Source organism: Hoplias malabaricus, chromosome 6 (assembly GCF_029633855.1).
Source record: "Hoplias malabaricus isolate fHopMal1 chromosome 6, fHopMal1.hap1, whole genome shotgun sequence".
Classification (NCBI taxonomy): domain Eukaryota; kingdom Metazoa; phylum Chordata; class Actinopteri; order Characiformes; family Erythrinidae; genus Hoplias; species Hoplias malabaricus.
The window spans coordinates 24,806,902-24,878,803 of NC_089805.1; the positions used below are offsets into that span (position 1 = coordinate 24,806,902).

Genomic DNA, 71,902 nt, shown 5'->3' on the forward strand with positions numbered 1-71,902 from the left:
TTGGTGGTAGTTGGCATTTTGGAGTTAAGCTCTTTGCACTCCATGAATAAGAGAAAAAGTGGATAAAACATTCTGTATTGTTCAGAAGACATATTTCCAGAAGTTAAAGACATGTAATAGCAGTGACCCAGTTAGTTTGGGTAATTGTTTTTGATCAGTGCAAAAACAAATCCTTGAGAGCAATTAATATTAAAGGGACACATGAAATCTGCATACAACTGCATATAATGTATTTAGTTTCGCAAGGTTTTCACAGTCTTAGAGTCACTTTGGTCTGTTCTGGTATTTACCAGGTTACACCAATGGACATTTCTTCTAACGGGATAAACAAATTATTCAAACTGACTGTCGTTTAATAGTCTATTTAATTGCCTGTTGCACCTTAAGCTAGGGAGTAATACCTATGTGAGTGCCACAATGAAAAGGTCATGAATTGTTTCGCTTGTAGTGGGGGGTGGTACTCTTAGGTAAAGGTTTTCTGTTTTAAATATCAGCAAAGACCCCTACCCCCTCTCAGCCCATTCCGAAACTCCCCAAATCTCGTGACCAGCGATCCAAGACGAATGCAAGATCAGTATGTCGGGGCAAATCACCCTATGACCATTTAAACACCCCCTCAGGCTGTAAGACTTTTTGCAGAGATTCCATAAAGACCACAGACTAGCAACAAGCATACTGAGAGATTTAGTCCTGGATTTCATCCTTCACTTTTAGGCTTTGTTTGTTGCTCTGACAGAGTACATGGTGATTTGGTCTTGATGTCAAAAATATAATTTTAGAGCTAGAACATTTTGGATGAAATTAGTTTAAAATTCCAATCAGGAATAGCTAAAACAGCTACAGACATTACTGGATTAGTCAAGTCAACTAACGTTTTTTTTTTTAATGCCATTCATTGCTATAAAATTACTTTCATCTTTATATACATTGGATCTAGATAGGACTCTTCAATCCCATAATAAAATACACAACAGAATAACATAACAAATTTCTACATGAAGTGTATCTACATGACATATTGACAGAGTTGTTGCAGTGTCTAAAGTAAGCCATCATGTGATTGGAGATTTAAAGGAACACATGGTAGCTAACTGCTTCAAAATCACTGTGATGATTCACTGAGCTGTAATAGAGAGAATAGAGCCTTTCTCATGACTACTTGGTTCATCCATCCATCCATCCATTATCTGTAACCACTTATCCAATTTAGGGTCGCGGGGGGTCCAGAGCCTACCTGGAATCATCGGGCGCAAGGCGGGAATACACCCTGGAGGGGACGCCAGTCCTTCACAGGGCAACACAACACACACACACATTCACACCTACGGACACTTTCGAGTCGCCAATCCACCTGCAACGTGTGTTTTTTTTTTGGACTGTGGGAGGAAACCGGAGCACCCGGAGGAAACCCACGCGGACACGGGGAGAACACACCAACTCCTCACAGACAGTCACCCGGAGCTGGAATCGAACCCACAACCTCCAGGCCCCTGGAGCTGTGTGACTGCGACACTACCTGCTGCGCCACCGTGCCGCCCTACTTGGTTCAGCTCTGCAGAAATTGCACTATGTAACTTTTGAAGGATGGTAGGAAACCACTGCAAAAAGGAGTCCTTGATCAAAAATACCAAATCTTACTAAGTGTTGCTTCAAAATAATAACTGAAAATGTTAAACTATTTGATAATGGGAAGTCACCAACTCTTATATTAAATGTGGAAAATTGTAGTAATGTATTTAATCTTATAATGCTATCACAGGTCCTCCAGTTTACTTTGTAGCATTGCTAGCATTTCTGGCCAAACTCTTTAGGCTTTGGAACATAGTGATTCCAAATTCCAATACAGGTAAAGTTTTGCCAATATATAATAAGTGTTCATTCATTCATTCATTTGTCTGTAACCGCTTATCCAATTCAGGGTTGCGGTGGGTCCAGAGCCTACCTGGAATCACTGGGCGCAAGGTAGGAGTACAACCTGGAGGCGACACACACACACATTCACTCACACACACATATATGGAGTTTTTTTTTTTTTTTGAGTCGCCAATCCCTACCAATGCGTGTTTTGGACGGTGGGAGGAAACACTCGGAAGAAACCCACATGGTCACTGACTGTCACCTGGAGCAGGACTCAAACCCACAACCTCCAAGTCCCTGGAGCTATGTGACAGAAACACTACCTGTTGTGTAGTGCCACCTATATTTAGTGTTGTTATTTTTTATTTAATAACCTTGTAGAGACTTGAAATATTTCATAACGCATCATTAAAGTCCCTCTGATAGCTAGATTATAGAACATTGTATTTATTATTGCAGTTATTATTGAGGCCAACTTAGGTCATTTCCATGACAAGTTATTTCAAACTTTTGAACTGTAGTGTTCCCAGCAACTTATTTAAAACCTTTCGGAATCTCCAAATCATGAGGCTGTTAAATAATATTGTTTTCAATTATATAAAAAGTGCAGTCAAGACAAAAATATAGAGCATCTTAAGAGAATGACCAGTAAGTAAAGAGCACAATAAATACACCAGTGTGTGCCACTAAGTACAGAACTGGAACAGAGAGAGAAACAGTGACAAAAATGACAGCAGCTGAATGAGGCAGAATTTTGTCCCATTTGCACAAACCAATACAATTTTTCACAAATCGTCACCGTCCAAAGAAAAACCTATATCTCCAAAAATAGCAACTTTACAGGAAAAGGAAATATATTGGAGCATTTGTATTGGTCCATTCATTATGAAATTTTCACACAATTTGAAGAACAGCTACTGTGTTCAAAAGATGTAGTAAAATAAAAATGAATACATGATTTTCTTTGGACAGCAGCGATGTACGGTAGTTATGTTTCAAATTAGACATTGCTGACATGCAGCTTTTGTAATATTATCTTTTGAAATATGGTATATGGGAAATGGCCTGTCAGCAACTTTATATATGGAAAAGTTTATTATCTTCTTTCTCAACAACGTTATGATGGATCATGTTTTGTTGCTTTATTTGTTCAGTAAATCCAACAGATTAGGTAAACTCTTAGAATGCTAAAACATCCTAGCCTCAAGGACACAAACATACATATTATTATATAGTATTTGCCAATCCAGTTTTGCAGAGTATTTCCCAATTCAGTTTTTAGGAATCCTTAGCCTGCCCCACCTACAAACTAGAGCACAAATGAGGATTGTCTGAGAACTGGATTGGGAAAGACTGATCTACTTGCCCAAGGATTGCAAAACCTGCTCAAAAACACAGAAAATAATTGAACAATAAATTGATTTACACAAACTCTGACAAGTTTTTCTGTGAAAAATGGCTCAGAGACCATTTGTGTGCCAGGCTCTTTCACCAAACAAATATGCCTTTCCTAAAAAGGACTGTCAAAATACCCCATAAGCCAAGTAGAAAATTGCAGCGAGTAAAATAAGGTCGTTTAAGGAACCAAGAGCTAAGCAAGTACACGTCTGTTCCATTGTGTGAGCTGTAAATTTACTTGACATCTTTGTGTAAGATGGGGCCAGCTTTCATTGAAAGTCTGGACTAGTCCACCAAAATCCAGCCGTTGGCTTTCAAATGGCTGTATTTTTCCTTTTGTAACACAAGCATGGAAACTCTTAGAAAATGGAAATACACTGCTGCAGTAAGAGATCAATTAAAAATATTAAAACATGCTCATTGCTACAATTTATTCTTTAAAACTACTTTTCATCACATTTTATATTTAATATTTAATAGTGATTTGACTGGTTAATCTAATAGTACATATATTATGGTAAGAACGATTCTGTGTGTTTATCGTTCTGATTTGAAAATCATTTGTAACATATATATTATTGGTTAAAAGGGTTTTAGTAGTTTTAGGCTTTGATTTAGGACACATCCAAAAGTTCTTCCCTGTCTAACCACCCTTTTATAAGATGGTGTCAGTGGCAACCATGTTTGAAATGTAAGAATGTGTGTTGGCTTGGTTAAGGAAAAGAGGTTGTTTGTGCTGAACTCTTGGACAAATCCATCTCTGTGACGTCTATTGAGCGCATAGCAGTATCTCTGTCCGGTAAGGTCAGGGTTACACATTCAAAAACAGGTTTGCTTACTATGTCATGAGAATTATATGATAAGTATTTTACATGATACATCAAGAAAAATTCCAGTAAGCCAATATGAGATATTTTTTTGTATTAAATAAATTAACAGCTGTAACAAATTTCCTTGCCAGCAGAGGACAGAAGTGAGTATCAAAGATGAAAAAAGACTAGAGTTCACACCTGAAACAAATGAGCCCTTTCACAAATGTACATCACAGTCATTTCAAGATAGTATGTAGAGAAATCAGATTAAGTGAATACGTGCTTGTACAAGATGGAGTTTAATATTCACACTTTAGATGTCTCAGATGCTGGCATAGTAAGCTGTAAAGCTGATACCAAGGGGGACCTGAACTCTCTTAAAAACAGAGGTGCTTTGTTAGTTGGCACCATTCATTCAGACTGAAACTCCTCCTGAACCACATGCTTCTGTGATAACACTTTGAAAACCCTTGTTTCTAATGTATGTTGTGGTCTCAAATAATGCTATTGATAATGGCAGTCACCCTGAAAATGTATAAAAAGCCAATTCAGGATTATCAGTTAGAATAGAGTTGTGGCCTCATTCCAAATACCAAAATATTTTGGACATTTTTAAGTCCATAAAAATGGTAATGGATTGTATACTGTATTGCAAAAACAACAACTGAAATACATAATCGTCTATAGGAGATATGCTCATTCATTCAATTTTATTAGTTGCAAATAATCTCATGGAACTTGCTTGAAACTCACTCACTCACACACTCACACACTCACTCATGGTTGGGAATTGCACCAGAAAGGGCGCTGTTTTTCAAATACAAACTCAATTAAGGACTTCCCCACAAGTGGGTGCTATTGTACTTTGCATTGTATATGAGAGAGCAGCTATTAAAGACAGCATGGGCCAAATGTATGGAGTAGCAAATTTGCAGCACAAAATGTACCTTTATGTGATTGCAGTAAGCAACCAAAATACATGTACCTTTAATATTTACTAAGACTGAGCATAGGACCACTTACTCGCTGCTTGTTGGTACAGGATATAAAAGGTACATTAAAACAAAGGAGCCCTGAGACAAGTTATGAACGCTTAAGAAGTCAGTTTAAGCAGTTTAATTTCTATTCAGTTATATAATATTCTAGAAATTAAACTAAAATAAAAAATAAATTATACATTAATAAAAAAATATTAAAAGATTCAGATATGGAACTTCTAACAACAATGCAAGACCTGGAAGGCCAGTAAAACCTTAACCGTCAGATAATCACAACCAACATGCCATCATGAGAAACTCATAACAATAAAATGACCACCTCAGACCGCAGATCAAATCACAGAATCACTAAATGGGTTTGGGATTACCTGAATCTTTAGAAAAAGAACATGTAACTAACGTCAAAGACTGTAGAAACATTTCCCTTTGTATGTCTCTGATAATCATATAAAAAAAACACATTTTGATTTGATATTAAATAAGTAAAAGGTGGTTTCTAACAAACTACTGAAAAGCTCCTTTAAGTTTAAAGTTTAACTCTATTATTAAACAAGTGAACATATTCATTGTTCAGCCAGAGCTTAGGTGACTTTAAAAAGGCACACATGAGCTATGACAGTTGACCTCATTCAGTAACATACTACTGTGTCTGTCTCAGGCCAAGGCTGTCTCATATCCAAGTGTTTACTTTTTATTGAATCACCAGGCAGCAAAATATGTAAAGATATCTTCACCTCGTAGATGACAATCTTTAATAAATTTAACATTTAATATTTGCTGTTAATATTCAATATCTACATCTGAATTCTGGTACTGACACATCAGTAGTTGCTGATTAACTTAACTGTTCTGCCAGGTTTTAAGCTTACTTTTGTAAAGTGCATAATTAGTGAGGTTCAATTTAGGCAGTGAACTGTGCTAATTAGACATTTTATTTCAGTTATCTAGAAGTAGCTTATTGGTTTGAGTGGCTGTTTGATATTATGTGTATTACTGTTTTGACATATGCACCTATCAGCTGATTTTACAGACTCAAATGCTATGCAAAATTAATTCTGGACTTTTTTTTTACCCACATTTTAGTGTGAACTATGGACACACAGCTTGTCAAAAACTACAGAGGATTCAAATGACTGGTAGGGCTATGTATACGTGTATACAATAAAGATCCATACATTGAACACAATAAATGTATAGAGACTATTGTATGACAGATAACCCTAGCTTTATTGTTCCTGTGTACTTTTGAATTTCAAATACAGTGTGTTGAAATACTGAGCCATAGAAGTGTACAAAACTATATAAGAATCACTTTTCATATTAATACATTTCTATTTCATAGGTTTTATTTAATTATTTATTCATTTATTATTTTTAATGTATATATTTACACTAGTTACACCGATTTTTTTTTTTATATTTTCAAGCTGGGAACTACATGTAACTATATGATGTGATGAAAGTGATGCTCTTGTAATTGATTTTGGGGTTTCAGTAGAAATTACAATATTTTACAATATTTTCTTGATGTTCAGTTATTTTTTATACTTAAAAATGTCATACAGATTTCTCAGTTACTGTATTATCCATGTACATACTGTAAAGATCTGTTCACAATTCTGGATTTAGAATTGCCAGCATACTACTAGAACACCACTTTTGTAAGTCACTCTAGATAAGATCATCTGCTAAATATAAAATGTAAATCTAGGTATTATTTTAAAACTTGGGAAGTTACACAGGACAAGTATATTGGAGTCATTTAATGCATTTATCTTAAATTTGTTTTACATCACCTAAAATATTAATTGCATGGATTCCCAGGTTTAAGACCATATTTTAGCTACATTTTAATTGTGAAATTAAAAAGTATTCTATTCTTGCATTTTAACATTAAAATCACATGCAGTGATGGTTCTTTGGAAAACCATTTTTGTAAATTATATGATTAGTGGGAAGAATATAGAACCATATAATGTGTGTGTTCCAGGAAGAACCCACTAGCTCTAAAAAGACATGGTTCTTTAGGGAATCCAAATGCTTTTTTCTATGGCATTGTTTTTTCTATAGTATCACTCATCTTGTTCAGGGCATGAACATTTGTATGTTCTGATCTAGCTTTAACAGAGCAACACTTGTCATATAGTCTTGTAATGGGGGAAACCCAGGGGACACTACACTGCTGCTCACTGAAGCTTAAAAAGGCAGATCAGATCTGAGAAAGACAAGCAGTGGTGTGGTTTACCTCTGGCTGGTGCATGGAGCCTCGGTGTCACACGCAAGTGGACCGTGTTCATAGAGGGCATACACTTGGGGATTATGAGGAGGTGGCCTTTTGGAACATTTTAAGAATTTGACTTTTTTTTTTAACCCTGTGAAGATGAAGCTGAAGCTGAATGTAAAAAGGAAAGTGAGTGATTTCAGTCACTGGACCACATGCAGATTGAGTATTAGAGTGCGTCACTGGGGAGTGGAAGGAGAGGCCCTGGGACTCCAACCAGGTATCAGCTTCAGTGTAAGAGAAAAGCCTGACCTTTACTAGGCTTTACTAGTGATGGAAGAGAGAAAGAAGAGAGTGTGAAAGAGGGATGTATAGGTTTTTCAATCCCTGAAGTGCAGAAAGATTTTTTTTCCCTTTATAGCCTACATAGACAATGAGGAAAAGAAAAGTAGCATTAAATGATACAATAGAAGGGTATTTATATAAGAGTTATACTGAATCCAAATCTTACATGGTTAAAGAAGAGGATAGAAGATATGGATAAAATTAGACAGGTTTATATATATATATATATATATATATATATATATATATATATATATATATATATATATATACTCACACACACAAAGAAACGGCAACACAAGTGGGACACGTTGACTATGAGTTAAGACTTGTTTGCTTTGAAGTTTATTTGACAATACAATATAAAGAAAGAAATGTTTAAGAATAACACATTTTTGATTTTTATATTTGAAAATGATATTCAATGATGTTAAATACTGCATGTATAAAATGTGATAAATGACAAAATAGAGAGAAACACTTTTGATTCAAACACTGACTTTGTGTTGAGAGCAAGGCTTCTGCAGGTTTTTTTTTTTGTTGTTTGTTTTTTTTTTTTTTTAATTGTTTTAATTATTCTCTAAAAGCTATGGCTAGACTGAGCACACAGTCTTCGGGTAGCCAGCACCAGTGAAAAGTAGTGTCAAGTCTGGGATTCTGAGATTGGTGTAGCATGAAAGGGATGGAGAAAAAGAATCTTTCATTGAGTGTCGTAACCATGAAAATATAAACATGCTAATGTTAATGACTTGTGTCTGCTCAGGAATTAGGTCACATCACTCAAAGAAACTGAGTGTAGTATATGTGTGTTTGTGTTCAGCACGTTTATGGAGCCAGACTGATAAGAGTTGGTCTGTGACACTCAGAGAAATGCCCTTGAGATTGTAGTGTCTGTCCTAATTGTCACGTCCAAACCAAAAAGACCAGACAAATGAACAAATGACAGGCGAACAAACAAAAACAGCCAGTACAGTACATCACAACATGACAGAATCAGATCTAATTTTGGTTATGGAATTAAAAAAACAGAAATGCCACTGAATATATAATATATTCCCCCATCGTATTTCATTGCCTTGGCATTGGTAGTTTGCATACTGTGCATACGTTAAGCTTTTCATGGGCGAAAGGGTCTCGTCCTCTTCTTTGATGCGATGACAGGTTTACTGCGTTTGCGTGGTGCAGCATTGTTTGCTTTAGTTGCACGCTGCACTGGGGCAGGTTTCACAACCTCCTCTGATTCTGGACTCTCATTTTCTGAGTAAGGAAATTTTCAGTCACAGGTAAGTGTATTTTTGAAGCACATATCATATATAAAATAACATGTAGATTTTATATGATACAAACTTAAAAAGAAACTAGTAAGTAGTAGTAAATAATAAGTTGTATTATAATTTTTAAAACTGGCATAAAGTACATATTTTGAATTCAATCTGTGAAACTTTAGATTTCCTAATTCCAATACAATAACATTTACAATGAATTTGATTCTGCACTCAGTCCAAATTGTAATTGTGTACATATTTTATTGTGAAAATTTGTACACATATAAATCAATTATATTCTATGCATTTCTCCTTTTTATGTCAATGGTCAAATGATTTTTGCTTCACAGCAGAGGCCTAAAGATAAGTAATTTCAACAAATAAAGGTGAAATTTGCCTCTCATTCAAATTAGAATGTGTGATGGTCTAATTACCTTCTTGTTCTTCAGTGCTGGATTTGGTGCCATCTACAAAAGTATAAAATGTCTCTTAGCCGTGAATAGAGGCATTCAGTGTAATATGAACAAGTGAACATGGTCTGACTGAAAATCCTTCTCCGATCATCTTTTCTCTAGCAAATTGAATTAATAAACTCAAGCACTAAAACACCAACCTCTTCCAGGCATGTGGCAATGTTTGACATTATATTGGAACTCACCAGCTGTTGTCACACCATTAACTTGAGGACCTTAAAAGAAGGAAAGTGAGAAAGAGGTTTGGCTTTCTGTTTAGTCCATAAAACAATCATCAACCCATTTGGATACAGTTTTTACTGTAACCCAAACAAGACTCCAATCTATTACATACCATTGGCCTGGCCAGCTTCTGCACTTGTGCTACTGGCATCTATATCACAATGTGAGATATTGTTATTAAACTCATAAAGCCTCTTGCTGAAAAAGCATTTAACATTGTTTATTCTTGATGTAGGTTTAAAATGATAACATCAGTCTGATTCATGTATTTTCTCCTCATCCTCACCTGCAGTGGCTCCAATATTATGTTGTGGCTCATCTGTAAATCAAAGGAATATGTTTTCTTAACAACATGTTTTGGATTGTAATTAGTCTATATGAATGTTAACATAAAGACAAAATATACATCAGCTACATTCAGAAACAATTGTGTCAATAATTCTAAATTAATATTTCTAGAACAATTATTTTAGAATATGATTATCTTAAATATAGTAATATTTAAGAACAAATACATTAATCTTTTCTGCAGTATATTATTATTTATTTATTTGCTTGCTAACCACTTACAAAGAGTGCTAAAGGGATTTGAAAACTGAACATGGCCTGTATAATTAAATTCCACCACTAGATGGTGGTCTGTTACTTGACTATTTCTGAACTGAAACATTTGCAAGATTCTAAAATCACATTAATTCTACATGCCAGAACAAGGACACAGTGTATCTTGATCATGTAAATATTGTGGATCATTTCACGGATTTTGTACATGTAAGCCAAGAACTATTCAGGAGCCTTTATTTTCAAACATAAGTGTTGATTACTCTCATATGCTTACTGAACAGCCCTCCACAGAACAGCTTTACAGTGACCCAGCTTTACAGTTTGGTTTAGATTAATCAGATTAAGATCAAATAACACACAGGTCAATTCAGCACACTCACCATTGGGCTGATCAGGTGAGACAGAGTTCATGCTTTCTGTGAAGATAAACATAAAGGACATAACTGAAATTCACCCATATAAACACACAGTAGGCCATGACAGAGGAATCAAATACACGTAGTTTTCTCGTAGACTCACCAGTCGGAGCCTCTTCAGAGGTGGAGTCCTGATCTGTGGGCAGATACAAAACCGAAGAATCACTTTTATGCTATTAAAATATTCAGTATGTATTTTTTTTTAAACATCAAAAGAACAAAATCACATACCTGTGGACATGGCTTGTGGGCCCCCATTACCTAACAAGAAATAAAAACATTTATATACACTGAACAACCCATCATACCTCAGCCAACAAACTAATGTAATATATTTGATTATGCGATTTGTTCCAAAATGCTTACACATTTTAGGACTTAATTATTTTCAGTTCAGTAAATTTGTTAAAATTTAAAAGCAAATGTCTATCTGGACTATATATGTGTTAAGACATTTTGTAATCTAATAATTAAATAACCATACAAAAACATGTTTTCAATTTCTCAGAGAGTATTTTAGTGGTAGCCAGAAGTGACCAATTGTGAACTGAAACTTTTCTATGATATATAATTTGTGACTAAACATGTTACTCTTACTATAGCTATTGTGCAAGTAGGTTTTCTGGTTGCTCTCACCTGCCTCATGGTCTGCCTCTGCCAGTAGCACTGTGAGTGCGCAGAAGATGAGAATATTCCTGAATCATTGAAATGCAAAGTTATGCTTTGGAATCATTCTGAGATTAGCAGTGTTATATAACTGTAAGTGTAAGAATACAATTCAAAGGCATGGACTAAAACTTGTTGACACTACATTTAAAATGAGTTAAACGTGTAATTAATTCTGCAGAACTTAATTTGCATTTAAAACAGCATTCCAATAATTCTTATTATCACAGCTCATTGAGTTCTTTGAATAACTCCCAGTTTGTTGTCAATAAAACTTCTTGATTTTAATTACAACAATACAGCTACATAAATTATGAATGTTTGTTTAGTAAAATCATTGCAAAATCTACATTTATCATATGTAGTATAAGTCTGAGTAATATCTGTACATATTCAGAGTCAGTGGTCTCTATGTGTATTGTTAAAGCTACTTTTAGCATATTCTGACCTACGATTTAACTGTGGTGTCATAAGAGCCAGATATTACCAAAGTAACCAACCACATTCTAAGTATAAACTTTGAAGAAGAATATGAATCCTAAATGTATCTAAAATTTGTATATGAACAGTTTGAGCCAACATGATTGTATAACAAAATGGAATAAAATGGAATAAAATGTGACATCTTCTTACCTGGTCAACATATTTGGAGGTCAGGGTCTGGATCCTGTGATGTACAGTACAAGGCTAAATATTGCACGTTCACTGTTCCTGAGGATTCATAAGATGTCTGGGCTTTTATATGTATCCAAAGGCCACTGGGAACGTGGGAGGGGTGGACCCCTTATTGTGAAAGAAGAGGAGGGGGAGAAACAGCTTCATCTTGAATTACATTAGTTGTGTGGCTTAATGTAAGGATTCCTATATCCCTTTGCTTCTTACGTTCTCCCTAAAAGATACTCTATCACCCCTCCCCCATATCTTTACCTGACAGTAAACCTTTTGTTACTAGCTGCATATTTAACATTAAATGTTGCACCACTATTCACAAACTCTCTCTCTCTCTCTCTCTCTCTCTCTCTCTCTCCTCAGAATGAGCTGGGTTTGGGGAGGGGGTTGTGGGGGATTTCGACTGTGGAAAGTTCAATCTCTACGCTACACTAGCTGAGGTAGTGTTAAGAGCTGGTGCCAGGTACCAAGGTCAAGGCTGCCCACAAAGCTGATTGCTGAGGTTGATGACGGCAAGCTTTGAACAGTGGGCCTGAACCTACTAGGCCACATTGAATGTGTCCAGTCTCCCAAAAGGCCAGCATAGTTTTCTTTGCTTCATGCCGGAGGAAAAACACACTTAATGGGGGATTCCCTGGGTCACCGAGGGCAGGTTTTTTTGGAGAGAAATGTTAACCTAATTAGTCTGTAAAGCAATAGCAGCCTGGCAGAAGATAAGTAGAATTTTTACTCTTTAAGAAGGTGGGTGTTGGGGAAATGGGCCTTGTTTTTGCCTTTTGTTGACAAATGGCCAAAGATAAGGTTCCAGGGCACTGATGGAGGCATTGTGGATCACTACTTTCGAAAGAGTAGGGGATCTATGCTCAGGAAGTTCCACCTCTGTTTCAGAATTTTTTCAACAGAGGTACTGACTCAAGGCCAGGTTAAAGGGGCATTCCTGAGAAAATCCTTCCAACATAATATGTGATTTCTGCCCCTGAAGACAGTTTAGGGGAATTTAGCCAACATTTTAGGAGGCACGTTCTTGCTCCACAGAACAAGCTAAAACTGAATTTGGGACATTTTGAAAAGAAAATTTCTACTAGAAATGGCAAAGCCCCAAAAAATTGAGACTGGGGCTGACATCCATGAAGTGTTATCCATTCAGTGGAATGTATTTCAAAAATATTTTCCATTCATGATATGTCACTTTACTTCTATCGGATCATGACAGAATCAGCAGATATTATTTAAATTAAAAAAATCTTAATCTCAAAAATGTCTAGATTTGAAAGATATTTCATACCTATATTTGAGTTTATATGATGTACTTAATTTATTTCAGATGAGAAGAATTTAATTCTAATATATATTTATATATTTATTTGTTAATATTATTTATTTATTTATTTATTTATAGCATTTATAACCCTATTGAATTAATTCTGCACTGGTTAACCGGGTGGACCTAGTTCCAATTTCTACATTTTGTAAATGAATATATATTGAACACTGATTAAATCTGACTTGAGAAACCTGATATTATGCTATATTTATGGATCGGGGTGAAGGGAATGTTCTTCAAAATATGAAAATAAAAATCTAAATTTTAAATATTCTTAATTTTTAATTTTCTTGAAGAGCAAAGTCTTAGTAACTTTCCTGAAATTACATGAAATTAGAGTACTGGTTATTGAGCAACTAAATTATCTATCACTGTTCCAAACAAAACATGACCTAATGTTTTTAAACAAAACAAGATAACATATATTGCACATGGCACTGAGAAAATACTCAGATACAACCATTAAGCAGAATCCAGTCATGACCTGAACTGGCTTATACAGTCTTTTTTTGGAAAAATGCGGAAATTCCATACAGAGGGAAGAGATATGGCTCTTTCCACAAACTCATGCGTCTAAGACTAAAACCCTTGTACGTCGCTACCAGGATCTCATCCGCATTGGTCATTTGATCTTTTGGGTTTTTTGCCTTTTATCAGACCAAACGAATGCCAATAGAAATGAATGGGCCGTCTCCAGACAAGACAGGAAGTCTACCCATCTGGGTTTTACGTTTCCTGGAGTTGTATAGGGGCCTGTGGCAAAATGGAGCAGGCCCTTCTCGAGCAGAACAGAGGTTAGAGTGGTGATAATGGTAGAAAGTGGTCCTCTGTATTAGAGTTACATCTCACACGTCTTTTGCTCTGGTATTTAGGACTGGGCCGCTCTGCTCTCAAAGGAGCTCTCTGTCTGCACACTAAAAGGATTTCTCTCTTTAAGTGTAAAAGGATAATTGACCTCTCTAGTTCGCATTATGACCACTTAGCTGTCTTTTCATGGAACACATTCGTGAGGGAAGTCTTTGAAAGTTGGTAAGGTCAGATTTACATTTGTAAGTGAGGAAAGCCCCAGGGCATACGGGACCCCCTAAATTTCCATCTAGCACATGTTTCATGAAAGGAAGTGACTGGATACCTGCACTGCAACACACACACATTATGGTGTAATGAAGTATACTCCAAAGTACTTTGTGTATTAGGCACTGCACCTCAGCTGGGACCACAAAGTAGTAAACATTCACTTGAACGTAATAACTTCTTTTTGTTTTGTATAATTACTATGACAGAAGCTTATTCTGTGTCTCTCTGTATGCAGATATGGTCTGAAATAAAACAGTGATGGAAGATTTGTAGTTCGAAGTAAAAGTATGTCCTCAAGGCCTTTTTAACTTTACACTAGGATTCTCCTATTTGTGGACTGCTTTATCCTGTCTGATTTGTATAGACAGAGCCAACCTACTAAACGAAGTATAATAATTTAGAGGCAATGTCCATTGCCTTCCATCATCATGAAAAATTACACTCTACACCCAGCGCATACCAGACAGGATTTATTAAGAGACTGATTATACTGGATGGCTTTTTAATATAGATAGAGTGTCACATGAGGCCTATCTGTTGCTTGAACTGTGGGGAAAATAATCTGTAGACAATTATTCTGTATCCTGTAACATTATTACATGTAGACTTGTTTATAATAAATGAAAATGTGTGTATATATATGTACACACACACACACACAAGAAATTCAAGGGGCAAAAGTAATAACAATGAAACCATTTATGCAGAATAATAAAAGCTTGATCAAGAGAGATTTATACATGCTAGTTAATCTAAAACACTGAGATTTAAAAACATGGTCAGGGTTACAGTTGAATAGTTTGTTGAAGCATTTTTTGAAATTCAATAAAAACAAAGTTGACAGAAATGGCCAATGTTTTGATTTTATTTCGTCCATATTTTAGGAGTTGTGTATTACAGGCAGACTACTCATGCACATATATTCACTGTCTATGAAGCTACACTGTTTTACACCTGCAGGTTGTGACCTGACATTTTAATGCTGAAATAACCATGGACACCTCCATATCAATGATACCTGTACATATAAACAAGTCACACAGCTGTGATCTGGATGATCTAAATATTTTAACAATATTCAGTACAGTAGAATTATGCAGAAATTAGTTTGTATTCTAAAACAAATGTGCACACATGGTGTTTGGAATGTATTTCTATTATGTTATAACTGCATGTGTGTCATTTTGACAGACAACTACAAACAGATCTATGACGTAAAGTCCACTATTTAATAGATTGTATTTTTCATTGTTTTAATAAAGGACAACCACTTGTTGACTCCACATCTATAGGACATTTTCATTTTATTATTCATAACTCTCTAGACTCTCTTGCCACCATGTTGGCAAAGATTCATCCAGTGTTCTTTGTTAAATGGCAGGTACCCTTTCTGCCACACTGATAATGATATGCACAGAAGCTTATTCTTTGAGACGTTATTCTTGCCAACTATTAGCTCCAGAATGTTAATACAGTCTCAGAAAGGGATTGATCAAAAGGGGATAAGATGGAAAAGTTTGAAATTAAGAGGCCTAATATCCTGAGAAAATAAAGTGCCTTTTTATTGCTGGTGTACTTGGTGTAGCTAATCCTGTAACTTGTGTCATGACTCCAGGTTAATTAGTTACTTCAAAACAGTTTTTTTTTAATTCCTGTAGCTTGTGGAACATTAGCTTAATATTTTTAAGCAAACATAGGATACATTATGATACAGGCGAACAAAATGATCTTTGAATTATCAATGATATTGGTGTGGCCTATCACATTCAAGTGCCAAACAGAATGCCATAATCAGAATGGAGATCTGGGAAGCCCTTTTAAGGGTAAGTGAACTGACAGTAATTAAGGCATTAACTCATCAGGAAATAATAAACAATTAAGCAGGAACAAATGAATAAGTCACGTATCAATGACTGTAAGGTTAATTTACTCAGCATGTACCAATGTATGAATATGAACATAAAAACATTTTTTCTTTGATGTATAAATATTAGGAATTAATATATTAATTACAGGGCGGCACGGTGGCGCAGCAGGTAGGATAGGTGTGGGTTCGATTCCCGCTCCGGGTGACTGCCTGTGAGGAGTTGGTGTGTTCTCCCCGTGTTTGCGTGTTCGCATGTTGGTAGGTGGATTGGCAACTCAAAAGTGTGTGTGTGTCTGTGTTGCCCTGTGAAGGACTAGCGCCTCCAGGGTGTATCCCTGCCTTGCGCCCAATGATTCCAGGTAGGCTCTGGACCCACCGCGACCCTGAATTGGATAAGCGGTTACAGATAATGAATGAATATTAATTACACTGATAAGATACCCACTGCTCACATCATTCTGGAATATTCAGCCCCATTATCCCACCCAATTCTGCTTATATCTCCATCCTGTAATTATATTTTTTTAAATGTTATCATTTTTATCCATGAAATTATTTAATCTGATTTAGAATACACAGCGTACACATACCTGTATATGACAGCCTCACAAAAATTGTATTAGATACTGAAGTTATAACTCCCATCACACTGCCCTGCAAACATGTAACAAACTATAGTGCTTGGCAGGAAAATTGAATAGTTTTAATAAATGACAAAAAACTGATTATTGCTTTTAACTTAGCATTTTAGTTAGTAGTTCAGTTAAAATGGACACTAATCTAACACTTGCTGCAATATATTGTATTGCACCTAATCTAAAAATTATTATCTTTCTTTCTTTCTAGCTATAAGCACTAATACTTACTTTTGTAAGTATTTTAACTCCAGGGTACTTTGGACTCTACATAGCACTTTTGAAAGCATTTGACATATAAAAAATAGTTTGGTCAGTGTGTTTTTCAAATATTCTTTACATTCAATATATGTTATGATATATTTATTCATTCATTCATTCATTCATGTCTGTAACCACTTACCCAGTTCAGTGCAAGGCAGGAACACACACTGGAGCGGGTGCCAGTCCTTCACAGGGCAACACACACTCACACCTGTGGAGCAGCTAATCCACCTACCAATGTGTGTTTTTGGACCATGGGAGGAAACTGGAGCCACCTTAGGAAATCCACGCAGACATGTGGAGAACACGCCAAGCTCTTCTCAGGATCCTGGAGCTGTGGGGCTGCTGTACCTAGCCCCACTTGCACCGTTAATGCAAGCTCAGTGCCACCAGTTCCATGTGATCTTTACGTGCTACATCACCAACCACCACAGCAGTACCTCTACAGTGCATTTCCCCACCTAGTCTGTGTTCTCCTTATCCACAACCACTGACTAGACCTTTCAGCTGTTTCTGATAACTCCTTCATAGCTGCCCTTAGTTTCTGGCCCCTGATGCCGCACTACACAAGCAGGGATGTGGCAGACTTGGCTACAACTCCCCTAACACCTATCTCCATGTGCTTGTCACCCGAGTTCCCTCATCCGTCAAGTCCGCATACTTCAGCTTCTTCCTTTTGAATGCTTCGTCTACTGCATCCTCAAACGGAACTGTTAACTATGAAATAAACTATCTGTTTACTTTCAGAGTACAGCACCATATCTGGCCTCAGTGTAGTTAACGCAATACACTCTGAGACCTGCAGCTTTTTATCTGTGTCCACCAGCAATTGCCAATCTCATGCTTCACCCCATCTACCAATATTTATAGCCTGTGCCTGCTCTCACCCTCACACACAAACCTAATCACTTTATTACTACAACAACTCGTCAATGCATTTACCTCTAAGTATTTGCTGTCCAACAAACATGCTACCTGCCCTGTAACAAACTTACCTTACAAGCTGATAGAATAGGGTCTTCACCTACCCGCTGTTGAAGGTTTTGTGGAGTTTGAAGGACATCATAAGTTGCTCCAAACAAAAACTTAATACGACTTGCCTCCATCGCCCACAATTCTTGCCAAGTGATCTTACACTTTTCTAGATTCTCCCAGCAAAGCCACTGCTGCTGCTGTTGCGCACTGTGCCTCCTCTTCCTGATCACAATTAAATCTAGTCATCATTTGACACAAGTCCACAATCATGGAGAAGATTGCTGACTTGACAAATTATCCAAAAGAAGACCATTGACACCTTATACAAGCAGGGCAAGACACAAAAGGTCATTGTAAAGAGGCTCTGTAAAGAGGCTCTGTGTCCAAGCACATTAGTAGAGAGATGAATGGAAGGAAAAGATGTGGTAGAAAAAAGTGTACAAGCAATAGGCATAACTGCACCCTGGCGAGGATTGTGAAACAAAACCCATTCAAAAATGTGGGGGAGATTCACAAAGACTGGACTGCAGCTGGAGTCAGTGCTTCAAGAACCAACACGCACAGATGTATGCAAGATATAGGTTTTAGCTGTCGCATTTCTTGTGTCAAGCCACTCTTGAACAAGAGACAGCATCAGAAGCGTCTCACTTCCAAAAAGGCCTGGACTGCTGCTGAGGGGTCCAAAGTTATGTTCTCTGATGAAAGTAAATTTTGTATTTCCTTTGGAAATCAAGGTCCCAGAGTCTGGAGGAAGAGAAGAGAGGCACAGAATCCACGTTGCTTGAGGTCCAGTGTAAAGTTTCCACAGTCAGTGATGGTTTGGGGTGCCATGTCATCTGCTGGTGTTGGTGCACTGTGTTTTCTGTGGTCCAAGATCAAAGCAGCCATCTACCAGGATGTTTTACAGCACTTCATGCTTCCTGCTGCTGACCAACTTAATGGAGATGCAGATTTCATTTTCCAACAGGACTTGGCACCTGCACACATTGCCAAAGCTACCAGTACCTGGTTTAAGGACCATGGTATCCCTGTTCTAAATTGGCCAGCAAACTCGCCTGACCTTAATCCTATAGAAAATCTGTGAAGAGGAAGATGCAATACGCCAGACCCAACAATGCGGAATTGCTGAAGGCCACTATCAGAGCAACCTGGGCTCTCATAACACCTGAGCAGAGCCACAGACTGATCGACTCCATGCCACGCTGCATTGCTGCAGTAATTCAGGCAAAAGGAGCCCAACTAAGTATTGAGTGCTATACACGCTCATACTTTTCATACTTTTTTTTGACACCTTTCTCATACAGGGCAAAGGACAGGTGCTTGAGCACCACTAGGGGTCTATTTGTGCATGTGCCTGCTTATTAGAAAATACATTGTAACATGTATAAGTGTCTCATGAATATGGGAATCCAAACATTGCACATTGTTAGCTTTTGTCATGGTGCCTTATTCACATGCAGATATATTTATGTTATAGTTCACTGATTGGCTATAAAGTGTGAAGAGTGTCATATTTTGCCGTCTATACATGCATGTATTTCATGTCTGGACACATAAAATTTTATATATGTACAGGGGTTAGAATTAAGACTCCAGCGTGCCATTCAAACAAAAGTATTGTATAGGTGCTGCTCTGTTACACAACCCTACACCCCCTGCCAAATTTTTTTTTTTTTAATCTTGCCCAGAATGGAGATGTTTTTCCTTTGATGCACAGGCGTAGACATACATAGTCTAAGACTAGTTAGTGTGAGCCTGCTGTGATGAGTTTGGCATTAGTTGTCACAATTACTGGGAGGTTACTGTCCTAATCTGTCTGTAAAATATGCAGTCTACATTCTAAAACTCTATAATCATATGCAATAATGTAAGCTAGATTTTGGATTATGTTGGATAACAACCATTTTTATACTCTATACATTTCAGTACACTTCCTAATTTGGTACCCCTGCATTTTTTGGACACCACCCATTATAATTTCCCATGCATTATTTCCCAATTGTTCAAGGCACCAACCATTTTTGTTTTTAGTCCCCTATTGGATCCCCACCCCATTTTCGAACTCCCCACTTGATAGACATGTAAAGCTGCTTTGTGACAATGTTGTGACAAAAAGTTCTATATAAATAAATAAATTTGATAGAATACACCCTTTATTTTCCAACAACCCATTTTGGTACTACACCCATTTTCGTACATTTACACTTTGGGCCCTTAGTAGACAATTGAACTAAATTACAAAGAAAATTGAGATTAGCCCTCTGTAACCTTAATCTGAGTGTTTATAATTTAACATTTAACAGAAGATAAAACGTTGAAGGCAAAAGATATAAAATAACCATACTGTCCCATTTGCATGCTTAAAACTATCCCATGCAATTCAGCAAGTAAAGCTAGGATTTCATCATGTGTAAAACCACATTTTAAATATTCTTCAATGTGTTCATAATCCATTTGACAGGTAATCTCTTCTGGCTTTGTGATTAAAAACCATTAAATATCAAAATACATAATATTAGTAGTAATATTTCTCATTATCAAGATATGATGTTATAATAATTAAATATGAAATCATAAATATGAGCTGCTAAGTCATGAGATATTGAGCATCTCAAAATTATGACTTAGCATCACATAAGTACGACTTTGTATCTCATTATGATGGCATATCTCATAATTTTGACTTTGTGTATGTTTTTTTTAATATACATTTTCACACTCATTGTTTCTTTCCCAAAAACGTTTTGGTACTTCCCCAGCAAACTCACAACTTCCACACAATGTTGTATGTTGTGGTCGTGTTTGTGCCAACATTGAGAGAGAGAGAGAGAGAGAGAGAGAGAGATAGAGAGAGAGAGAGAGAGAGAGAGAGAGAAAGAGAGAGGGGCGCAGCGCCCCCCCCAGGCACGGGGGACCACCTCCTCTCTATTCTCCGGTTAAACTTGTTTGCTGAGTCCCCCTCTGTCTGTGAGAGCCGCCATATTGTCAGAGCCGAAGAGCACAGAGGTAATGTACACTGTCGACTTGAAATGTTAATATATCGTTGAAGCGGGACACGTGTGACGTGTAAAAGACAGCTCCGTCTGTGCGTTAGTGAAGAAAACGTCGCTTTGTGATTCAGTCCCGTTTACTGAACATTTAACACTGCCGTGTGGCTAAGGCTAAGAGGCTAGAGCACGTAGCTCTACGTGCTGAATGTTTTTGAACTTCGGAACAAAAAACAGATACTAACATTCACGGTAATATATGAGCCAAAATATAAGTGTATTCTGTGAGCTTAGTAGTTCTATTAAGTGGCTGTAAGCACAGTCGCCTGTACTTGGTATAACTTGGTCATTGTTTACTGGTTTGGTGGGCAGACTTGAGAGTCTGGTCACTTGTTGGCAGCCGAGCTGAAAGAGTGGCAGAGACACAACTAATGTTATTTTCATTATTAAATGGTTGTATACTCCGCTAATTCTTCTCCTCCAGCAGAGGAGTATTAACGCCCGTGTTTCTGTGTACCGTCCCCACCTTACCTTATAACCTGAATAGTGACTACCAGAGTATAGTTAGCTCGCTAAGCCCTTTTACCTCTGCTAACATTGACTGTAGAAGAAGAGCCCGACTGCCCCCTCAACAGAATCGTGAGAAACTGATTCCCTCTGGACTGTGAAAAACTGCAAAATGCTACAATTATAAGAGCACAAGAATGACTAGAAATCAAGACATTGGTACCTCAATTATATTACATTCTACAGGTGTCTTTTTTAAATGACGCTATATAAATTTACAACATATTTAAAATCTAAGCCAATAAGCGTTCAAATATATTCTGTGAAAAAAAATCATTCAGTATGTCAAGTATTTGTGGAATATTGTCAAAATCCTGAAGGCATCAGCCTACACCCTGCTTCGCAAATGCACTCCATAAACATTTAACATGTTATTACTCTATATGGAGTATTATGGGAGTTGGGGCTGGTACTGATATGATATATTTTTCATGTACATGTGTGTTGATGCCAAAACAATCTTGAGACAAACTTTTCTGTAATTTTGAAATGGAAACCTCAATGTTGCTGTCACATAACTCCAGGGTCCTGGGGTTGTGGGTTCGGGCCCTGCTCCGGGTGACTGTCTGTGAGGAGCTATTTGCTCCCTTTGTCTGCATGGGTTTTCTCTGGGTGCTCCCACAGTCTAAAAACACATCGGTAGGTGGATCAGCTATTCAAACTGTTCATAGCTTTGGGTGTGTGAGCGTGTGTCATCCTGTAAAGGACCAGTGCCCACTCCAGGGTGTGTTCCTGCCTTGTGTCCAGTTCCTGCCTTGGCTCCAGACCTACCGCGACCCTGAACTGGATAAGCAGTGACAGACAATGAATGAACAAAGTGGAAACTAGATCTATGTGGATCCACTGCATTGTAGAGAAATATATGATTTCATCACCGTAGGGTCATATACTGAGTAGTGTTAAGTCTTTCAAATAGTAACTTCAGATAATGGGCCATGACAGTTAGTTGATTTCTAATATTAGTCATGCTCAAATATTTAGGGTTTTTTTTTTGTCTTTTTTTTTCAGCTTTGAGATTTTACTTAGACATGTTTTCTCTAAGCTTGTCTTCTTACTTACATATATTGTTCATCTATTGCTTTTTCCTATTGTTTGCCAAATTGGGTGGCAAACAATAACAGCAAAGCTAAACATACCATGACAAGGATGTATGCACAGTTCTGTAGTTTTATTGAATAATATGTAGTTGACTCATAGTTCCCTATACATAAAGATTCCTTAAAAATAAAACAACTGATATTTGGGTATTCACACAAGGCTATTTTAGAGTAGTGTGTATTAGACTTTTAACGTGTGAGATCATTCTTGTTCCATTAATGCTTCACTCTGTCTGAAATGTAATACTACTGAACATAGTCCAGAGTTCCCTGTATAGCCTGGCAACCAAACAACATTTCAATATAGTGTAATGCTATGTCACTCCATAAGTTACATGCTCCAGACAGTTTATCCTAAATGAATACTGACTCACTAACTGACATGTATCATTATATGGTAGATAAATGTTAGATGGTGATTTTTCCTGTATGAAAAACTACCAATGAATCATTTGGCACAAGGCAGGAACACACACTGGAGGGGGCGCCAGTCCTTCACACGGCAACACGAACACTTTTTGAGTCACCAATCCACCTAGTAACATGTGTTTTTGGACTGCGGGAGGAAACCTGAGCACCCAGAGGAACCCCACGTAGACACAGGGACACACCAAACTTCTCACAGACAGTCACCAGGAGCTGGACTGAACCCACAACCACCAGGTCCCTGGAGCTGTGTGACAGCGACACTACGACACTACCTGCTGTGCCACCCTGTACGTGGTGCAGTACGTAGGAAATAGGGAATGCAATGGGATGAGGCTGGAATTTCCTGGCTACTACTATTGTATTATACTCTTAAAATTTGAAAGAAATCCATTAAAACAAGCAACAAACCATACACAATAATACATCTTACAACTGCTGTGATTTTTGGTAGTGGTACCAGAGTCCACAAGAAAAGAAAAGCAAAAACCTGTGGCTGAGTTCATAGATATGAAAAAGTTATGTGGTACCACTGTGAAACATTTTAAGGATCTAGCAAACTGTCCCAGGTTTTTGGCCTTGGCAAAGCAGCTTGCTTAATTGCATGTGGATATCAAAAATACATTTCACCTACGCTTGTTTTAAGTGTAGATACAGTCTGTCTCTGACAACTTCCAAATGTTGTTCATGTAATCAGATTGTAATACAATCTCTAGGGATTCAGGTATACCACTTTTTACCTTCCAATACAATATTTCATGTTCAAGTATCTGCCGATACCAACTCTTAATCTTAATTACTAAATAGGTGTCTATAAATCCAGATATTGCTATATTTACGGATTTTATTTTGGTAAAGCAGTGTTCTGTATCGCTAATAACATATTAGAAGCTTGAATGAACAACATTTACTTAACTGCACATAAAAATGTTTTACGTTTCAGAGCCACGTTCCACAATGCAGTAACAAATACAAATAGGAAGACATAGTCTAGCCTGACTGAACAGCTATTTTATACTGTCATGAGGATGTTTGACTGCGAAATGCACTTTAAGGACTGCTGCTGACCTGTGTTAGCGTGCTTCTTTGTGGTTGCTTGAATGAAGTCAGTGTTCTTTGGCATGCCTTAAGCTGGGTTTACACTACACAACTTTTAGCCTGATTCTAAACATTTTTGCCTCGAAACGTTTGATCAAACTTAGACTTTATTTTTTATTTATTTATTTTTTTTGTACCCGACTTTGGACATAATCGCGTAGTGTAAACTCTCCACCAACTCAAGGCTGAATGTGTCCCTTCAACAACCAATGAGAAAAGAGAACAGAAAGTAAACACAGGCACGTTCAGTGGTGCTCTACAGCGGGGGATGAGTAAAACTATGAAAAACTACACTATATTACATAGTGCTGGATGTACATGTCCCCAGATAACGAGTATTACCTGTAGGAGAACATAGTGAGTCACAAGACATGCTGTTACAGCCTTTATTCCAACTGTATACTAATTTTCTATTCCACCTTAAATGACATAACATTGGTGCATGCTCCAGCTAGTGCGATTTCTAGACCATTTAAGGTCAAACGTAGTCGCAACTATGTGCTATTCTCCTAATCTCCAGCTCCTGTTGTAGTGTGAAGAGACAGTGCTGTCCGAGATTTCATATCCACGACCCATTTTTTACATGATTTTTTCTTTGTGAATCTGTACAAACAGCAGCGTAAACAATAACCACAGAGATTTGTATGTCCGTGTTTATCTGTGTCTCCTAGGAAACGCGAGTTGTGTGTTTGGATGGGGAGTTTGGGGTTTTGTAGTGTGTTAAAATGGACAAAAACAGTCATGAAGTGGGATATACCCAGTCTATTTACAATCAGCTCTGACTTAAATTCGAGCTGCAACTAGCCGCGTGCATGTGCATCAGTATCTGCTTCATGGGGTGTGTCCCGAAAAGTGCCCTGTGGACTACATGTAGGGAGTGAGTAGTGAGTCATTTCAAACACACCGATGGTATCGGTGCTCTCTGTAGCCAATACTGATACTGTGCAGATACAAATATGGTATCGGAATCGGTGCAACACTAGCAATTACACTGAGGTGTTTACACTGGGCTTTTTATGTTTTCACATGAAATTCAAATGGGAACCAGTCACCAAAAATGCTTGTGGATATAAGGTGTAAACAGGCTCATTCATAAGTCGTTATGTGTTCTCAGTAACCTGTATGTATTTGTTCAGCTTTAATACACCTTTGTAATGCTTTGTTTGGTTAATTGATAAAGAACTTGTAAAAGGTAAATATGCTAAGTTGTTTTATGTAAATTGCCCTTAAACCAGTTAAGATAAATCTATTTTAATGCTAATCTTTCTGTTCAAGCTTCTTCATGTGCCAGATATTTTCTGTTGTGCAGTTTGCACAAAAAATAGTTCTAACTGATGTTATTTGTCCCATGGCCTTAGTTTTCCTTTTATCAGATTCTCTCTAATGACCTAAAGTTTTGTGACAATATTGAGAGCAGGTATTCTAGTTCTTTGATGAAGCTCCAAAATCTTATCACCGTGTAGCTCTGTCATCTATTATTAATGTTCTTGCCTTTACCATTCTTTGTCAAGGCCCAGATCATCACCATATCAGTTTCACACAGCAAAGCAGCCTACAGAAGACACTGGTCTTTTGTGGTTCTTTGATTTTTTTTTAGTGCATGACATATCAAGGTTTTTTGAAAATACAATGTATCCTGTAATTAATTGATATATAATTTGGTGTACGTGTCTTTATATTTTATGCAATTTATATAACTTTTTGTCCAGTCCTCTTGTAGTGTTACCTCACATATGACAGTGGTCCTTTCAGATCCAGGCAGACAAAGCGTTGTTTCTCTTGAGCTGGCACAGGTCTTGTGACTTGCACTTTTTGTGCAGAGCATGTGATATCAAATTTTGCTGTGGTTCTTGAACAACACTGTTCATCCTCCAAGGTAGATGGAAGCTGAGGCCCAAGAATTTCTGGAATGAAACTTCAGACCAGTATAAGTTGGCAAAACAAAACTTTCTATTGTATTTGGCATTACACTCCTGTGAATACTGTTTAACATCATTATAATCTTGTGTTTATCTGGTTAGCATTCTTAATAACAGTTTTGTTATTTGTTTATATTTGCTGTTTGAGACAATTTGAGTTCAGCTATTTTACTTACTACTAGTTTTAATCAAGCACTTTAACATTGAGTATGATGTCATATGAATATAATGTTCATGAACATAATATTGTACTGTTTGTTTGACCATATGGTGTATTTAAAATACTACAATGATTAAACAAGATTAATAATTTGGATACTTCTAAAGACTGTATTATGTGTGGTCACAGTAAATCATAATCTTTATACACCAAAAAGAAAAGAGGACTGTAAAATTAATGAAGACGACTAGGGATGCAATTAACTTTAATTTTTTACAATCAACTGATCAGTTGAGTTTACAATAAAAAAATAGAAATAAATAAACATAAAATCTGTACTTAGGTTAAAAATGCAAATTACCTTTCCTAATGGAATTATCTTATCTCTCTCTCTCTCTCTCTCCTTAAGCTGTGAAATATAGGCATGACATGGTATGAACAGTAAATATCATGATAAACCACTGGGTTGGGGTCTGTGAATATTCATGTACGAAAGTCCATTCAATTCAGTGAGATTCTCCACAACATTTTACATACACCACTTCCAGGCAAATAAATGTCTCCACAATAATTCCAATTTTTTTGCTGCTGTTGCTAGAATACTGCTGAACCAAAATTGAGGACAGTTTACACTGCTGATTTCCAGCCCTCTGAATTTTGCTAGGTGACGCAAAATGTGAAGACCCAATCGGACTGTGGGCTTTATAGTTCTCAGGGTTTTGTGTTTTTGTTTGTTTGTTTTTTGTTATTTTAACATTTAAAAAAAAATTGTCACACACACGAAGACCAAAAAAGAGCTTAAGGTGCCAGTGGTTCTATAAACCAATAATAAGGCATTCAGGCATGAATGTATGTACACACATGATTTTTAGGGCTTCAGAACTTAATATACATAATATACAATTAATATGTAAATATTCTGTGGTGGTAGTGGGATGCAGAGCTGAGTGCGTTTTTTTTTTGGCGAGGCTGAATATGGGTGGAGTGGAGCTTTCCTTTATCAAGAGCCTACATTTTTCCAAAAAGTACAAGAAATTAAAAATTAATGCTTACCAGTGAACAAATGGGCAAATATTAGGGTCCAGCCGTATAACATTTTGCTCTCTGTTGCCCCATAGCATTAATTTAGGAGACAAACAAAACCAACTGCAAACAAATCAAATAAATAGCTGTAAAATCATGTTTACCTCAAGGATATAAAAAAGGCATTCTGGGGTCTAACATCACCCAGATTCAGTTGAATTATCCAGTCTTTTTATGTGTTTGGTCTCAGAAGTGTATATGTCAGCTTGCATAGTTTTATACAGACAAAACCAAATATCATTTTTGTATTTGATTGCCTTTTGTGACTAAAACAGGCACAGGAATTCACAGATTGATATGCTGTCCTATAGACTCATATCCATTTTAAATTTCTAGTGTTAGTCCTCAGATTTTAAAACAACAACTCACTTGAAAGTTGAAAGGTAAACATTTAAGAGCAGATACAGACTGTTGAATCTTAACACTTCTCTGCTATTACCCCTAGCACTACCAGTGTCACCAGCAGTAATGTTAGTACAAGCCACAGCTCTGCTGACTGATCTATCAAAACAGCTGCACAAATGGTCAATTATGATATTCTTTGCCAACTATTTTTTATAATTGATTGGTTATTGAATTTGTCAGTTAGTTGTTGCTTCTTGTTAATTGGCTTTACACATGGTTAACCATAAAACTGTTACACCCTAACAAGAGTCAGCACTGAAATGTTGACATTTCACCTGAAGTGTCAGCTTGAACAAATATTCCTTGCTCCACTTCCACTTAGATTAAAACCTTCTCACATCTGGCCTGAGGTTCAGTGAAATTTCAATCCAATTTAATAGATATTTAGGAGCTGGTCTGGTCTTTAAAATACAGTCAGGCTCTGTGTTGTTGTCCCAGCACATACATTTGTTGTGAAATCTACATGCATACTAGGACATAGGTTTTATACATGCAGATGCTAAACCAGATTCACAGTTTGATGATGTCTGATCTTTGTTTTTAACATGAAACATCTCTCTTTTTCTCAGGCCTGACTAAAGCAGCAGCAAACGCTTATCATGTCTGGCCCAGTCACCAGCAGATCCCGAGTTTATCCAGATGTAAACACACAGAGACCCAGGGAGTATTGGGACTATGAGTCTCATGTGGTGGAGTGGGGGTGAGCTTATATTGATAACTAAAGATTTCAGTGGGTTGAAAGTACTGTTATAGAATTAATCAAAAAGACCACAATATGGACAATATGTAACGGGCTTATGAGCATACAGCAGTGATTCTCATATGTCAGTTTTATATAAGAAGCCCAAAGTTCTGTGGTCACTGTCTTAAAAAAGGTTTTAAAGCTATGGTGATATGATTTATTGGGGCCAATACAAAATGCTAATTGCATTTTTTATTACCTTGTTTTGCTTAAGGAATTGTTATGTTGTAGTATTGTAGCAATGTTTGGAATAAGTTCTTCTTTGTATTTTTACTTTAGGAATCAGGATGACTACCAGCTGGTGCGAAAGTTGGGTCGTGGCAAGTACAGTGAAGTGTTTGAAGCCATTAACATCACAAACAATGAGAAAGTAGTTGTTAAAATTCTCAAGGTGAGGATATTTGAGTGCTTGACTCTGTTATGGGGATTTGAGTTTAAATTTAACAGTTTAATGACAAACCTAACCATAAATAAAACTTTGAAGCTATTAAATAGTTGTATTTTCTGGATGAATGGATATGTGGTTGAATGCATATCTACATGGCTGAATGGTTCACAGCAATGCCGTAGAAAGCCTTGGAGAAATCATAGTACAACTTGGTGTTTAATTTCTGTTTATTGGAACACAATCTACCTGAAGAGTAAACTAAACCTCTTGCATTACATGCCATCCCATACTCATTTTCCGAATCACTGACAAGCGACTTTTCCAGATCAGCTTGTTTGTATTATGGACTGCATTGTTAAAAAAAAAAAAAGTGATGTAACAAAATACTATTGGCTAGAGTCCCAATTAAGAGGCGGGACTAATGAATTCCCTTTTTTCCCCTCTTTCAGCTCTAAATAGTTCCAAGATATATTTGATAACATTTTCTGAACTCAGAGGCTTCTTTCATGCTGTGTGATAAATACTTTTGAAGATTAGCCACATTTTCTCTTAATGTAGCCAGGGTATAATTTTGAACTTCCCCCTATTGGAGACAGGATGTGGTGGGCGCAACACAGACTGTACTGAAACTCAGTCAGATAAAACATCCAGTGTCCCTTTGCTGGAACTTGCTGGAATTAAAAAATATTGGACTTAGCATCTGTCTTTTTTACTCTTTTTCCCTACAGCCAGTAAAGAAGAAGAAAATCAAGCGAGAAATAAAAATATTAGAGAATCTGCGAGGTGGTCCAAACATCATCACACTTTTAGACATCGTCAAGGATCCAGTGGTTAGTAGCCTGTTCTTTAAGAAAATGTACAAAATGGATTTCATACTTTTGTTTTTGAATGAGAAAGGGTTGAGAAATGTGGCTGACAAATTAGTTCATGTAATTTGTAGATTTTACTTGGTATAACTTTTGTATACATACAACAGAGGAGTGTTTCATTTTGAGAATAACTGGCTTTTATTCTCTTCCTTTCTCAAGTCTCGAACACCTGCTCTTGTTTTTGAACATGTAAACAACACAGATTTCAAGGTATATCTTATCTATATACAGCGTAATCCAAAAAATGGCACTTTCCTAATGTTCATAAAACTTTTTCCTATGTATTTCTCTCAGCAATTGTATCAAACGCTATCAGATTTTGACATCCGATTCTACATGTATGAGATATTAAAGGTAAGATTTGTTTTTCATTGCATATTAATCTGAATGAATGTTAATGAATTAAAATAACATGTTGCATAATTTGCTTGATTTGTCTTGTGAACTGAGAGTTTTGTCATTCAGAATTCAGTTTTATAGATATTTCTTTTATAGTCTCTGCAAACAATGCATTTGGTTTAATTTGGTTGGTTAAACCAGTGCATTTTGTTTTTTTAAACTTTCATTTACCTTGACAGACAACTTTGTGGAACAATTTTTTCTTGTAGTGAGTTGGTGTTATTGCATATTAAAGCAGTAGTATGCTTTTGACTGAATGTATGTTCAAGCAGAAAATTAAAAACACTTCTAGTTAATGTCAGTTTTTCAACAGAGTGCATGACTGTCTATGCCGCTGTCATTTGTGATTTGTGTTTATATTTGTTGTTAGCTTTCCTTGGTCCAGACCAAACAAGAAATTAATAGATAATTTAATTTTAGCACTGGTTTGCTTAGTGTTCACACAGATAAATATATATGTTATGTATTTATCTGACACATGTAAGCCAGTCATCAGGTCAATTTGCCACTAAGACTTTAAAGGACTTACTGGGGTTGTGTATATCTGGTGGTATTTTTACCAACTGGAAAAACAGCAAGAGATGGTAAAATGAATACATGTTTCAAAACAGCAACAGTCATTCCTCCACTGCACAAAGTAAAGAATGTATGCTGCTGTTTTCAAAGCATCCTCTCGTGGCTTGTTTGTTTAGTTAAATTTAGATTCAGTCAGACTTGTATTGTGCTTGTACTTCAGGTGAATGGCACCAGAATTAATTTAGAAATGGACTGAAACACACCACCTTAGGCGGTCTCTGTCTGCTTATTTGGTGAACACCAGAGTCTGAAAGTAAGCAACCAGACTTTCTCTAAAGCAGTTGCAACAGGATTCGTTTTAATCAAGCTAAACTTGACAAGTATGAACACACTCTTACATACCCTGGGCATTTGTTAATGTTGTACCCTGTATAGTAAGGAATAGTAGGTAGCTATGTTCAAAGCATCTACAATTAAAAACAGACTGGCAGCTTATCATTAACAGAAACAAAAGTATTGATCTTAAGCCAGAGTTTAATGACTTCAAAACAAATCCACAAATGTAGTCTCCTTTAAAATACAGTATTAATAATCCATAATAGTAACATATTTATAATGTGTTTGGACTTTAAATGTCATGTGGTGTACCCAAGGGTTTAGTTTTCTCTACTTCATAACAAGCATAAAATATTTTTAGTAGTAAGCTGATGCCCTGGTAGTTGGCTTGTAAATTTCCAGTTCCACCTTAAATTGTGAAGCAATTGCATGCTGTCACCAAATGCTACTGACAAAGTTAAGGTGAAACAGAAAGGTTTTAAGAAATGGCATCTTCTATCACTGCAGAGTTACCTACTGATGACATGTTAGGCTATTGAAGGGTTGTCCTATTTTGTAGAAAAAGATTTTATCAGCTACAGTAGAGGTCTTCAAATCCAGGACTTGGATACAGCTTCCCAGATGGAATTTTAAAATGCCTAACTGTTATGACACTATACCTGCAACTGCTAACGCATCTTACTGGCCAGGTATAGCATCGTTCCGGCCAGCCTGGAACATGGATCAGAGGTTGAGATTAGAGGACCTCTGCACTACACCTTAAAATCAATAATAATACGCTTATGTGGCACCTTTCATAACTCTCTGCAGTTGTATTATTTGCTTTACTGAAAAAGCACATATGAAGAATTTATCTGTTTTTCTGTGCTGCATCCCAGCAAAACATTTGTTTGTGCATGAGCATTGAGCTGTACTACCTGGAAAACATTAAAGTACATTTCAAAATTAATTTAAGAAAAATCTACACTCCTCTGACCTTGGCTTGCATTATTTTGATCTAAAATATTCTGGGTCCACTTGTTCCACTTGTTCTGGGTCCTGTCGGGGGCCTGAGGGAGCTACATGGGGTTAAGCTACATGTTGGCACATAAGGAAATGTGTTTAAGCCTGAGGGTTTTATACAAGTGGACAGAAGAGGGCACAGTTGCTCACCCTCATTCAAATTTATTTAGGTGCAGCAGCTAAAAACAGCCTAGCGACCCCATATCAGTTACTCTGCACACAGCCCCGTGCACAAAGAAATGGATTGTTAGCTATTTCACTGTTTTTCAAGACCTGTTTATTTACTTTTTTTGCCCTAACTCTTCATGCTAAATTATTTATACAGTATTTGATACTAGAGATGGGACCCGATCCAGTCCTATTTCCAAATCAGGTCTGTTATAGTTGTCAATCACTTAAGTGAATATTGGACAGACAGAGCTGATCCACATTCCAGTCCACCTCCTACTATGAACCCCCAGAAGCTTCAGTCTGCCAGTCCCTGTAAATGCATGTTTTTTCTGTGTACTGGCCTTCACATGAAAACAATGCTCTATAAGTCAGAGATTTTTTGAAAACTCTGACTGCTGTGGAAGGGGCCTGAGTGACAAGATTATGCCCATTATCTGCCATACAGAAAATATATAGCACTAGCATGACAATAATAATGTGATTAAATGTGTTGGCTTAGATGTTTACCTCAAGATTCCATTGTTACTAATGTTACTTTATAACGATTTTAACCACACAATAGTGTGTCCGAGTTGATGTATAGGAGAATGTAATGTGTAGGATTGTAACAGATAAATTCCTTTGGAATGCATTAAAATAAAATACATGGTGTGTATATTGTATGCTCTTCTAATTACAACTGCTTTGTGGTCCATTTTTCTTGCGATGTAGAAAAGACAAAACCAAAAAAATAATCATAATACTAAAGTAGAAAGTTTTATATTGGAATCAGAACTGGAAAAATGTGTGAATTGGCTCATCATTTGATGCGTTGTTTATAAATGTGTTAATGGTTTTCTGGAAGTCAAGATGGGAAGATTTATTGCACTCACAACTGTCTTTTGTTATCCACCTTATTTTGAAACATGGAAGTAAATAGTGGCTCTTATTTATTTTTGCTGGAACTGCAGAAGAGGCATTTTCACTGACTACCTAACTGACTGACTGCCTTCCTGTTTCCATATTCTGAAACCCGCACTGCTGAATTTGTCTTATTTCATGTGAGTGTGTGTCTTTGCCTGAAATATTGTAAAGGGAAGTGGTGGGGAGACATTTTGTGGCATTAGTGTGTTCATAAACTCCATATAGATGTGAACAGCCAAATTAAACTTGATGTGCTTTAACCTGTTACATTGAATAAATAAGTAATTGCAATTCTTAAAATCAGCTAAATGTTCATGGTTGTCTATGTTCTTTGGTGGTAGATCATCTAGTAATTATTTTTAAATACAGTGAACAAGAAAAACACTAATGCCGGTGTTATATATTATGAACAAAATTTTGTGCTCCTTTTTTCATTTCTGTATTATCATCCTGCCTAATTTAATTTTCTGTACGACACAATCACATAATAAAGGCCATATGTAAACAAAGACATTGATATGAAGCACCAAAGTGTCTCCAGATCCTCCAATGACAAGGGTATTTATTTTGGTTGTTCCTGTTTTTAAAATGCCAGAAACACCTATGTGACAATGGCTAGTGGCGGTCTGGCAAAACTAGGCTGGCTTAGTTTCTTTTTGCTTGATTTTTGTGTGAAACGTCCTGTTAACTACATGTGTTGTGTTGTCCTCAGCTAAAAAGCTGTGAGAGAGCTCTCAAATTCCATAAAAGACTGAAAAAGTCAGGGTATGTTTCATTCACAGAGTAGGAGTATGACGTTAATAAGGGGCCGTCAGAACATATGAAAAGTATTTACAGGTATTTTGGGTGTTTTTTATAATAGGTATTGTTAATATTTAATATAATATATATATTTAGTATAATATTATAATTTGGATATATATGTATATGTTATTTAATAATTGTTATTTATACATTATACATTATTAATTTTAATAATATCAATATTGGCACTCATTATTAATTAATTTGGCTTGTCAAAGCCAAATTACTGTTCTTCAAAATCTTTATTCTCTTTTATTATTATTTAATTATTTTTCTATTCGCAAAATGTTAAATGCTACTCCTCCAAGGGATTTCAAGATACAGCCAAGAAACTTCGCATGGTCATAAATCCTATGCCAACTCGGGTTGCTTTTGCTTTTTGGAGCGATCAGACTTGCAGAATTTCAGAGTGGAAATTTTACCATAGGAATACATATTTTAGGGTTAAATGTTTTATGATTGAGTTTTTAAGATAGCCTGTGCAATATAATGGCAGACTTTTTAATGTGGAATTTTTTGAAGGTAGCTTGCAAAATTTAATGAGAGACTTAAGGTGTGTGGGGTTTTTTTTTTGTTTGTTTGTTTTAAGCAGGAGATTTATAAGCAGTACATAAGCTAATGATGCTAACAGTATGTGACAAGCCACATTCAAAGTTTGTTCACAAACTTTCCCCCTCTAGTTGTTATTATTATAATTTTAACCCAGATATGGCCAGGCCAGAAGAGCGTTTGCACTTTCAGGATTTGAAGGGAGATTGTAGCAAAAAATAAAAACAACTCATCCAAGAGATGCTTTTCAGTTTGAGGCTGTCTCAAACTCTTTGTTTATTTTTTCTAAAATATATATATTTTTAAATTGCATCTGGAGTGTACAAAAAATTTCAGACCAGTGATGAGTTTGGTGAAAAACAGGAGTCGGTCTGTTATTTCCTTAGAGGAGGAAGGAGAAAAATACTCACACAGCTCTAGATGGAAATAAACCCGAAGCACTCCCAGGCATTTAATCTATTTGCAAATTAACTGAGAAAGTCAGCTTATCAAAATAAACAAAATTTCACGCATGCAGTGAGTGCCATGTCTGACTGCCATGTCTTCCCCTTAAACCCTTGTCTCGCGCTATAATCTCTTTGATTTTATTTCTGTTTAATGTACTTGTCAAAGAGTGTGATTTATAATTTATCTGCAACGTAAGAAATGTAAATAAGTTTCCCCTCTTCTTAGGCTTTGGACTACTGCCACAGTATGGGTATCATGCACAGAGACGTCAAACCACACAACGTAATGATCGATCATGAACACAGAAAGGTATTCACGTTTCCGCTGTTAATTCTCACTTGGTGGTGTAGTTAATGTCATACTCTGATCTTAACCACAGCACAGCCCTCTTGGCCTTTTCACACATGAAAATGCATATACAGTAGTAATTTACTGACAAAGGATTTAAGTGCAAACTCCAATCTTATGGCAATCTTTGGAAAATTGAAGCAGCTTTCATATAGGAAAAGACAAAGTTTCCAATAAGCTTCAGCAGTAGATATAGTTCAAGTATAAATTGCCGGTGTTTTAATTAAATGTATATATTAATATGAAAATTATAAAGTGAAAAATTTGTTTTCCCCATTTACCTGTAAACTGTAGTGAATATTGTTCTCGTAAGACAAAAACACCCCAATAGTAATGTCCCCCCCCCCTTTTTTTTTTATTGGCTCATATTAAGACAGAAACAACCCCAACCCTCTTGTCAGTGTCTCTCAGTAATACATGTGAGTTCGGTGATGTCACGCTGTGAGGGGAAAAAAAAAAAAACAATACAACCAAATAGGTAGCATCCATTGGTAGGAACATCACCATCACTGCTCCACAAGCTACCACTTAATCTTAGATAAAACTTTGACATCGACAGTTTTTTTTTTCCTTTTTAATGCTAGTTTTATACATGGGATAATCATGTTTATTTTGGTGTGTTTGACATAAAAATGGAAACCTAGAGCAATAATTTTCTTCACAAACTTTAAATGTTAAAATGGTCTTTTTCTGGCATGTGAGTCAAAACTGCCAATTTCAAGAGGAGAAGTTTTTATGCAGGTTTGAAAGAAGCAGAACTAAAAATATTTGTCAGATGTAGGATGCTGTTGTACCTCTCTGATAGCCTGATTCTGCTCTGATTTGTTTATCAGCTTCGTTTGATAGACTGGGGCTTGGCAGAATTCTACCACCCAAGCCAGGAGTACAATGTCAGGGTGGCCTCTCGATACTTCAAAGGACCTGAGCTGCTGGTGGACTACCAGGTTAGTGACTGTTGTTTGGTTAGTGCAAGTTGTTTATCATATTTACATTTGTGTGTTATAGTTCAAATGCAATGTCCAGCTCACCCTTGAGTCCACCAATCCAAGGAAGGTTAGAACCACTTCAAAAGACCACAGAGTAATTTTACTACGTGCCCTTTAAGTCTGATTAAAACCATAGGTAATCTCTGCTGTACCTTAGTGAATTTTGTTGTGTTTGACAGGTCTCTCTGGTCATTCAGCAAAGGTTAAATGTCAAGGTTTAATTCTCTGTCCCTGGTGCCCTTGCTTAGGACCACTAATGAGCCACTAATCTGATGGTTTGTGGAGGAAGATATGGTTTCTGAATATATGTACTTAAACAATCTTAGACAAATGGTTCAATCTGTTCAGCAGTGTTAGAGGAAAGTAGCTAGGGCTGGGCAAGTAATTGAAAATGTTTCGAAATCAGCAATCATACGTAATCATACCTATATCAATTATATACATTCATTCATTCATTATCTGTAACCGCTTATCCAATTCAGGGTCGCGTTAGGTCAAGAGCCTACCTGGAATCTCAATTATATACAGTTTTCTTTTAATTCTGTTCATCCTTTTGTTAATTCTGTTAGTGTCATACTGCACATGTAGTTATGTGATTCTGCCTTATTCAGTCTGCCACATGGAGGAAACCTAAACAAAGGTGCACACTCAGCAACTCACAAAGCTTTTACCAAAACAATTTGCTGTGTCTGTTGTTCAGACATGTTTTGATTTTAGTGAAGACTGAACATATACTGTTTCAGCAACCAAAGGTAATCCAGGGCTGATAGTATTTTGGTGCTCCAACCGCTTATTGTAGTGTTTTGTGCTCTCCTTGCTCGCAAAAACCTCTGATCCTACTAATCAGTCCATTATCAAGCCTTTACTGAGCTATTGTTTGTGTGTTTAAGAATGAAAACACAATGTGCAGGACAGGAGCTGCTTCACGACAAGGCTTTGAAATATCCGTGCTACTGTACCCAGATAGTTTGAAATATCAGGAAAATTTGCAAGAATTCTTCAAAGGATGAAAGAGCTTTCACATAAAAGGAGCCTTTACAGACCCAGTTCCAGAGATGAGTGGGTGTAACAAACTCAATCCTATCCAGTTTTGTGGTCAGTTTTTGTTAGAACTAAATTTCTAGACTGACAAATTAGAATATTTAAGTGGTTTAACATTTGTCTGTAGTACCCTAATATGGTCTCTATTCCTTTTCTTTCTTACAGATGTATGACTACAGTTTAGACATGTGGAGTTTAGGCTGCATGTTGGCCAGTATGATCTTTAGGAAAGAGCCCTTCTTTCATGGACATGACAACTATGATCAGGTTTGTGAACCACAGAGAATATTTATCTGTTTTGTAATCTCAACTTTAAGAGCATGTTACTGATTAATCATGCAATTATTTGCAATTGATTTTTTGTGAAGCACTTTGTAGTTTTACTTGGAAAAGGACGGTATATGTAAAGGTTTAAATTTAGGTTTACAATCAGGTAATATAATAACCACTTCATTAAGCATGCAAATACCTCAATCATCCAATTTGCTTGTTAGGACTCCTACAATTGCTTGGGGAATTGTGACTGTTTGACCTAATGGTGGCACCAGAGTGCAACTTTACACGTTTTGTACTTTATACTTGGGCATGCTTATTGCTATATGCCAAATGTAATATATAATGGATTGTATATTTTTTGCAACTATTATCAAATTGTGGTTGTGTACTGTGCTGTAAGCAAACCCAACACAAAAATTAAAGTCCCAAGAAAAATGGGAATGGCTTACATATTCTTAGCAAAGTAACAGGCTAGTTTCCTTGGTTGAACTTTTGACATTGCAGTCCTTTGTAATGCTCTGTTGCTGTGATTGACATTTGCCCCTTGGTGCTTCATATAAGTATTGTTTTTACAGCTTGTACGGATTGCAAAAGTACTGGGGACAGAAGACTTGTATGACTACATTGACAAATACAACATAGAGCTTGATCCACGGTTCAATGACATCTTGGGCAGGTACGAAGTCCTTATAGCTGAAATAAAACTAAGTATATATTCATCATTAAAATATTGAATATATACTGAGTTTTAGTTGCCATGTTAAAAGACCAATAATTTATATTCTTGGTTTTGATTGTGCATTCATAGACTAAACAAATGTAGGACCTTTTATTAAATAGAAGTGCCTGTTTAAAATCTCAGAGACTAATTCAGTTCACTGTTGGAGCAGGGAATGTTTAAAGGAATACTATGCATCACAATATTTTTTGAAGCTTTAATTTTAAAGTAAACATTATGTAGTGTTCCTTTAAATAATAACACAATAATGGCATATAATCAAACCAACATCTGCAGTGTCAGGCTTGCTGAAACAATTCTGGGAAGGGTATTTCATTCTGGACCTGAATATGTTGGGCTTTTTAGTTCCACTCTTAATGTTTAAGAATAGCAATAGATTTTGGACAATTTCAGTTTGGGGATGACCCCTTTCTGTTCCAACGTGACTGCACACAGTGCACAAAGCCAGTTTTCTGCAAAGAGTCCTGAACTCAACCACCTTTGGGATGAATTAGAATGGAGACTGCGAGACAGTCCTTCTCATCCAACATCAATGTCTTGCCTCACAAATGGAAGAATAGTCAAAGATTCACATAAACACTCTCCTAATCATATTAAACCCTATGGATTAAGAATGGACTGTCACTCAAGTTCATTTCTGTGTGAATGCAGACAAGTAAATACTTTTGGCAGTATGGTGTATTTTTGTCCTCATAATTTAGACTCCTTAATGACCCCCTTTATATCTTCTAATGCTCTTTATAGGCATTAGCAAAGTACGTTTGCTGAGTTCTTTTTTACACTGACATAATTTTTATTACTTGTAGTGTTTGTGGTTGATTATTAGCTTATATTTTTTTCTTCATGATTGGATTTTCAGTGTTTGCGCCCAAAGTAATGAGGAGGACCTGTTGAAGAATTTTTCAGATGAGATCCTGTGGTTATGTATGTGTGGGCATTTCTAATAGTTCTGATGATATTTGTTGTCTTTACACCTCACTCCTCATGCTCCAGACATTCCCGGAAAAGGTGGGAGAGGTTTGTACACAGTGAGAACCAGCACTTAGTCAGTACTGATGCCCTGGATTTTCTGGACAAACTCCTGCGTTATGACCACCAAGCCCGCCTTACAGCCCGGGAGGCCATGGAGCACCCGTACTTCTGTGAGTTTCACTTGGTGTGCTGAACCAAGTGTTTTAATGATTTCTAAACATTAGACATTTGAGCTGTATATTAAGAATAGTAATCATTTCCTATGTTTTTTTTATTTATTTATTTTTATAATTTATATAGATAGATTTATTTTTATTACGTATATATATATATATATATATATATATATATATATATTTTTTTTTTTTTTTTTTTTTTTTTTAAGGCTAAAATCTATAATGCTTTGAACTGTGGAGTTAATGGGTGTTATACGTGTAATGGGTTTAACTCTCTTTTAAGATCCCATAGTGAAAGATCAGACCAGGATGGGTTCTACATCAGGGCTTTCCACTGGCTCCACTCCTGTCAGCACCTCCAGCATGATGACTGGTAAAGTTCTCATTTTTCATTTTCAATAGTGTTTAATTGCATATAAACAAAACATACTGTTGTTGGAGGTTATGCAGGTTTGAAAATCACTTGTGTAACTTACTGATTTGAATTTCTTTTGAATTTAAGTGGCAGTTTGATTCCTATGGAAGCCCGTTTCCACCAGGTAGGAGAAAAACCTGCCTGTTTGTGTTTTTTTTTTTTTTTTTTTTTTTTTTTTTTTCCTTTTTCTCTTCCCCACCTTGTGTTAGAGGATTTTGTCTAAAAATTTGACACTTTTTCTATAAAACAATGATTTCAATTTTTTTTTTCTTTTATTAAGTAGTTACTTTTTTCCAAATTTAGGTTAGTACATTCATATAACCCCTTTCTATGTTTAATTTAAAATATATATTTCATTGTTTACTGTGTGTAGTGGTGTGTGTGTGTGTGTGTGTGTATTTTCCTGTTGTCCTTTCGGATAAAACACTTAATATTAATGCATTAGTCAGTTAAATTGCCATATGCTTTGGTGTGTATATTCACTATAGGCCGGCAGAGAAAGGTAATGTGTACAATAATTATGACATTTTGTGTATCAATGCAGAATTTTTCAGGTGAAAACTGAGTTGCATCTAAAAATGTCAAAACATTTACTTTAGGAATTTCTTTTAGGTGATCTGTATAACTCTATGAAAATGTTATTTGATTTTTGTTTACTTTAATATTTTAACTTAAGTCAGAATTTTGGGAAAGTCAGTTTTTTTTTCCTTACACCTGGCAGAAATGGGCTTTCAGAGATTCCCTATTAATATCATATTTAAGGCCATTAGACAGCTAATGAGACATGAATGAAGTAATAAATTATGCACACTGGACAAGAGATTTTTATATTTATATATATATATATATATATATATATATATATATATATATATATATATATATATATATATATATATATATATATATATATATATATATAACTTTTTTTTTTTTTTGCCAGCTGGTTGAATTTTTTAAAAAGTGTAAATAGTAGACATGTTGGACAACAGAGCATCTTGATGAAGATTTTTTTTTTCAGTGGCGATATAGGGTACATGTCATTCTGGAAAGGAGAAGCATGGAGAGTTTCATTATCACTTACAAAAGCTGAAACTTTATAATGAGCATTTTCATGTATGTTTTCAGATGTCAGTAACCCAGTTAGAATCTAAGTAAGAGGTGTCCATGTACATTTGGACATATTGTGGATATATTTATTTAGTTACTTGCTTAGGTCAAATAGTACTCCGTTTTGACACAGAAATACAGTAAAACATTTTGCTGGTTGTTGCTATGTCAGTGCCAGAGACAAAGATACTTGGTTAGTGAGTTTGTTGTCAGTGCAATTTGACAAAAAATGAATAAAGGTAGAATAAAATAACCTTGCATTCATGTGTTTGAATTCATTTACTGACATCTAAATAAAATGTTCAATGTGTCCTGACAATTAAACTGATCTGAGGTCAAATGAACATGACATATTGAATGATTTCTGACATCTGGCAAATCATTTTCTTCTAGGAGGCATCACGTCCATGTCTTCATCGCAGCCCTTGGCCAACATGGCTGCTTCTCCAGTCATCTCTTCGCCCAGCACTCTGGCCACACAGATCCCAGCTGCCGCTGGCGCACAGCCCTGATCTTGATCCGCTCGCTCGTCCGTCTCTAGGCTTCATTTTTACATTGGGTGTAAAAAATGGAGGGGAGACTTTATTAGGTTTCTTATTTTTGTTTGTTTCTTTTCATTATAAATATATATATTGAGGATTGGGCACATGCAAGACTGAAGTTAATATCACCCCTGTGTCTGACAAAAAAATGCATTCTTTTATGATGGTGTCTAGAGAAGCAACTACAATGTAGAAATTAACAGAAAAAATGGATAATAAAATTTATTTTATATGTCCTTAAAAATGACTTATTTTCTCTTATTTTAAGAAGTTTCTTATTTCTTATATATATATATATATATATATATATATATATATATATATATATATATATATATATATATATATATATATATATATATATATATATATACACACATACGTGCACAGACACGATTTAGACTTTAGAAAAACAAAATTCTCTTGTCTCTGTCCTTTAACAAGTATGTTTTGTCTTATTTTGTATGAGCAGCTAAATTAGACAGTGAGTGATTAAGCCTAGTCCTTGTCTTTGAATTGTGATTTTTCATGGAAAGGTGGGTGTAGTCCAGGATTGGGCCCGTTCCCTGCCTAGGAAACCAGCCCATCATCTGTCTATTACCATATATTTATCTATTGTGCTGGCTAAACCTTTTTGTCAAGAGGTGAAACGGACATAGACAAATAACAGCAACCCATGGCACTGTTAATCGTGGCAGCGTGTGTAAATCCGATTCTGGTGATACCTTTGATACTTTAAAGTTCTCTGCGCTTAGAAAAAATGGGTCTTGTCATTCAGTGGTTCCCAGACCTGGTCCTAGAGTTCTGCTTTGCTGCATGTTTAGGGTGACCAACGCACTTAGATGATGGCGTTGTTGTAGGTGAGCAAAAGGGGCGCGCCGGGATCAAGTGTTCAAGGGGTCGGAACTCAGCAGAAATGGGACACAGCCGCGCGCACCTTGCGCTTATACTGTATTACTTTCAACCGAGCTCCACTCCACATCAGTGTTTAACTGGAGCCCCGAACAGAAATGTGTTGAAAAGTGTTAAGGTAATTTATCATAGTCTCTTCTTCGTATTTGGAGGCGTTTCTGTGTCACACGAGCCTTTCACTTTCTGCTCTATATTTTACTAAACAAAGTCGTCACTTCTGTCCCTATAACGACACAAATACACGGACACAGACACTTTCTGACGAGTTCATCCAGTTACATCTGCGCAGTTTTTCTGTTTAGCATATAACTTTAGAATAAAACAGGCCAACTCATTAAATCCGGAACAGGGGAGAGACTGAATTATAGATATCACTAACAGCACGTTTTATCAGCCAGACCTTATACAATAAGAAATATAAGTATTTTCACATAATGTCTGGACCCCGGCGATGCTCTGATAATTTATCATATACTTCTGGTTGGTAAAATGTAGTGCTTGCTTTTAGTAACGTTTAAAAAAAACACAGTTAAAAGGTAAACTCGTCCGTTTCTCTCATGATCTTGAGTTTTCTGGTGTAAAAAGCCGCTTTAATACAGTTTTGAAGTTTGGTATGAACAGAAAATAACAGGCTTTCAATGATGATAAACTGTCAAGAAATGACAAAAATATTATTTTATTATTTTTGCTTAGGGCCAAATGTCGAATGGAAGGGGATATGTCCAAAAAGGCATTTGTTGTTTATCTTGTTAAAGAGTATCTGTTTATGTATTACACTTCAGCAGCATTGTTGGAATCATTTGTGCTGCCAACCTGCCCCATGTGTTCTCGTTTTTGAAAGCTCAAATAGGGACACCCGAATATTTTTAGGTGTGATTTCTACTCCTAAAAGTCCTCATCCAACAAACTACCTCTGAGTCAGTTAATTAACAAATCTTTTCTGAGCTGAAATGGTGTATTCAAGCAGGGAAACCGAAACATGCAGGACAGTAATTTAGCTTATTTAGTACCATTGCGAACACATGGTGGAGAGCATTTTCACATTGGAATTACGGCCTGTTATTCTGTTCTTGCTGTGACCTGCATTCATTTATGACCTTTCAGAGTAAAAGCCAGGGCTCGTCCGGGATTTGAACCCGGGACCTCTCGCACCCAAAGCGAGAATCATACCCCTAGACCAACGAGCCGCCACGTCAGTCGTGCGTGTGTTTCACAACTTGTGAGTACAGTGGCCTGTTGCTATTCACAGTTACTGTCATTTGAGCGCCGTCTGCCGGTCATTACGGGCAAAGGTCTGTCACTTTGGCCGGTGGCTGTGGGCTGACAAATCACTTATAGGGACGGAGTAGGAACTCAAGCAAACAAACGACAAAAGCTAAATGTTGCAAAATAATATAAAGCAGCAGTGGTTAAACCATGACAAAAAAAAATGCAGATACCTAAAATATGTAAGACCTTCTATAATCGACTTACAGAGGGAAAAAAAATTAAATATTCGGGTATACCCAGATAGCAAGGTGATGTTGATACCACGTTATGGTTGAGGTTTAAAGTTCTATAAAAATGCAATGCTGGATCAACGTTGGAGTTATGACGAAATGTTGCCGACCCCAACGTCGGCAGCAATGGCATGGAATAAAAATTGAGTTATAGGTGAGCGGAATATCAAAAACCGACAACGCGCGAGCTCCCTCTACTCTCAGCTCCTCCTTCTCAAACCGACCGTTAGAGCTCACTGCGGCCTCTAAGGTAAGAACATAAATTTAATATTTATTTCAAATTTCCAGTGTTCGAAGACCTACCTGTAATATGTAGATTTTTAAATAATATTTTTTTAAAGCACTGCCTAAATTATTTACATTAATGTACTGTGGCAAAATGCCTGCGTTTGACCGGGTATTTCATGTTAGCTAGAAAAACAGTTAACGTTAGCTAACTAGCTAGCTATCTTGAGCTTTTAATTGATACCTTTTAGTGCTCACTTAACGTTAGGGTATTTTAATGTATTAATGAGTAATGTTACTTTTCCAGTCATAAGAATTAGCTAGATAACGTGGTTACTGTGGCCCTGTCCCAATTCCAGCCCTAGGGTCTTTCTTGAAGTGTACACTTATATGGCGCTGCCGACGGGGCGAATAAAAAGGGGCGACTGCCTTTTCCGGTGCCTTTTTCTTATTAAAGAAAATTTCAGGAAGATGTGCACATTTTTGTAGCTTTATTATGGTAATAGTATGCAGCAAGATACATGTAAAGTGTTATTTATTTTTTGTGTATAATTTTGACGCATGTAAAAATTCAAATTAAGAGTTAACCAGACAAAATTGAATTTAAATTTAGAGGTAAGCCTCTTAAATTAGTGAGATAATATAATAGCTTCCCATTTGAAGATAAAATTGTTAACAAAAATGTTATAATAAATGTATATTTATATATATTGTGGATATGTGTTTATACCTTATTACATACCGTGTTTCCCCGATAGTAAGACACCCCCGATAGTAAGACGCAGTGTGGGTTTTAGGGGGGTCGGCTAATGTAAGACGTACCCCGAAAGTAAGACATAGTAAACTGTACGTTGGAAAAATATAAGCCATAGTACCGGTACCTTTTGCTGCATTAACTGCGGGATGCGGACGGATCTGGAGCGGAATGAGCGGAGGGATGTGGAGGCCGCGGGAGCAGCAGTAATGTTGTCCGTGGTCCAACACGCAGCCTCAGTGCCCTCATGTGCAGCCGCTGGTGGCCGCTCTGATTGGCATGGCCATGGTTGTCATGGAACAACCGTCATGATACGGTTGTAACAAGACATTCTTGGCACTTGCTTTTATAAAACTGTTTTATGGTGAATACCATACTGTTCAGGTTGTTAATAAATGTTAATTTTATGGTTAAAACAAAAATCGACATTTTTTACCAATATAAGACACACCCCGAAAGTAAGACATAGTGGGACTTTCGGGGGTAAAAAGAATGTAAGACACTGTCTTACTTTCGGGGAAACACGGTACATATTACTGAACACACACACTTTTGCTGATATTTTTGAGATTTTTGCTAAATTTTATTTATTTATTTATTTATTATTTATTTATTTATTAACATTCTGTCGTTATTCTGGTTTTAAATATGATCCTTGCTGTAGATAAAGCAGGGGTTATTTACCATATTTTACAACAGTAATACATTTTTTAAAAGTTTAAAATATGATTGAAATTGTACTGAATGTTTGTTGATTTATTGTTAGAATTTCACAGTGCAAAAGTGACGTGGAATCAACATCAGACTGCAACGATGATAATGTTGACACTTCGACATTGATGCAACATCAATTCAATGACTGATTGCTATCTGGGTATAGATTTTGTTTAGGTTTAATTTGAACTTTAAAAAAAAACATTTTTCCGTGTTTTGTTATTACTCACAAATAAAAACTTATTTAAACCCACATGTAAGATGGCTATCCCTTTGAGATGGAAATGATCAAAATCAGTCTGTGCCTCGAGTGTTTGCAGTCACGAGTAGTTAGGCTTGAACAACGTTTATTGATCCCCTTAGGGAAATTACTTCTCTGCATTTGACCCATCCTTGGCAGTGAACATACACTAGTGAGCAATTCTTCACAACACTAGGGGAAGTGAACACACACACAACCGGAATAGGGAGGTGCCAACCACCTCAGCAGTTTGGGGCTTGTCCCAGCTAACAGAGACCATTCACAAAGGTGTTCCTAATGTTAGAGGCAAACATTCTTACAATCACGTCAATGGAACGTTCCATATACATGACATGACCTTGATAAAAGTTCTAATGTTAGTCTGAAACGTTTCAGGTGAAAATTACATGAAAGTTTTTTTTTTATATAAATAGGCTAAAGGAGTATATGTATGTTATTCTTTAGACACATATTAGGAAAGAGTCACCTGTTTTACATCAGTGTTTGAGATTAAGGTACACCATGGAAATATGTTGCTCCTCTGATTGTGTTCAACATCATTAACTTTTTTTATGTCTTTTTTATTTAATATATTTAATATATTTTTATTTAATTAAATAATATATTTAAGATAATCTATTAATTTTTGTTTTACTCACTTCATCCTTTTTCATTCATACCTTTTTCCTAACTTTTCCAAACTGAAATTTTATAACAACTGCATAAAAAACTGCTGTTAGGAAAAATAATGTTTTCTACAGTACATCCCATTCTGCATACTGTTGCCATGGTTACAAAAAAGGATGGAGCCAGTTTTGTCCTACTAGATGGAACTGTTCTACTGACAAGGTAAGAAGTGAAGAATAAAATATTTTTTGATATTATTACTTGTTTTATAAGGTTTGTGTGAGGTTTGTAGAGCATTATATAAATACATGCCATGGATTTTTAATACATTTTAAGTTAGCTAACTGATATTAGTTACCAGAGCAATTAGTTAACAGCTTATTAATGTTAGCTAAGAATATATATATATATACATTTTCAAGCTGTTTTCTGCCATGTGGAAGTGCGTTTTCACAAAAAACGGACATTAAGCATCCCGAGAAGGAATGGTTTTTTTTTCAGGACCGACAGTAAAAAAGGACGTGTGGCAACACAATATGGTACTGTTTAAGCCCAAAAAAAAAAAGTTTTTCCAAACTTCAGATAAACTATCAAAAGAATACAAAAAGAGCTACCAGATTAGGTTCTTGCTAAATGTTTCAGTAATGGCATTGGTATTGCTCCTTAAAAAACTTGTGCAAACTTATCACAAGCAAGTAATTTAATCATGAATTACTCGCTAATTCATAAGTAATTAGCGAGCAATTCATGACTAAATGGGGGGGGGGGGTCTTCCATAACACCAGGGGAATGTAAAGTTTCAAAGCTCAACTTTTACATTCTGCTGTTAAATGTATGATTTAATGTATGTTTTTATTGAACTGCAATTTATTGTACACGTTCCTATGCATTTTTTGTTTCCACCTATTGTTTAAATGTATGTAAAGCATCAGAGTATCCTGAAATAATAATAATAAAATAATGACCTAGATAACTGGGAACCATTAAACATGCGTTTTGTTATAGCACCCTCAAAAAAAATCTCAAAACAATGTCTCAGGCAGCACATTTAATACAAAAGCAGACATTTTTCTGGTCCCTGTCAGCACCACTGAACTCAATGCAGAACATTTTACATTCACTAGGTCTGAAATATAGCTTATCTTATTCATCTTAAATTCAAAATCAGTCAAGTTCCTCTTTAAAAAGGTTGGATTATACATTTCTGAGCAAGCTCTGTGTCTAACCACTGCCCTTTGGAAGACCCTGTTCTTGGCCTGAAGTAGCTCTAGCAGTAAGTGACGTTGGTTTAGATAAGGCAGTAAACACTGATATGCTCACAACAATGAAAGCATTTTATGCGCTGAAAGCTACGAGTCTGGCAGCACAGACCAGCTCATTGCTACACCATCACCATAATAGTCTGTGTGTGTTTGAAGACTTTGGAGTTCGTTTTAATGGTTTAGTCTACGTTTAGTAGCTTTAATGAGAGCAAAGATTTGGACAGAAATGGTGCAGTGAGGAGCACCTCCCAGACATTCCATGTGGGTGCAACTTTTCTTCTCTCTAAGTACAAATAGACAGAATGTCAGAACAACCTGGAAAACGGGATGCACTTTCAGAATTGCCACTAGTTATATGACAAATGGAAAAAATGTGTCTCCTGTAAAAAATAAATAAATGAAAAAATCACATCAGCTTTTAAACGCTTCAAATGTGCCATAATCCTGGATCTGTTAGTGATATTATTAAGGCCATTACAATTTTTAGGGACACCATAAAAAAATAGTTGTAAAAAATAAAATAACAATGAAAATTCTGTTAATTCGTGGCAGATCGGATAACAGGAGCGTGGCTTTGAGCAGCGGAGATGCATTAGATGCTGACAGAGTAAAAGATCCATTCTCCGGAACTCCAATGATGCTATAATTTTGTCTCTGTGAATGAGATTCTAGATCCTCACACTTGGCCTCCAGGTCAACAACAGTCTTGGTCAAGGAAGCAACATTGGTCTTTAGTTCTGATATATCATCATGCTGTAAGTGATTGCTCAACTCTGTCCACAGTGGTTTGAAGAGTCATTACTTCAAATGTCAAATTAGAGAAATCACAAAGTAAATCTGTCATTAACGCTAAAACATCCGACTTAATGTTAGAGTAGTGTTTATTCATCACATCATAAATTTCAGCCACTACCGCGCGAACAATTTCAGACTTTAAAGCTGTAATGTCCGGGGACAAGGCAGCATCGGCGCACTAGAAGGTCTCAATACACCACTCAAATGCAGGGATGAGGCACTATGGGATCAGATTTGTGCCAAAAAGAATCACACACACAAAAAAAATCTCAAACATAAAACTTATAACTTGCAAACAAAATATCCAGCTCTGACGTTTGTGCTCCATGACTTTTGCATGTGAGATCTCTCACTTTTGTGCGCATGATCCCTGAGTTTTGTGAGCAGTTTTGGCACAAACCTCACACGTGGGCAGGTTTTCTCAGGAGTGCCTTCCCAATGGCTAATGAATTTTTAAGTGACAACTCAGTGTCTAAGGTATTTTGGACTGCTCATGCGTACTCCACGTTGCAGCTCAGCAGTGGAAAGACACTGTGGGGATTTTACATAAAGACGAATACTCTCTGTGATTTACCAAGAACAGGTGAAGTGACAAAAAATGTAAAATATTCTAATAGTATGCAGTTTAAGCAAAAAAGGGCTATATGTTTAAATATTAGGAAAGGGGAAATTCTATGAGAACTATTCAGCAACGTTCAAATGCGTGATATTCGGAACATGGAGTCCCAAAGCCAAATAACACATGCTTGCTGCAGTTGAGTCATGAACAACGTCAGTGCACTGAGTTGTCACTCAAAAACTCATTAGCCAATGGGAAGGCACTCCTGAGAAAACCTGCCCACGTGCGAGTGTTGTGCGAAAAATGCTGCAAAACTCAGGGATCAGACTCACATAACTCGGAGTGCTCTCGCACAGAACTCGTGCAGCTCACACACAACACACAGAGAACTCGCGCACAAAACTGAGAGAGCATGCGCAGAACTCGGAGCTCACTCGCAAAAGTCATGGAGCACAAACGTCAGAACTGGATATTTTGTTTGCAAGTTCATGTTTGAGATTATTTATTTTTGTGCGATCCTTTTTGGCACATATCTGATTCCATAAGGCACAAGCTGCAGGCTGGATCGTAGATTGCGAAATTGGCGGCATGAATACAGTGTAAAATGGAACCCAACAAGTGTAAATAAGGTAAAATACATGAAAAATATTGGAGATTGATATTCCAGAATGTGAAATAATACAATTTAATGAAGGCTTTGCAGATTCCAAAAAAACCACCGCTACTCCAGCCACAGGCAAACCGGATGTCCTGGCTCTGTTTGTTGTTGTTCTTGTCTCCGCCTTAGTCCCATCTTAGTTCCACCCTCTCGTTGTGCCTCCTTTGTAGTCCTGCCCCCTCATTATCTGTCCCAGGTGTTCCTTGTCTGTGATGTGTATTTAAGTTCCTTTGTTTCACTGTTTCTTTGTTGGACATTACCATTTGGATTTTCCTCTGTGTGGTTCTCTCTGTATTAGTATCCCTGTCTAGTTATCTCTAAGTATACCTGTCTAAATCTCTGTCTAGGTATCATCCATGTCTGAGTATCTGCTGTCTGAATATCTTCTGTCCATGTTTCTGTTTTGAGTATCTTCTGTATGAGTCCAAGTATTTGTGATTATATTTTGTTATAATAAATTCTGATGTGTTACAGCTTTTGCGTCCACCTCAGTCAGTCCACCAGGTCTTGACATATACCACACTGTGAGCACCTGTCTCCATGAATATTTCCACATTAAAATATTTGGATTGGATTATTCTCAGCATTTCTTTAACTGTAATCAAATCTTTCAATTTCTTTACCTATTTAATGTAAACAAAGAGCCTCTGAAAGGGCTTGTATATGGTCTTTCGAGCCGGATTGAGGAACTTTGAAGAAATGGATCCAGAAACAGAAAGGAAAGCTGAATCTTTGATTCAACCTCACAGTCAGGGAGAGAGTGACGTCTCCCAGGTCATTTGGCTGATTTGCCCACACATCGACAAACAGCCAGTAAAGATGCTTTAGGGACATGGTCCTAAATGAGGTCTAGCCATCCTTCCAAGTCCAGATCATCAAGCACTGCTTCCAGCAACAGCTCAAGATCCCTATCCGGTGCATCCGATAGATCTCCAAGGCATGGTCTGTCAGACATTCAAGTAGAGAAGTTAGATAAGAAATTGAAGCTTATGGAGTTGGAGGAATTACAGCATCAAATTGAAGAAGATGCTGTAGCGGATATGGAATGTCAAAAGCTTGATGCAAAAAAGGCTACCAAAGCCAGAGAAGTAATAGCTAAGCAAATGAATAGGTGACGTCATCTCAAGGCAGTTCAGAATGAACTATAGTCTGCAAAGATGGTCACTACCTTTCTGAAACAGGAAGCGCCAAAGATGGAAGAAAGGAGAAACACTGAGTCACCATTTAGTGGTTATATGCAGCACTGCCTTTGGTAGATGCTCTATCACAAGACCCTGTAACTGATGATTGTAGTAGATCATGGGCCCAGGAGGTGTCAACCACAAGAACACCACCCATTGTTAGCTCTGCATCTATAAGACAAGACAGGGTTCAGGTATCAACCATAGATTCTGCCATTGCCCAGTCAACCACTTGCCATGTAGCTACTACAGCTGATTTAGCTCCAGCTGTGCCTTCTGTCACAAATGCACAAGGCTCTTCTCATCCTATCTAGTCCGTACAACCACCTTTCCCTGTCTCTGTGGCATCTCACAACCAGTCGAGTCCAGAATCTGATGCAGGCCCCCAGGTGGGCTTTCTAAACCCTCAGTACAATGCTGCCCTGGTGCAGCTTCACATGCCTCAGACCAGTCCATCCAGCATGGAGATGCTAGTTGCCGCTACTTATGGCATACGCAAACCTGTACTGCCATGCTGTGAGAGTGACTATTCAGAGACTATTTAAGATGGCCTTAGATAATCTAATGAGTGACCATCATCATCTGAGTGAACAATATAAATTCCAAGTTCTTTTAGGTCAGCTGAAGCTTTCTAGTGCAGTCCACCTAGTGAAAGCATTCATGCATGACCCCATCCTTACAGTGCCGCATTACAAGAACTCCAAGATAAGTATGGGCAGCCACGTCAACTTGTCCAGTGTGAGTTTGGTGCAATATTAAATGTCAGGTTTTTGAGATGCAGAGGCCTTTGATGCATTTGCCTTGGTTGTGTACTCCTATACTTCAGACCCTTGAAGGTCAGAAAGGCTATGAACTGAGATGCGGATCTCATGTTGATCGCTTCTTAGGTAAGATGCCACAGTCATACAGTGACAGTTTTGTTTCAGCAAAAGCATTCTCCAAACTGGCGCAGATCGGACATACGCTCTACCTAATTTGTCAGCTTGGTTACAGATGAAGGCTCAGGCTAAACGAATATCAAGCAGAGCTGCAATGATTTACTAGTCTGAAACAGCCAAACCTAATAAGAAGGATCAAGGTCTATTTTTTTTTTCATCATAAAGAAAGACCTGCCTCCATCTTGTACACTGCTGAAACCAAGCCCTCTTCAATGGAACAAACTAAAGCAGCTTCCAAATTTTAGCCATATTTTCCATACTTTGACAATAAGGAACATTTCCTTAATTCCTGTTCTCAGTTCAAAGAGCTACCTACAGGACAGATACTTCAATGGATAGCTCAGGGGAATTGTTGCTGGAAATGTGGGAGGTCCCATTTACCAGATCTCTATACACTTAAATGACCTTGCAAAATGTGTAAAGAACAGCACCTAACTATTCTGCATGAAGTAGCAGAACAGACCCAGAGAAGAGTTCTTATGGTCAGTTGTCCTGCATCACAGGTGTACTTGGATCAGCCTAAGCGCTCCCAAAATGTGATGCTGAAAGTGATCAACGGTGAACTGAATGAACGGTGAATTACAGTCTGGCACTTTTTTAAAACCGTGCCCATTTGTGACTGCGTTCGTTTGCTGCTCGCCAGCTTGCCACTTTTACAGTTAGGGGACTGTAGTTGTAGCTAAGTCTTCATTAAATATAACCATTGAATTTTGAAACTGAATACAGCCATATCACTTAGGACTTATGCTATGACTCGTTTTAAGAGTGTAAATTTATATGAGTTAATATATCAGTCAAAATATTTGGATAAGGTTTAAAAATTTACCTCTCCATTTACCATTTAAGTTTAACTCATATTTATCATGAGCTTATCATGCGTTGTACATGCATTTATCATACATGCATACCAGAAACAATAGTTTCAAACCAAGAGTTTAAAAGCTTTTTGTCTACAATTTTAATAGCTCTTTTCTATTAATATATTTTTCTAGGCTTCTATCAGTAATTGTATTTTGAGGTTAGATAAAGAGTGCCAGTGGGTTAATTATATTAAGTGCATTGTGTAAATTAATGATAATTCTGTTAGCACAAAGTTTTTATTCAGTATTTATATATATATATATATATATATATATATATATATATATATATATATATAGTATTTTTTTTTTTTTTTTTTTTTTTTTTTTTTTTAAATGTTAAACTATATGTCTCATCAAATTGTAAACCTGCTCTATGGGAGTCCTGAGAGCTGAAGGTGAGATGGGGAGAAGAATGTATGCAGGGAAACAGAAGGACTACAGTCTGTAATTGTAGAACTATGAGGTGCTCCTGTATGAACAGTGGAGCTGATAAAATTGAAGACAAGTGTAGAAACAAGCTAATCCAGTGATTAGCTTTATCTAACCTCATTCAGTGTACACTTTTTTTCCTTAAGAGTCTTCATTTGTTTTTACACTTTTTTTATTTACAATTTTTTCTGCATTTATACTAGTGCTGTGCGATATGGCCAAAAATGTTATCACAATAAGTTTTTCAATATTGGTCGCGATATTAACATTTTGTCACACTGTGAAAAAGGACATCCTTCTGAAAACGTAGCCTGAGTACACAACATGTTCATTACCACGTATGTGCACATAGTATGCCCATTAATCATCCACAAGAAAAGATTTCACTGGAACAAATTATTCTTACCACACAAAAGTGAAAATATCTGTCTTGTGTCATGAAAACATTGTTAGGGCATTACCACTTCAAGAATATAAAGAAGCAGAAAGAGTAAGAAATAGATTAAGACAAGTTTAACATCATAAATAAATAAACACTCCCAAGTGCTGAACTGTGAAAATATTGCACTTAACCCATTAGAAGGATTAGAACAATGTTCAAGTCCCCCACACAGCAGGTATGATTTAGGTGGTGGCTCATTCTCAGCACTTGACCTTTAGTAATTATCAAATAAAAATTAATTACTGTGTGATTGCAGCCTCTGTTTAAAATCTGCTGTGCAGTTTGCCTTCGAAACTTCGCACAAAAACAGCTGTAATTCAAAAATGCTTTAGCCAATGCACATTTAGAAAATGCACAAGCTCCTTTCCCATGGTCTTCAGAATATATCTATCTCATCTTGCTGGTACTGCATATGTAGGTGGTGGTGTAATCAATTAATAACCTATGCAACGAGTTGCTGTTTAATTGTAGCGCCCCCTTTCTGTGCATGTGGTCACATTTAGCACACTACTTCAGAGTAATGACTTACACATGTGTACCAGGTTTAGTTTGATTTGGGCTAAGTTTGAGTTATAGTTCAAAGAGTGCATCGAGCTCAGCCCATGCATATTTGTTGAATAAGTGCCGCAAAAGTGTGTCAAAAGTTCACACTTTTTTTTTGATAATTATTTACATACAGTCTATACAGATTGCAAAGGTGTTTATTCATAAGACAAATTTCGAGTTCGAAAAGGTCCATTTCCACATACCTGACTATTGTGGATAAACTATGCATTTTTTGACAATAGTTATAATTGCAAGTTGTAAGACACTGTGCAGAGTATTCTGTAAAACAGTTTGCTTGTCAATATGCTTAATTTTCGCTGAGATATTATATATTTACATGTTGAAAATTTTAATTGCGTCCCGTAGTGGCTATCGTTATGAATTTTTTATGTGCTTGGGAAGTGCTGCCATGGACATACCTTCCAAGTGTCATGATGATTGGACCTTGTTAAGGTTGTCAAACAGCTGCTGAAATCTGATTGGCCGATGGCGGCCATGTTTTCTCGAATATGACATTACCATCATATAATCTGATTCAGGACATCACCCACTACATGCATAACAACCAGCATGTCAATCAGACAATCCTTTGAAGCGTAACAGTTTTTTGTTTTTTTGTTATAGCGCCCCCTAGGCTTGCAGTAGCACAACCAATTACTCATATCTTCCAACCCTTAATGGATCAAGCATGTGAAGTATCTTAACATTCAAGGAAAGCATTTGTGAGTTATAGCTGTATTTGTCTGATTTTTGGAACGCAAGCTCCACCCCTGTATTTGGGCGGAGTCTGGAAGCCAAGCAGTGATGAAATTCCAACTTTTGTTTTGATCATTATTATTAAAGTTCAGGTTCTTAGGAATTTGCTGATACCATATATGTCCATATTGGGTACAATTCCACTAGTTTGCGCTCAAATATTTGTGTGATTTAGGATATTATGCAAATTAGCTCGAAATCTAAGTAGGCGGAGCTTATGGGTTCTTGAGGCTTTTTTGTAGGGTCTGAAATGAGGAATCTGGGAAAAAAAGAATTTTGTCTCTACGTCACACGGGGTAGGAGATACAGACGACGATGCTTTCTGCATCGCTATAGTGCTACCATCAGGCTGATCGGGCTGATTCTTTGCGCCTGAGTAGCGGGAGGGTTTACTACCAGTTGACCAAACGGCAAGTCTGTAGGCGTTATGATTTGGGCTGTCCATTGCATTGCCCAGCACTTTCAGTGCTTGGACCCCTAATAATAATAGTATTAGGTTCTAATTAGGCTTGCCAATATTTGGGCAGACCAAGGCGGGTGAATATTTCCAATAGTTAAATAATTTTAGTGTGTCTACATAATGCCTTATAATTAAACATTTCTAGACAATGTAAGCAGTATATGTAATGTAATATAGAAATTGTTGGTTTACCTGACATAATTTAGCACTTGGTAATTACTAGCCGTTACACTTTAGCTGATGCAGAGCGAATGCATGTTCTGCTTCTGTCTGTTTCCCATCATTTTCTTGCACAGTTTTTCAGCAAACGCTAGGGGGAGACCACATCTCCCCAGTTAAGGTTAATAGCACTCAAGCTAAATCCAAATGCTATTATTGCCCTTATTTAACAGAAATGCAAAATATATATATAAAAATGTTGCCTGGAAAATAAATAGGTGTGCTTAGACCCAAGAGTTTGCTTTTGGAGAAAAAAACATTCAGTCTGAATAATGTACTCTACCTGGTAAGTTCACCTGACGGAAAAAACCCAAAGGCGAGTGCCGCGGGACACAGTGACAGTTTCTGCTCTTACTGCTGCTGAGATTCTGGCAAACCATCAGTCAGTTTTTCACTAACACTGTATATGTTGGGAGTTGTTGACCTCGACTGGGGAAGTCACTGAGCTGTGGAAAGAATACTTGGAGGATCTACTCAATTCCACCAGCAGGTCTGTTACAGGGGAAGCAGAATTTGAGGATCTGAGGGAGGGTTTGTCCATCACCTTCTTAAAAAAGGGGAACTCTACCAAAACTGCTATTTCTGAAATAATAACTTTACAGAAGGAATACATTTTTACTTTCAACAGAAGTGAATGTGAAAAGATTTGATACCAAGTAATTTGAGTATTTCTATTAGTCCATTCATCATGAACATCTCACATGATACAAATGATTTAAGCTGTAAATCAGGTGCTACAAATATACATCAGATTTACAGCTTGAACATAATTTATTCTTCCCTGACCTGCAATAGAGGACAAAATACAGTGGAACCTCTACCTACGAACTTGATCTGTTCCATGACCCGGTTCGTAAGTGGAAAATTTGTTTCTCGAGTCAATTTTCCCCATTTAAAATAATGGAAAAGCAATTAATGTGTTCCAGCTCCACCCTGAAAGTCACCCTTTTTGCACTGATATATGTTTACAAAGTTGTAACAGTAATAAAAAAGAAATAAAAAATGTTTTAAGTGGTTACATATCGCTACCTTGAAGACGTGACGACTGGAGGAGTAACACAGGCCCTGGCTGTATGACGGGAGGTGGGGGGTGGATGGAATAATGGAGAGTAGGCAGGTGAATGTAGGGAGACGAAGCGTAGATACGTCTTAACTTAGCATGAATTTTGATGTCTGCTATTTACACTAATGCTAAATTGCTAAAACTACAATTTGCTATTAAAAGCTCACTCAAGTCTGGGCGTGCTGGGAGACTCGCCTATTGGGATCAGTGGCCATTTCCAGCCGCCGGCTCAGCAGAGGCTCGGGTTCGTTTCTAGAGTCATGGTTCGTTGGTGGAGGCAATAATATTCAAATACCCGGTTTGTATCTTGGAAAGTTTGTTAGTATGGGCGTTCGTTAGCAGAGGTTCCACTGTATATGTCATTGCTAAACTGGCACAGAACAGACTGAAGCACAGAAACTGGGCTAACATCTGATGGTGGCAGGTCCTGTAAATGAGAGTTCTGTAAAAGTGAATTACACTGGGCAACTGCAGGGGGAACCCAGGAGAAAAAATGAGAATTCTTACCAAGTGTACCTTTAAATTCCTAAAACTTTTAGTACAAGCTTTTGTACAATTTGTGTATGTTGGAATACAATCACACTGAGGGCCATGGGGCAAGGCAAAACAGCATTACATTACACAGATCTAAATAAAGTGCACATTTTAATAAAGAATTTATGGTTTTTCATAATGTAGTAAGGCTGGCACAGTGGTCTCTCCAGGGACCTGGAGGTTGTGGGTTCGAGTTTGGTGTGTTCTCCCCATGTCTGCGTGGGTTTCCTCCGAGTGCTCCGGTTTCCTCCCACAGTCCAAAAAAAAAGAAAAAACACTCTGGTAGGTGGATTGGTGACTCAAAGTGTCCACAGGTGTGAGTGTGTGTCGCCCTGTGAAGGACTGGTGCTCCCTCCAGGGTGTGTTCTTGCCCAATGTTTCCCCAACCCTGAACTGGATAAGCGGTTACAAACAATGAATCAATGAACAGTGTAGTAAGCAAAGACAAAAAGAACCTCAAAGATTCATAGAATGAACCACTGAAAGCTTTACCAATAGGTGGCTTTGGACAGTTTAGTCCACACAGTCAGAGACTTTAATCCCTCTAAATCAGTTTATAGGTTCTTAGTTCAATTAAAATAGCCCTTTATTCTATTTTAATTGAACTGGGGACAGAGCTCTTTGCCCCTGGGGAACCTTTTACAGAGAGCATCAGGACCAATGATTTCCTTGCTGCTCTTTTTGTTTGTGAGTTTAAGAGAAATACTCCAGTGGCCCAGGCTGCTGTTTGTTGTGTATTTATTGCCTTATTCCCAGCCCTGATTGGAGCAGGTTGCTCCACAGCACAGATAAGACAGATATTCTTCTCCTAAGAGGACTGTGAGGGTTTAAGGTATCCTGCAGGGATTTACACATGGCCTCCCAGCCAGGTCTGTGAGGGTGGGAAGACCATAAGTTGGACGAGACCCAAATGTGGAGAACTCAACTGGTTGATTTTTATATACACGATGGAAACTACACTAAGTGGAGCTAGTGTTCTCCTCTGCCAAACAAACCTCCATTCTCGGGAAAATCTTGAGACATTTTAACCTAAACCATCTCATCATTGTGGTTGGGTCAACATGCTCTAAACATCATACATTTTCATACAATATACACAAAATTCATCCTAGGACAATTATTCGATTACCGGTAAATATTTCATCATTATGGCCATTAAATTAAATTATAACAACTTGTTTACTCTTCACAGGTTACTCAAAGAAGAACGGACCCCACCTTTCTTTACCTATTGGTGGATCCTCCCGACAAGGATAAGGTAAGTAGGTCTCTATGTTGCCCCCCTTTTGCTATTTCTACTTCACAGGGGAAGTCAGGTAAGCACACTTACATACACATTTATACACTTCATAGATTTTGGGTCAGTGAATTTGTGATGAGACATTTTATATTCATTGTATTGGCAACACTGTAGAGTTGTTATCTGTTTTTGGCCTTTCTATTACTAATAAAGTAGTTTCTACAGTGGTTGCAGTAACATTTACAGTTGTTGCTAACACTATTTTACACTATGTACATTATTTTTAGCACATCAGCTATGTTTTCCTGACTCAGTAAAACAAGGTAAACACACGGACAAAAACAACAAATAAAACGCTGTATGTGTGGAGCTAGCACAGGACAGAGACCTCGACCGCGCAAGACAGGAGAGCAAGATGTGTAGGTTGTAGTGTGCTTTCAAGAAACCTTGCTTGTTCAAACAATCTGCGGGCGTGCACTTAAAGCATCTTGCTAGCTCAAAAATATCCGCGCACGCGCAGAATTGTGGCCCAAAATTAACGCCAATAAAATAATAAAAAAATCCGCAGAGTGAAAGTGCTTGTGAGACCAAGTGTTGTTATAATTATGTCTGAATAATTCATTCTGTTTCCGATGTAATTCATGTGGAAGCCACAGGGCGGCACTGTTGAATAAAGAGCATAGATGATGGCTGAACCTAAAGTGGTGTACTGTAGTGAGATCTGCTATGGCAAGCCGTTTTAACATTAAATTGTGTGAGTGGATTTACTTCACAGATATCTGCCATTCATGTATGACAAGACATAATTCTAAATTAACATATCTCTAATTATATTTTGACTAGGCGGAATTACAATTTGAGATATATTTAATTACATTTTGTTAACTTTAACTGACGTCAAATTTACTAAATTGTAGATATCTGAAATTAAATTCTAGATCACTTGAATCAAAGAAATGACTAATCAAAACAAAGTTAGAGATATTCAAATTATCCAAACTATTTCTTTTTTGACTAATCAGAATTCCTTTTAAGGAATCTTCTAGTCCTTTTCACTACGTTGTATTATATCAATATATTATTATCCCAGTAAATGAATAAAACACATGAACATTTCATTGATGGAGCATTGGCTGATGTTATTACGGTTAGTTTAGATATATGTGGGGAAGGGTAGGAGGGAAAATGCTACCTGCAACTAATATTTGTAAGTGACTTTACAGAAAAATAAGCCCAAAATCTGTTAAAATGAAGACTCCTGGCAAACGTGGCAGCAGACAGGGGACTAATACACACAATGACTAGAATTCAGATATCTGAAAATGTCGAATTAGAATTTGAGATATTTTTAATACTAATTCAGGACTTTCCTCACTGAGACATCTTAAATCTGAATGTGCCAAGAAAATGACTTCAAATGTTTTCAGAATTCTTTTGTTTTAAATACTTGCTCCATTTTCTTTATTTGTTTACATTGTTGTTTGTATATTATTTAAAGTCCCATGTTTTTTCTGTGTTTTTATTTTCCTTCATTGTACTGTTCACTGTACCTCTACGAAGTTTTGTATAATGTTTAATGTCAATTATTTTTTTTTATATAATAATAAATAAATAAATAAATTGGCTTGCTGGCTGTTACTGGTTGCCTAATCATTTTATTTTGTTATGTAATGTTTATAATACAAAATCTGCTAATACTGATTTATATAAGAAGATTGGAAAACCTATTGAACAGATCTTAATATGCAGCTTTTGACACAGTAAGCCACCCCATTCTTCTATCCAGGCTGCGGGAGCTGGGCGTTGATGGTTCCGCCCTGGATTGGTTCACATCCTATCTAACAGACAGAAAATAGTTCATGACCCTTTCTGGTCACACTTCTTACACATCTCCTGTTACTCAAGGGATACCTCAAGGATAAGTCCTTGGGCCCCTTCTTTTCATTGTATACATACTTCCCCTTGGACATATCTTGCATCATTTTAATATCAACTTTCACTGATATACGGATGACATCCAGATTTATTTTAGTACCAAATCCATTAATAACCCACCTCTTGACCAGTTAGAAACCTGTCTATCAGGAAATGGATGAAACACAACTTTCTCATGTTAAGTAGTAACAAGACTGAACTCTTGCTAATCGGTTCCAAATCAATTCTCAAAAAAGTCGGTTCTCTGTCTCTTTCTATTGATAATTCAAGTGTATCTCTTTCTTCCCCAGTTCGTAATCTGGGTGTCATCCTCGACTCAACTCTTTCACTTGGTGAAACATCAGTTCTATAATCAAAACGTCTTATATTCATCTGCATAATATTGCCAAAATCAGGCCCTCTCTTTCTGAATTAGCCGCTGAAATCCTTTTTCATGCCTTCATCTCCACCCGTTTAGACTACTGCAACTCTCTTCTCTTTGGCATCAGCTCTTCCTCTGTCCACAGACTTCAGATTGTTCAGAACTCTGTTGCCCGCCTTCTCACTCACACTCACTTTCACCGACACATCACACCTGTTCTCCTACATCTTCACTGGCTTCCCACAATGTACAATATTCAATTCAAAATACTTCTCACTTACAAAGCTATAAATAACCTTGCTCCTTCATACCTGTCTGTTCTTCTCCATCGCTACAAACCCATGCACACACTCAGGTCTTCCTCGGCCGGTCTGCTGACTGTCTCCCTTTCCAGCCTCTACAGCTACGGTGATCACGCTTTCTCTAGATCTGCTCCGTGACTCTGGAACTCTCTTCACCCTTCAGTCCAACATTCTCCAACTCTATCTATATTCAAATCAAACCTCAAAAAATATATTTCCTCCCGTGCTTATAATACTCCTCAAACTTAATCTTTTCATGCTTATTCTGTTTATTAATGTTTTGTATTATGTATTTGCTCTGTTTTGTCTGTCTTTAAATGTGTTCTATGTATTAACTATTGTAAGCGTCTTTGAGTTCTTGAAAAGCACTATATTAATATAATGTATTATTATTATTATTATTATTATTATTTTAATATGGTTATGGATAATCTTCAAGAAAATCCATTCAAAAAATAGATTTGATAGTTGTTTGGAGAATTAAGAATCCATCTCTTAATCAGTTTACCTGGAACAATAAAGATTTTAGTTTTCAATTGAGGATTGATATGTGGCTTATATTGTCTGAAATAGAATCTAAAATTATCTAAAAAAATCCAACTATATTTACTGGTAATAAAATGATAAAACTTCAGATTAGTTTGGATAATGGGTAATTTAGGCCCAAATTAAGAACCTTTTGGAAACAAAAGAACCTCTTACTAGCTAATTCAGAGCTGCTTTCCAGTATTAATGATCTAAGTGTTCAGTATTGGGAAAATGCAAACAGAACTAATACATTTTGTTTATTTTGCATGTCAGTCAGTTTCCTATTCCTGTAGTAGTGATGGTTCTTGGCCATGCTAAGCAGTGAAAGGTGACTCCCTAGAGACTCTGGAAAAGTGAGATTATATGAATATAATCTGCATTTCCATGGGGATTTAAAATTATAAAGAAGGAACTTGCAAATATAAATGTAAGTGGCAATGTTGCAAATGTGACTGAACAGTTAACTGTATCCTAACTGATCAGGTTATATCTTAGGATGTTGCAGTGGTGTTTTTGATGCTATGAAAGACTTAAGAATCTTGGTTTTTATAGGGATAATGAAGATTTGGGGTCATTTTATCATACAAATATTGATTATTTTGGAAATGTTTTAGATTTTGTGTGTTGCAAGTTTAATAAAGACATTTTGCAAATTGGTCCTAAATATGAGTGAGTAACATTTAGATAAACATTTATTAGTGACTAATCAGCTTTTTTGTTTTGTTGGTATTTTTACTGAAGCCATTTCATGCCTGAATACATGGCCAGATGGCAAGGCCACTCAAAAAATGATCTAGGTTTTTATTTTACACAAGGTTAATGCTGTAATGTAATAGTGTTTATTTAAATCAACGTTTCCTGTGCTGAATGGCATTATCACTGAATTTAATTATAATTAAATAATTATTTAAAGTTTCATCTTTTACAAAATAGTGCAACTCTATAATATATCTTTGTGAAGTATTTTGGTATTTATGTGCTTTCCAGGTCCCTCCTATGCATATTTTAGTGTTTTCTCTGCCAAACATCATGCAAATAATCTAATCAAGAGCTGAGTTACAATGAAAAATTAAAACACTACAATATGCAGAACGTGGGCACTGTAGGGTTAAGACTCAGAAACTGGTGTACTTAAACACAAATTATAATGTAAAGTTAAGTGCATATATACATCTAAATTCGATTTGGAATGCATATCTAGGCTGGAGAAACGTATCTGAAATGACGGTCTGCAGATCTAGGCCAGAGCTGGGCCGGATCTGATCCAGATGATGTGGCTGACCACAGATCTGGACCACATTTGGATTGGAGGGGCACAGGAAACATGATCTGGGCCAGGTCCAGAATCTAGATCATTGTGCAAGTGGACTCAGGACCAGATCCGTTACAGATCATGTGCTACATCCAAACCAGATCAGTTTTTTTTTTTTTTTGCCTGGGTTGCCATCTTCTCTCCAAGCCAAACGGCACGGAGAAACCCAATCTGAGAAAGGTGAAGAAAACGAGCTTAAACAGAAGCCGCATGCAAATCACAAGATCCTTAAATGTAATGTAAATCTCGTGGAGGGTTAAGCTAAATAGTGAAAAAGGTGGGCACACAGTGCATGCTGGGTGCTCTTCCTGAGCATACCAAAGCCCCACCAACAGTCATAACTCACAGTTTCAAGTTCATTTCAATCCTTCAAATTTCCTCTTCATTGGAGTAATTAAAAAACTTGAGTTGAAAAGCTGAAAAGTCATAAAATGCAATTGAAATCACAAAACTTAATTTGATTAGGTATGACAAAAACATGTTGTCATGACTTATCGCTTAACAAATTGTTTTACAGTTCAACAATATGCCGCACAGATGGCAGAATACTAAGAAATATTGAAATAATGTTCAGTATATGCCTTCTTTTTGATGTTAAATAACTAAATTTATGATATTTTCAGTTTGTACTCATCTGTGCATAGGCTAAGATATGCTGATGCTGTAGCTTTGTGCGCTCATTGGGTCTGCGTGTGCCCACACACACATTGGTAGATTCATTCATGAATTCAGTCTCTGATCTTCAGTACTTTACAGCAATGTTATGAACAATAAAAATTTGGTTTTATGTATTGCTGGATTTCTTAGCCTAAAGACTGGACTGACAATAGATAAATAAAATAGATTTTTTGCATTGTTGCTTGTAGGAAACAACACTCCACTAAAATGACAGCTTTTTTTTTTTTTTTTTTTTTTAGTAAAATGCACATTTTCGATTTATTACCACTATTGCATGTTGTTCTGTGAAGGACTGGCGCTCCCTCCAGGATGTGTTCCCGCCTTGCGCCCAATGATTCCAGGTAGGCTCTGGACCCACCGCGACCCTGAACTGGATAAGCGCTTACAGAGACAGATGTAAGTAGATGTTATTTATAAAATCGTGCACAGACGTTACCTAGTTAATGCTAGAATAAGTTGATTTGTTACCCCCTCTGATAGTTGCAGTGAGTCAGTTGATCACTTATTTGTTATATCTTCTCCTTTTGGGTAGATATATTTTGGGATTTAGGAAAAAAATAGGTATAGATTTTCCCTATGTATTCTCTGAAGAATATATAGGTCAATATATTCTTTATATTTTCGATTACCCTCTATTTCAATCTAATGAATATTTTATTATCAACCTTATTATAATACTAGCAAATATTACATTAAAAAAGTTAAAAACTCTAAAAACCTACCATCTTATATATCTTTTATAAACTCCGACTTTAAAATATATTTGCAAACAATTGATTCACTAGGCCCCAATTTGAATAAAATTTTAGTAGATCTTTAAATATTTTTAAATATTACAATTTTATTTCATAAATATATCGTAAATTTTCAATGTTTTCATATAATATGATTATGAAAATATTTACTAAAATTGGGATGTATTCATTTGTGACTGGTGTTTAATCTGTGGATTAACATTTACGCATTTGTAAAGTATTTTGAGACTATTCTCTATCTATATTCTATGTATTGAATATGGACATGTGCTCTGGGAATACCGAAAAGTAAAAGAATTGCATGTTTCGGTGTTTTGTGTTCAATTCTGACACAAATTCAGCATTTTATTTTTTAAATGAAAATCGACGCATATTGTTTTTTTCTGGTAGGGGACATTAAACTGATGTAATGAATACTTGTTTTCTCGCGTGTATTTCAATGAGACGTTTATTTTTTAAGTATCTCACGATTTAAAGCAATATAGTTGTGCACTGGTTACATTTCGAGGGGACTGTATTCAGACTATCGGACTATGTAATTTTGACACTAATTTAGCGTGTAATTTTTAAAATGCAAATCTTCGTGTATTGATTTTCAGCAAAGAGGTCAAGCAACGTGAAAACAATGTAATAGCGGTTTTGCTTTTAAATTTGGCATGTATTCTTCATGTTAGTTTGGAAAAGCAATGATGTGGATTGCATTTCACATTGTCCTATTGCAGTGATTGTTTTCAATCTTGCACTATAATTCCTCTTCATATTACAGACTACTGATCTACTGTTTATTCGTAAACTATGTTGTTGTTTTTTTATTAAAGCTTAATTATGAAAACATTGAAACATTAGTTTACACATGAACATTTTTCAGTTTAAGATTTTCAGTTATTAATTAATTCTTTAATTAAATATTCGTTTTTTTTCGAGGTCATCTGGCGTACCATCACTTGCGTACCACCAGTGGTTTGCGTACCACAGGTTGAGAACCACTGGCATAGATCATTTCTGGGCTGAAGAAAGGAAATAACTTTGCAGCAATGTAACCAATAAACTTGAATGAATGATAGTAAGATCATTCATTCATTCATTTTCAATAAAAAATAAAAAATAAATAAATAAATAGGCATGTCCAAGCTTACTTACAACCGTTGGACTCACGTGTAGTTTAAAAGCGAAGCCACTAAATATTAACACTATTGACTTTTGCAAAGTGATATTTTGAACAAAGCTTGACTAAAGAGTCCTTCAACCATTCGTGTGATATTACTGCTTTTGGAAGTATTACATATCTATTTTTTAAGTTTAAACTCTGTATTGTATGTTTGATATCATTCTAATACCTCATTAGAGTTTATTGTATTTTAATATTGACTAATTCATTAATTATGGGCTTTATTGATTTATTGAGGTGAAGATATTTTGACATTCACATTTTGAAAAATATCTTTTCTAATTGACATTTTATACATATTTTTACATTATTATATTTTGTCACGGTTTTGCATGCTTCATCTGTTAGGTGTGTACACTTACAACAGCTTGTAGTAACAAATGATCTGCCAACTTATTACATGCAATGTACAAATAAATAAAATATCGTAACATAAACGATATTTTATTTATTTTTATATTACATGTAATACTTTGGCAGATTCAAATGGTTAATAAAACAACTTTTGTTGTAACAAATAAATTAGTTCTTGACATATAAGACATGGGCGTTTACAAAAAGCCATTAATCAAAATATGATTACAACATTTTTAAAACTTCATTTCCAGTCTTGTCTTCATCGCTGCTCACAACGTTTCTGCTTTACACGCTCGAAACCTTTTTAAAAATTATGGCTTTTTGACGTTTTTTAATTAACATATCTTATTAAAATTTTCTATATTCCACCATGAGCACTTGAAAAAACGTTGCATGTATAAAGTGTGTGTGTTTGTATGGGGTTGTTTGTTTGTTTGTTTTTGGGTTCTTCAAATTGATGAAGAATATGCTATGGTTCAGACAATGGAACTGAAAATGGTTCTTTTATTGTTAGGAAGTCAAGATTGTTAAGATTTTAAAACTGCATAATTTAATAGTTGCTCAAGAGATCACTAAGTTTAAAATGTGAACGTTACTATTAATCCTGCAGTGATTTATGTGTTTAAAAGGCATTATTTATATCTTTTATATCATTCTTTTTCAACAAATTCTGTGTAATTCTGTGTAAAAGAAAACCTTCAAACACTGATCTTCCACACATGATGCTATTGATAAATAATAGTCGGAACAGGTTTTGTTTTAGTTTAAATCATGCAGAGCCATTTATTAGATATTAATAATACAGCTTGTGCGTGTTTGCGTCCTCCTGAAGAGAGCTGACTATTTATCGGTACTTCTCAGAGAGAGCCAGGGCCACAGCAGCGAGGAACTTGTCCACAGACACATGCACCTCCGGGGTGAATTCGTTGGGGAAGTGGATGGCCAGAACCACAAGCAGGTTGTGGGACAGGATCTAAAAGAAACCAAGAGCATGGTTCAACATGTGCATGATTTAAACCCTGTAGCCAGAGGAGGATGGGGCATTAGGGGGAACGCGTCTTACCTTGAAGTTGGCTGGGTCAATACGCAGCTGGAAAGCGTGCAGCTCGCTGAGGGTGAGCAGTCCGTTGGTCAGGTCATCGATTTTGCTGATGGCCTCACCCACGCCGGTCATGACAGTCTTTCCGTGCTTCTTCACGGGGGCAGCGCCAGGGCTCAAGTCCTTCCAGTGGGAGAAGTAGGTCTTGGTCTGAGGGTAGACGGTCAGCATCCTGTGATGACACACACACACACACACAGAGTTAACTCTTAGCGCTGAGGACAGAGAACAGAGAGAAGAGATGAACAGAGAGAAGAGATGAAGGAATCTAACAGCCTACCTCCCAAAAGCATCGGCACCGATCTGGTCGGATTTGGGGGCGATCGTGGCCCAGAAGGCCTTGACGGTTTCCTTGTCCTTTGCAGTGAGGCTCATGGTTAGAGTGATTTGGAAGAAGACTTCTATGAGGTGACAGCAAAATGAATCGTCCTTTTATACCACGACCCAACGTCAGCACACCCCGGACCCTCCTCTAAAAACGTGCTAAGTTTGGAGGCGTGCCAGAGATGAAAGATTACACCGTGGCTGCCTGCCAAAGATAAGCTACATTTAAGCATGTAGGGAATAAAAGTAGGCAAAACTTGACTACTTTTATTTTTAGCTCTTAATTGTAAAAACTAAATGCCGATCGTTTTATTTTATTGTTTATGTCAAATTGCGATATTAATGAAATATAAATTTGCCGTCATATTAATTATCCCATTGTGTACATTTAAATTACATTACATTTTTCAATACACTACCAATATTAAAAGACAACTCACAATTTTGTTTTTAAGATTAATCTTTTGTTAGCATTTAGCTTTAATTGCGATTGTTTTGTTATCATATGCGTGTCTGTCCATCCAGGCTGTGCAGTTAAATATTTGCTTTTATCAATCGGAAAATATATTTTGATTGGCCTCTACACCTACTAAGATATGTCATAATATTTTGTTATTATGTTTCTTAGAACTTGCCTGCTATCCGAAGACGTTTTTCTGTGGGCCTAAAATTCCCAGATAATAAGGGCTCTTTCGTCTAATGGGCCAGTGATTAGGCAGGCAAAATTAAGTACATATTTATGTGTAAGGTTTAATAAATAATTGATATGTATTTCGTTTTCAGACAATATGAATTGAGCATGGGCTTTGTCCATGTGGTTTACTACATCATCTACAAAGTTTCCTTGATTTTGCATGGGTAATTTTAGTAACAAGGACAGCAGTTGAAGTAAAGTAGCTTCAACGCGTTAACGCATATGTAACGGTTTTATTTGGCTTTAAAATATTTTATGCTGAATTTATGGAGATTGTTTCTTGTCTCAGCTGCGCGCTGCAGTTTTCTCAAATAAAGCATGTGTCCTAACTTTGTTCAGGGTTTAAAAAACGTGTTATTTTGTGGTGGTGTCAATCAATTAAAACTCAATAATAATTGAGTGAATAAAAAGACATTTACTTTTTACATATTTACTTTTTCTAAGGGAGATAAATATGTACGCTGATATGAACAACAAACTAGTTAGAATGAACAATTATTTTTTATTTTATTATATCATTATATATCATTTATTAATTTATTTTTTACTTATATTTTAATTTGGTCCGTAAAAGTTCCAGGGAGAGAGTTGGCATCAAACTAAAAGCCACAGAACATATCCAGACGTGACAATTTAAAATTTGGTGCCACAGCAGGTCATTTTATACATTGTTTTAGCAGTGAAGGTTTGTCTGTGCTCAAAGAGATTATTATAACTACACTGCCTTTGTTCCTTTTATTTGCATTAATTTGTATTTCTTTGGTGTAGGCTAATCAATAACTAGAAGTCAACATGGCCAAAAAAATTGAAAATATTATTGGCTTGCTTTTATGTATTTACACTTTAAATATATTATTTGAATATGTGTGGTATATAATGGAAATTTCAGCTGTTTTCATGGGGCACTGTTTCATCTAAAATCTGTGCAGCTATAGTTTCCCCAATGTTACAAATTTGGTAAGGCACACAATTTCTGATGACAAACAGAATAACATTTTTCCTTCTTTATTGAGATGAACTTAGCGTGTTTTTTTAACGTACAAGACACTAGGCACATTTATTCATAAAAGTAATGAAGAATGTGTATCTCTTGTATTTTGATTAAATATAGAACTCTTGACAATTGGACTCAAATTAAGACTAAAAATCTCTTAATATTTTTAAAACTTTAAGCATTATATCTGGTAAACTGCACACAGGAGTTCATATTTCCCAACATGAGTAGTTTTTCTTGCACCAGACATCACCAGTTAATGATTCATTAGCAATACTCGCTGGACACAAACAGACACAAACATGCATGAATATTGGTAATATAGACGTTTATTTTCTTTAACTGACAAGAACAGGTTCGCTTTCAAAACTTCTGACTGTCCTGTCGAGCAGTCAAGTCCATTCAGCGTCTAGTGGTACTGCTTTCTGAGGGCAGCGCCTACCACGGCCAGGAACTTCTGGAAAGCTGCCTGCACCTCAGGTGTGAAAGCAGCTCCCATTTGAGCGGCAACGACGATGGTAATGCAGTCAGCCAACAGCTGCGGGGAGAAGAGAATAAGGAACAAACATTAGACAATATTCTTCAACATCGGTGCCTTTAACAGACGAGGACTTCACAAAACAGAAAGAGATTTCACACTGGACTTACCCTGAAGTTGTCGGGATCCACATGCAGTTTCTCGGAGTGCAGCACACTCAGTTCAGCGTAGGCAGCCTTGATGTTGTCCATGTTCTTCACAGCTTTGTCCAGACCGTGGAGTACAACTAAGCCGTGAGCAGCGACCATGGGGTTTCCCATGATTGCGGCGGCGTTGTACAAGTTTCCAAACTTGGCGAAGTACCTCTGGGTCCAGGGGTACACCACAAGACATCTGAGGAATAAAAAGGCAACAGCTGAGTTTCACAGGCACGGAAGACATATTCCATATAAATAAATATCGACAGTTCTCAAAAAACTTTATGTACCTTGCCAAGGCGTTAAGTCCCACTGAAGGGTAATCAAGTTTGGAGAAGATGTCCTGGATGGTAGCGCGCTCGAAATCTGTCCACTCAACCATGTTGCCGATTTGGTTTGTACGTTCCTTGATGAGGAAGAACCCTGTAAACTAAGAGTCTCTGTGGGCAGCTTTTATGTTCATAAAACCACCCCTCCCAAACCCCACTGATTGGTCAACTGGTTCATGGGGTTGGCTCAGTCACGTCGATCCACATGAATTTCATCAGATATGGAACTTTGAAATATCGTCATTGAGCCCAGCGAAACGTGTAAATGTCTCTTTGAGTAACAATATAAAATTATATTGAAACGTATATTATGTACATTGTTGATTATTGTTGATTGTTATCTTGAAATCGTAATGGGGACATTCCAAACGTCTTTGCGCTGGGAAAACAATGTGGCTTAACACTAAATATATGAACTGTGTTACAGAGACATATATTTATGCTTATAAATATGCTTATGTTTCGTAATTATGTCTTCAATTACAATGTTAAAAAAGAACAGTTCAACCCTTAACAAAAGCTATTATTTGGCTAGTTTTTGTTGACGAGCGTTAATTTTTTACATTTATATTGTTAATTTAACATTAATAGTACACCAATAATGTACACTACATATCTTACAATTTTAAGTTAACAGGCCTTTTAAGTGTTTGGCAACAAGTGGTAACTATAGCACAATTTGGCTACATTCATAATAATCATCTCAGTTCATCCTCCCCAAAATTATGTCAAACTAATAATGCAAAAAACGTTAATGCAATACATCAACCCAATATTACGGTGTATATCTGGAAAACGAACTGTTGCAATAATGTTATTGACAATACACATATTTCAAAATACATTTCCGTGTGTACCAAGTAATGATTTAAAAACAAACCAAATGAAGAATTATAGCACATACGTATACATATATATTTTCTCATTTTATATAGTATGTATACACAACTATATTTTCTATTTATTTTACTCTATTGAGCCGTTTACATCTGATTGTGGCACTGATCACTTTAAATACCTCTGTGTGTGTTTGTGTGTGTGTGTGGTTGGTGGTTAGGTTGGGGCAGGTTTCATGTTAAGACGTCTACGTTACTGTATTGTATAATGTATATAGACTTTTATTTGTTTCTATGTGCCATGAGCTACTTTGCAAACACAGATTACTAAAAAAATAAAAAATAATAATAAAAAAAATGTAGATGTGCAAATGTACTTCAAACATTCAGTGAATATTTAGCGTATAGAAATATGTTAAAGAAGCTGCGGATATGGTCACGAATATAGATTAAAACATAAGCACATAAGCATAAAAACATAAACAGTGCAGAATCAAATAACAATTTTGATAATAATAAATACTGTTGACACCCCGAATCCCATTTATTTAAAATAGTTTTATCAATAATAAACCATAATATAACCATAACAGTGCGCTTTATCTGTAATATTCTTATGCCGTGTATAAATGTATTTTCGTATATCTGTCAAAGACAGAATGAGGACATGGGTCACGTCTTGCAAACATCTGCTGAACCATTGTTGGTATGGCGAACAGCGAATATATCAGCGAAATGTGACTTCAAAAATCTTCACAGAAGTCTTGGACTTTTGGTTAGCACATGTCCCGAATTTGGTGTTATGACCGTCAATCCACGTGGCTGGATGACAGCGGGAATATGAACAGACCTGAGTCAGAATCATTTTACTATCTGGCCTCTCTGGGTAACGTATATCATATTTGTCATCTGAACACAAATGTGCTGGGGGAAAGATTAGCGCCCCCTGCCTTGGAATTGATTAAAAAACATGAACAGCATTAAAAAAAAAAGGTCTTTCCACCAACAGGAGGCACTCCTGACAATGATACTGTCTTGCACAATATCACGGCCTACTGGGTCATGGGAAAACTGATTTTGACGCAGACTGGTGGTTTTATACACATTTTTAACTATT

The 71,902-nt window shown here is 36.6% G+C and overlaps 3 protein-coding genes and 1 non-coding gene across 6 annotated transcripts; 1 reads left to right on the top strand and 3 right to left on the bottom strand.

Moving 5' to 3' along the window:
* The first annotated feature begins 20,925 nt into the window (after positions 1-20,925).
* On the top strand, positions 20,926-41,728 carry zgc:86598 (STKc_CK2_alpha domain-containing protein). Of its 3 annotated transcripts, XM_066674076.1 has the most exons (14): positions 20,926-21,054; positions 28,360-28,490; positions 28,812-28,923; positions 29,649-29,750; positions 29,949-29,999; positions 30,084-30,143; positions 35,142-35,225; positions 36,098-36,208; positions 37,457-37,558; positions 38,143-38,243; positions 39,300-39,448; positions 39,738-39,827; positions 39,957-39,993; positions 41,373-41,484. In XM_066674076.1, the coding sequence occupies exons 2-13, from the start codon at positions 28,390-28,392 to the stop codon at positions 39,965-39,967; spliced, it is 1,074 nt and encodes a 357-aa protein (XP_066530173.1). In that variant the 5' UTR covers positions 20,926-21,054; positions 28,360-28,389; the 3' UTR covers positions 39,968-39,993; positions 41,373-41,484. The 3 variants fall into 3 exon arrangements, with proteins under 3 accessions (XP_066530173.1, XP_066530171.1, XP_066530172.1); XM_066674074.1 differs by lacking the exon at positions 39,957-39,993 and having other exon boundaries at positions 41,373-41,728; XM_066674075.1 differs by lacking the exons at positions 20,926-21,054; positions 39,957-39,993 and adding an exon at positions 21,267-21,287 and having other exon boundaries at positions 41,373-41,728.
* Positions 41,729-43,548: 1,820 nt separating this feature from the next.
* Positions 43,549-43,620, bottom strand: trnap-ugg (transfer RNA proline (anticodon UGG)). The gene has a single exon. It is a non-coding gene; the product is annotated as a tRNA-Pro (tRNA).
* A 23,030-nt stretch (positions 43,621-66,650) lies between these two features.
* Positions 66,651-67,321, bottom strand: LOC136699199 (hemoglobin embryonic subunit alpha-like). Its single transcript, XM_066673692.1, has 3 exons — positions 67,214-67,321; positions 66,898-67,105; positions 66,651-66,807 (listed from the first exon to the last, which is right to left on the bottom strand). The coding sequence occupies exons 1-3, from the start codon at positions 67,306-67,308 to the stop codon at positions 66,679-66,681; spliced, it is 432 nt and encodes a 143-aa protein (XP_066529789.1). The 5' UTR covers positions 67,309-67,321; the 3' UTR covers positions 66,651-66,678.
* Positions 67,322-69,278: 1,957 nt separating this feature from the next.
* LOC136699131 (hemoglobin subunit beta-like) lies at positions 69,279-70,032 on the bottom strand. Its single transcript, XM_066673595.1, has 3 exons — positions 69,911-70,032; positions 69,594-69,816; positions 69,279-69,483 (listed from the first exon to the last, which is right to left on the bottom strand). The coding sequence occupies exons 1-3, from the start codon at positions 70,000-70,002 to the stop codon at positions 69,355-69,357; spliced, it is 444 nt and encodes a 147-aa protein (XP_066529692.1). The 5' UTR covers positions 70,003-70,032; the 3' UTR covers positions 69,279-69,354.
* Positions 70,033-71,902: the final 1,870 nt, after the last annotated feature.

Excerpts from the sequence above, each read along its gene's own strand:
- zgc:86598 (XM_066674074.1), top strand. The coding sequence starts at position 28,390 with ATGTCTGGCCCAGTCACCAGCAGATCCCGAGTTTATCCAGATGTAAAC. Across the intron at positions 30,000-30,083 it reads TAAACAACACAGATTTCAAG|CAATTGTATCAAACGCTATC; the intron begins GTATATCTTATC and ends TATTTCTCTCAG. Across the intron at positions 30,144-35,141 it reads ACATGTATGAGATATTAAAG|GCTTTGGACTACTGCCACAG; the intron begins GTAAGATTTGTT and ends CCCTCTTCTTAG.
- LOC136699131 (XM_066673595.1), bottom strand. The coding sequence starts at position 70,002 with ATGGTTGAGTGGACAGATTTCGAGCGCGCTACCATCCAGGACATCTTC. Across the intron at positions 69,817-69,910 it reads GGACTTAACGCCTTGGCAAG|ATGTCTTGTGGTGTACCCCT; the intron begins GTACATAAAGTT and ends TTTATTCCTCAG. Across the intron at positions 69,484-69,593 it reads TGGATCCCGACAACTTCAGG|CTGTTGGCTGACTGCATTAC; the intron begins GTAAGTCCAGTG and ends TTCTCCCCGCAG.
- LOC136699199 (XM_066673692.1), bottom strand. The coding sequence starts at position 67,308 with ATGAGCCTCACTGCAAAGGACAAGGAAACCGTCAAGGCCTTCTGGGCC. Across the intron at positions 67,106-67,213 it reads GGTGCCGATGCTTTTGGGAG|GATGCTGACCGTCTACCCTC; the intron begins GTAGGCTGTTAG and ends GTGTCATCACAG. Across the intron at positions 66,808-66,897 it reads TTGACCCAGCCAACTTCAAG|ATCCTGTCCCACAACCTGCT; the intron begins GTAAGACGCGTT and ends GGTTTCTTTTAG.